Source organism: Alligator mississippiensis, chromosome 1, assembly GCF_030867095.1.
Source record: "Alligator mississippiensis isolate rAllMis1 chromosome 1, rAllMis1, whole genome shotgun sequence".
NCBI lineage: Eukaryota > Metazoa > Chordata > Crocodylia > Alligatoridae > Alligator > Alligator mississippiensis.
Window position 1 is genome coordinate 79,712,813 of NC_081824.1, and position 72,089 is coordinate 79,784,901.

General features: G+C 41.7%; 1 long non-coding RNA gene across 2 annotated transcripts; it reads left to right on the forward strand.

Annotated features, from left to right (window-relative positions):
• The first annotated feature begins 7,741 nt into the window (after positions 1-7,741).
• Positions 7,742-56,008, forward strand: LOC109285427 (uncharacterized). 2 transcript variants are annotated; one of them, XR_002093164.2, is made up of 3 exons: positions 7,742-7,819; positions 7,963-8,165; positions 52,458-56,008. It is a non-coding gene; the product is annotated as an uncharacterized LOC109285427 (long non-coding RNA). The 2 variants fall into 2 exon arrangements; XR_002093163.2 differs by having other exon boundaries at positions 52,461-56,008.
• Positions 56,009-72,089: the final 16,081 nt, after the last annotated feature.

Sequence of the window (72,089 nt, forward strand, 5' to 3'; positions counted from 1 at the left end):
GTTTCCAGCCACGTGTCTGGCCTAAGAGCTATCAGGTAGTTGTATTATAACATAGCTCAGGAGAGGCCACCACAAAATACTGCCACGTGCTATTTATAATTCCTCTGAAAAGAAGCACTTGTAGTATACCTGGCCAATGCATGTTACAGCTCGAAGCTTGTGCATTAGCCAGAAAGGAGTCTGAACCAAACACAGATTGTCTCTCCAGCCTATTATTAGGTGATGAATCTACTTACCCACAGGGTGCGGGGCAGAGGATAGTGAAAGATTAGTTTCTCAGGAATGGGGAAGAGTCTCCTCATGTCCTTTTACTCATCTCCTTTTCTGAGTAAATGTGCAAATACTTTCCTACCTACTAAAAAGGCCAGAATTAATAGAATTAAACCAAGAGCTCTTATATAATCTCTATACTTAACCAGCTTCGTAAGACACAGTGCGCTAGATCCTATTCTATTTGTTAGGCACCTTAGTTGATTTAAGCATCTAAGTGTTATCCTATTCCACTCTATGTAGACACCTACTTTTATAACCAGCAACATAATGAGTATTTTGGTGCCCTGGGCAGGACAGTGGGGGCGTGAATGATGAGGGGATGTCAAGATGCAGCTGTCACTATCCAGAATCCTCAAGGGCTGCCATTCTACATCAGCACTTGGAGTAGATACCCCACTCACCTACCCCTAATTACTAGGGGTGTGCAAAACAAGCCATAGTCAATTTGGATTTGGCCCAAATAGGGGACAGTGATTCGATTCGTTGATTCAGATCACTGTCCTGATTCGATTTGGCTGAATCCGAATCTGAAGATTCAATGCTGATTCAGAGATTCAGTGATTTGGCCATAGACACAGCTTTAAATATTTTTCTACATACTTCGAGGTATTCATGGCTCATGAATGCTGTGATGGTGGGGCAGATGGAGAGTCCCACAGGAGCATGGGAGGGGGTCCCTTCATGCTCGATGGCAAACCCGGAAGTGGACTGGAAGTCCTTTTATGTAGCTGGACCATCTAGCTCAGATCCACTCTGTTGGGCTTGGCTTTGAGGCACTAGCTCCAATCAATATTACTTTTGTCTCCGGGCCCCTGCCCTGTATAGCTACAGCCCTCTGGTGCTGGGCTCTCCAGCCCCTATAGCTGCACTCCTCTGGGTACTAATGAGACCTCCTTACCTCCATTTATACCCTCATCCCAAAACCACCAGGTAAAACTACAACATAACACTAAGGCCCCTGAGCTATAACCAAGGAAAAAGAATATAGGAAGCATGCTTGCTTACCCCATGAATTCTTCACTCCATGTGCTCTGTTCTGTACTCCTGGTCAGCAGAGCTGTTTGTCTTTTAGGCTCTGGGGTCTTCAGGAGCTCACACTCAACTTCAGCCTGGACTGGTCCCCCTTGCTGGCTCAACCCATGGCTTATATAGCTCTGTTCTGAGCTGTCCCCTGGTTATGTGACAGCCCCCAGCTAGCTGATTGCCTGCTGACTGCCTGCAGGGCTACCCCTTAACCCCTGCAAACATCCATGCTCATCTGGATGCAGCCTAAGGGGGCAAAGCCTGCCTGCACAACACTGACCTGCTTTTAGTTTCCATCTCTTCTTGCACAGTGATATATATTATTAATTGCATCCCTTTACTGGAGAAAATGTCAGTCTAATACATGTATTCTTTATTTTATTTTGGAGGCAGAGGAACCTTAGGGAAGTTGATATGTTGGAAGAACAAATTCCATACTCTCACTTTCTCAGCCTTGCTTTTGATATATTATTCCAGTAGAATGAGGCAGCTATGGGTGTCACTGTCACTCAGTGAGGTGAGGTATTTCTAAGGACCTTACTCACTGGTTCACTGTGTCATTCCTGAGTCACTGGCATTTCTAATTGTAATTCAATTGTAGGGTGCTAAGGTGGAGTATAACTTCTCTATATTGATCATCTTTCCAGTCACTCTGCAGGTTGTATGGCACAATGTTCTGCATATTTTTGGCTGTGAGGAGTTGTCTTTGATGGGCATCTTTCTTAATTGGGCCCTGGGGATGCTGTAATTTCAACCTAATTTGATCTAAAAAAGTATGAAGGTAGCTTTGCTCATCTTGCCTATTGTACCAAATGAAGATGAGAACAATTTTTCCTCTGAATTACTTCAATGCAAATCCATAACACCTGAACTAGCATCAGTGGAATTATAACAGATGCAGGATAGGAACAAAGAAGTTGTGCAAAAATGTTCAGGCATAATAGTAAGTAAACAATAATTTGAAGTGCCAGGCTTTGATGCTCTATAACTAGATTAATATATTTCTCTGCATATAGTAATTTGATGTCACATAACAGGAATGAGTAACTATATACACATGTATATACTTTTCAATTGCTAAATGAACATTACATAATATATTTCATTGTTAGTATTTTAAGGTTTTTTGCAATAAAAGTAGATCATTGAATATGAAAAAACCCCACAATATTTCTTTGAAAAGTTAAATTAAATAGCTCTCCTATATGAGTTTTAAACTCACAAAGATGTTTACAAGTCTGAAAAGGCAGAGCAGTTTGTTGCTTTATAAGCCAACTCTTCTTCTAGCATTAGCAAGACAAGATGTAGAGAACACCAATTAGAAACACAATGAAGTGAGAGTATGTATGAACACATTCAGCTCAAATAGAAAGGAATCATACCACAAAATATTTATACTTTTGCTTTTCTTGGATAATCAAGAAACTACAGCACAGTCAAACTTTAAATCAAACTAAAATGGAAACAGCAAGTGTAAATTATAAATGGCATTTCAAGTCAAGAAGCATTGCTAATACAAGTGATGTGAACCATAATAAGCACTTATGCTACATGTGAGTTGCATTATTATATTTTCTGACAAGCAGTCTAAAATTGCCACTTGTTTTTTTTCTTTCTTTTATTTTGAAAAGGTATTATTCTTTTGCATTAATAGAAACAGAAACTGGAATTATTTCATTCATTTATTGTTTCATTTTATAGTCATGCCAATTACCATACAATGTAAAAAGCCATTGAAATAAGACATGAAACCCTGAAATACTAATATTGTTTCTAAAAACAATGACATTAACAGATGTATTGAAAAAAGTGAATAACCTGACAAAATGTAGCTAAAGCAAGAACTAAATGGGGGATTGAAACAGGGGTTTTAGTTAGCCCTTAGCCATATCTACATAAACCAATACTACAACAAAAATCTAAATAATGTTTTTATGAGTATTTATTTTGTAAGGAACAATTTACTGCTTTCCCTAATGTCTTACTCTTTTGAAGAGAAATATCCAAATACGTTTCACTGTAAATATATTTACTTTATATTTTTCAGAATCAATAAGCAATGTATAAAAATAAAAACATAATTTTACAAAGTGATATCCAAAGGACAAAAACAGTTATGAAACAATGTATCTGGAAATGGATCATAAAAGAAAAGCAGCTAAGCATTGACTCCAAGAACTAGTGAATAATTTCCTAAATGTACTCAATAAATTGTATTTTAGAAAATTTACCAGGTTTTTTAATGATATATTAACAAAATTATAAGATCCTGTAAACAGAAACCTTTGGGGTTTAGTCCCAGCAGGAGCATTGGCATACTCCAGTCAAGATTCCAAGACGTGGCTGCAACCAACACCCAGAGCTTCTGCAGAAGTTGGAAAAAGAAAACCTGATACCTACAGAAACAGGAGGAGTTCCTTCTCAGCCCAATCAGCAAATCACAGAATCATGAGAAATACCCATAACATAGGCATCATCAGCAGTCCCTAGATACCAAGCAGAAGACTTCCCTTTTTACTAGAAGACGTTGATGAATCTGTGGATGCTGAGGAAGCCAATCCAAAATCTGCATGTTTGACTGTAAACATGGGAAATAGCTCTGGAAGAAAAAAGGTAGACCTCAGAAATTTGGGGTCACAGATCTTTCCCTTTGTGTCTCTTGTCTATCTACTTCCATAGCAAGGCAACTTGACTTGAAATGAATAATGCCTTCTTGCACATCACAGCACCACTGGGGACAATTCAGTGCTTGAGTCTCCTTGGTATCAGTTTTATTTCTTCAGATTGGCCTCCAAGGTGTCTTTGAATCTTTTCTTATGCCCTCTTCTACAATGGTGACTACTGGTGAGTTGGGGGTATAGGTCCTATTCTGGGAGCTAGTTCTCAGGCGTACTTGTGCCATGACATATCTAACATCTCTGGTGCCATATAAATGTAACTTCAATGTTTGTGGTGTTTGCTTGAACCAGAATGCATTAATTCATTCTTCTGTCCTTCCAACTGATATGGAGGATTCTATGAAGACGTCACTGGGTAAAATTCCAAAACTTTCAGGTGTTTCTGATGTGTCATCCAAGCTTCACACCCAAACTGACAACAGACTGGTAGAAAAGAAGTTTGGTGTAGATGTCATAGTCATGGAAAACACATTTTGGAGATGTCTAAAGGCAGCACTGGTAGATTTTATCCAGTGTTGAATATTATTGTCTATGTTTAGTTTTTGGGAAAGATGGCTACCCAGGTTGGGGAAATGCTAAACCTTCTCCAAGGATTGCATTCTAATTATACTATGTGGAGGAGCAGCTAGTCAGTTTGATGAGGGCTGGTAAAGGTTTGTGGGGTTTTTTTCAAGTGGACTGTGAGTTGAAGCATTTTACCCTGCTTCATAGAGCAATCAAGACTGACTAGGAGTTCTTCAATTGAGTGGACACACATGACACAATCTTCACCATATTGAAGTTCATTAATGAGGGTGTTATCTTGGATTGGGAACATATCCAGTTGATGTCAAAGAGATTCCCATCCATGCAATACTGGATGCTGACTCCAGATGGAAGTTTATCATTGAAGACATGCATAATAGCTGTAATATAGAAGGAAAAAGGTTTTGCTTCAATCATAAATCCTTTCTGACTCCATTTCTAATAGAGAACAGATTTGTTTCTGAGCCATTGCTTAAGACGGTTGCTGTCATGTAATCATGAAAAGATCTGGTCTGATAATTGTAACAAATTTTGGTGAGCATCCAGATCTTATCAGGATCTTCCACAGGGCCTCTCTGTTGATTGGACCAAAAGACTTAAGTCAATGAAGACCATGTAAAGATTTCAGTGTTGCTCATGGAACCTCTCCTCCTGCAGCTGTCTAGCAACAAAGATCATATACACTTTACTTCTTCAATGGTCTGAAACCATACTGGGACTCTGGTAGAATTTCCATAGCCAGTAAAATGAATTTATTGAAAAGAATGTGGTCAAGGAACTTCTCAGCTCTGAATAGGAATGCAGCATCAATATAATTGTTGCAATCTGATCTGGCTCCTTTCTTGAATATGGTCATGATATTGCCATCCCTCAAGTACTGGGAATCTGTTCATGTTTCCAAACCTACATGACTGAAGGTTTCTATTCCATTGAAGTCTTCATCTGCCATTTCAGACATTGTAAAGTATTATTTCTTTGTCTGCCTTCTCTGCTATTGAGAACCTTAATTTATTATTATTCTTTTTTGGATTGCTATTACTTTGGTAGTAGTGCTCTCAACATTGCCTGCGTACAAATCACTCTCAGTCACTGGTAGCACATAAGCCTCTCCATTATGTCAAGGTTGTAAACCTTGAGAGCACAGGCATAGCTACTCCTAGATTATCCCTAATTCTTATCCAACTTTCTGAACACTTTTGATGATCTGCAAATCCCTTAGGCTGTCTATTCCACTGTCTAATTTTTATAACAGTGAATACTTTTTTTCCTGATACCTAATCTTACTTTGTTGTAATTTCAAACCATTGGTCTGTGTCCTATTCTCTGCAGAAAAAGAGAAAAGGCATTTTCCCTCTTCTTTTTGACAGCACAGCCCTTCAAATATTTGAAGATGTCTGTCATGTCCCCTCTTAAACAGGTTTTCTAAAATCTGAACATGCCTATTTTCTTCAGCTTCCTTTATATTGATTACCTTCCAGACCCTTTGTCGCTAACAAAAAATATCTGTTTCTGGACCCTCTCTAACTTGTCCATGTCATTTTAAAAATATGCAGCCCAAAACTCTACACAATATTCTAGATAAGACCTAAACCATTGCCAACTATAGAAGCACTATCACCTCCCATGTCTTGCACCTAATGATCCTGTTTATGCAGCCCAAAAATACATTCACCTTTCATGAAGCTGCATCATGCTGAAGACTCATATTGAGTCTGTGCTCCTCCAAGACTCCCAGACCCTTGTCCATTACATTGCCATCCAGCAAGTTTTCACCATTGATCCACTGAGGTCAGTGGACACATTCATACACAAACATACCTTCATCAGTGAGTTTTGAATAAAATTATACCACATGCACACACAAAAATTATGAAAATTTAATCAAATTGAGGAAAAAATATTCAGCAACCTCTTGTCACAAACCCCACCAAATCTTGGGTTGGAGGTGTTTTGTCAGGTGTTATGTGGATTTTCTTGTGTGTTTTTTTTTTTTTTAATGATATGGCACGTGTGGTTTTGTTGCACAGCCAATTTTATGCTATATCCATTTGTCACTTTAATCACTCTGTTAGGCTCTCTGTATAACCTTTATGGTTTTGGACATGGTTTAGTCAAAAGAACTGAGGGATCCATATTTAAGGAAAAGGTAGTAGGCAAAACTGCTAAGTATCTGCCATTGTGTTCTAGGGTATAATGGACTGGGTCATGAGCACTCTGACCTAGTGCTTAGGCAACCAGTGAAGGACTGGAGACAGAGGCAGTGTCTAAAACACAGACCCAATTCAGGGTCAGGAAACAGATACCAAGTTACCAGAACCAGGGAAAATCCAAGTCCAAATCACAAACTGAGTCAAAATTCAGGAGTCAGGTGATGAATTACCAAATCCAAGGAAAATCCCAGAAACCAGAGTTCAGGAACAGAGTGATAAGGGCCAGAAAACCAAAAAACAAGGCCAGTTGGAGTCATTACCTGGGTTAGGGCTGCCAGTAAATGCCCCAGGAAGGTGTGGTCCACTAGGCAATTAGCCCAAGCTAGAATGCCTGTTAAGGCCCCTGACATAGGACAAGGACAGTTGCTACACACAACTGCAGACAGAAGGAGCCATTATTGGGACTGGCACACAACATATTGTCTGCTTGTAAAGCCCCTCAGTAGCAAAGGTACCTGAGAAAAATAGCCCATTAGCCAGAGTGATGCCATATGTCCCTGAGAGATAAATTTGTGGAGGATTTTAAGGCAATGAGGACTCATAGTAGAGGTGATATATTTTATTAGTCCAAGATTTTTGCAAAAAAATTCTTTAATTGCAAGCTTTCAGGAACAAACAGCCTTCATCAGGCATTGGAGAAAAGATTTTAAAAGTTTTCCTGGGTAGAAATGAAAGTTCATATTTCATAGGATTTCACAGAGGAGTCAATAGATGGAAAAGTCCTCTGGGCAGTCAATTCATAGCTGGTATGAAGCCTCTCACCTCCTGTAAGAATCTGTGATGATGCAAATTACCTTGAAACAAAGGCAGGAGCAGGATCTCAGGTTTCAGGTGGTCACAGTTGCTTCCTGCTTGGGAAAATATGAAGATTTCATTTAAAAAAAATGAGGATTTTAACACTCATGAGGAATTGGGACAGGCCTGATTGTGGGAGGTGGTGAGAGGAGAGAGGGGAATTTTAATCCAAAGGAATTGTCCAAGGCTGGGGTCAGAGAGTGGGGGCAGAGTCCAGGTCCCCTGCAGTTGGGGCTAGCAGAATCCGCAAGAAAGCTTCTCTCTGAAACTACTGGCAGGTCTCTTTGAAGGACTAGGTGACAGTTGTGTAAGAAAGTAAGAAACTTTACTTGTCTTTTTGTTCTGGGTTCAAACTTATTGCTTGTATTATTCTTTCTCTTGTATGATAAATCCTTTTTTTGCTTTGTCTCCTTACTGAATCCCTGTGGTAAAAAGTGATCTCTGGGTGACTATTTCAGGCTGATGCTGTCTGTGGGAGGGAAGACATCTTTCACAACTCAAAGGGAAGCCACCTGGAGCTGCCAGAGATTCCATGGAGGCCCCGTATAAGGGCACTGGAGTGGAGGCTTCCTGGGATGAGGCAAACCCAGGGAAAACATTGGTCTGTGCTTTGGGATGAGCAGCAGGACAGCAAGAAAAAATTCAGGACTCCAGGGCTATTGTGAGTACTGGTTTCTGACACAGATATTCATGTTTATTTTCTAGGTTACCTTAGAAATCACAAATGATCATTGAAACTTTCATAAAATAATATTGTTGTAAGAGCTCTCTTGTAAGAGTTATTTTATAAGATGTCAGCTAAGACCTTTTGACTTATTTCCTACTCAGACTTCATAAAGACATTCTAAAGACCTGTACTTTTTGTGTTTACAATATTTAAAAGATTTTTTTTTTCCTTGAGTTCAGCCTCATTGTAAGTTTCTAAACCCTAGTGTCATATAATTGACTTTGGGTTAATGCTTGTTCTCTGCAGTATATCAGAGTATGCAGAGATCCATGGGTGTTCTCTATTTCAAAACACTCAAGCATGGAAACATGAACTCTTGAGCATTAAACATTTGATCAATATGAGAGTTGCAGTGAAGAAAGTAGTGTTAAAAGTTTATTCATTCACTGCACTCTTTAGAGATGATTAACTGTCTGTATTATATTAAAGCAAACCCAAAGCCATCTGCCAAAGGCGATTGTGTCCAAGCACTGAAACCATTTCATGTGAAAACTCATTTTCAAGCTCCTAATTATTTTTCATTATAGTGGCAGTGTGGAATAGATTGGAATTGGACAGTAATTGCCAGGTCTGAGCAGTGTGGACCATTGCAATGTATCAGTTTAGATGAAGTGTGACAAGGATACATCTAGCTACTATATAACTTCCATTAAGCAACTTCCCTGTCCCTGATCATGTAACACTTCATAGAATGTGGTCAGCACAAGGTCATAATAATGGCTTTCTGTCTGACTTCAAGTATTTTGTACAAGCGCAAGCTGTTAACCCCCTCTGTTAGCATTGTTCTAACAATGTCCAGTTATTACAGTTGTCACGGATATTTACAGTATTTCTGCAGAAGGGACAGAAAAATTTTAGAAGGTTTCAGCTTAATATATATATATATGGTTAATATATATATAGCAGTTAATCATATATATAGTCTCTCTCTCTCTTTTTCGTGTTGCACAACATTAGCATGTTCCAAAAGGGAAAACAAATTACTATCAATATAGCAACATTTATTTCTGAATCTGGCTACAACATTTTATAGTCTGTCCCCCAAAAATAAATTGAAAGAATAAATGATTTTAGGTTAAAATGTACAGAAGAATCTATGCAGCAGTAGTCTTTAATCTTATATATCTCACTCTTTTTGCTGACTCTACTCCTTTATAAAGACCCTTAAGACTTGATCCAAATCTTGTTAAAGTCAATGGGGTGCGGGGGAGGGGGTAGCAGGGAACTTCCTTGACTTCTGAGGACTTTGGAATCAGGGCCTACATCTCCTTTATTTTTTGACTAGTGTTTCTCATTTTCCATTTTTATTTTCCTCCCAGGTGTTAGACTGTCTCTAAGACAACCTCTACTTGCATATCTCTATTGCATAGAACTCTGGTCCTTACCCTTTTGCTATTTTTACATGGACCCTTTAGACATAGGTATTACACCGTCTAGTTGCTGTTACTTCTGTGGCATCATTCCTGGTGCACATAGATTTGCATTTTCAAAAGCATGTTCTAATTTGGGGTAATTCAGTTTCTAGGTGCTTTCCATGTGGAGTTGAAAAGGTATCCACAAGCTGAAGCACCCCAAATAACTTTTTAAAATGGTTTCCTTATTACCTTATCATAGGACATTTTGGTTTTATTATCACAGTTTAAACAGGGCATTTTGCAAAAGTTCTGTTGAAAATAATCTTGGATATATTGTTTTCATGGAATGCAATCTCCTTCCCCCACTTACCCAACCCCCCACATGACACTTTCTTTTCATGGCAGAAATTCAAGCACATGAAGTTAATTTCCAATACCTAAGCCTAAAACTCATCTTATCTGGGTTGTTTTTTTTTTTCTTTTATGTGGAATGCTTCTTCACCTAATGAAAATTTGTGCCCAGTATTTCTGTAACATGAAAAGGAAATTGTACTACATTATCAAACATGTCATAACACTGGTTTGGATATTTCTCAGAGGAATACTATGCTATACAAATATACTCTTATGTTAGAGTAAGTGTGTTTTCATCACCTAATACTTGCTATTTCAGCACTTGAAAAGCTATACAGAATACTATTGCAATCATAGTTTATTGATTTTTACCTGAAATTTGTGATTACTACTATTTAGAAAAGATTTTCTAAATAGTAGTAATCACAAATTTCAGGGATTAGTTATATAACAGTTTTTCAATACCATTCACAATAACAAAATAAAAAGGAGAGACAAAAGATACAATTAATGAAGTTATCTGTCATCAGTGAACCTGTAAATTGGAAATACTTAACATGTTTCAGAAGGTATAGCATTCATAATATTATATTCTAAAATTAATAATTTAATTTATTTTTCATCTCTCAAAGCTGTGCCAATTAATTTAACTATTCTAATTATTTCAGAAAGTCATTTTGATAGAGGTTGAATTTAGTAAAATAATATTTGATTAATAAAATATCAAAAGAATTATTATGTATGCACTACTGTATTTATTTAGAAATATTTTGAAGAAACAAAGGTCACAATTATTAATAAAGATGAAAAAGTATTATCTTTACAATCAAAATGACCCATTATAGAAAGGTCACTTTTAGAATGGTCATTGCAGAAGTAGCCTTTGTTTGTTTTATTGTAGAAATTGTTCTTATAGTATATATTGGAATATGTTCTCTAGCAAACATGTTTATTCTTTGAGTATGCTAATGGGGCTCTCTTGAGTATTTTACACACACTTGTGAGTACACACGCACAATCACTTTTCATGTATGAGGTGTATCTGTTTTAGTTATTCTTTGGGTACTTTCTTCTGCCATTGGAACAAATCACCTATAATAAGATTCTGTAGCATATGGCTGAATGTTACAAGGCATCCTTTTTATTTACTAGTACTCCCTATTAGAAATTAAAGTTTGTATTATACTGAATGCCAGGAATAATGCAAATCAGGAATTCTGTTCACTGGAAAAAGATCCCAGTCTTCTATGTCATGAAAATAAAATGACTGTCATACTTACCTGGCTGATTCAGTCCAAATTACAAAAAAAAACCCTTTTCTTCCCCCCCCCCCCCCCCCCCCCCCCTTCCTGGTAACATAATGTGGCATTCAGGAAACATGATCATTTTGAGAGAATTCAATTTTGGGGATGGTATGCAGACCCACACTGAGTAAAATACAACACTCCCATTGACTTCAGTAGGACTAGGGTTTGTCCTGGGTGCAAAGAGGCTTGATCATTGTGGAACAGATGAATGTCCCACTTCTTCTAGGTACAGACATTCAAAAAGCCTGAGGTGGAATCGATCAACCCTATGCATGTTTCTGTAAGTAGAGTAGATTGGATTGGGAGCAAACAAAACACATGTTCACCCTTTTGTCAGGGAGCAAGCAGGCTACCTGTGCTGGCCAAGGCCAGGAGGTTGGGGATGCTCCTGCATGCCTCCCAGCAGCTGGAGACTGCAGAAGGCAACTGAGCACAGCAAAGAGGTGCCATCCCACCCCTCAATTGGCTGCTGGGCATAGGAGATTGAACCCCCAATACACTGCTGTCACCGTGTACCCTCCTGGTACCCAGACCTAGGTTTCTAGTGGAGCCTCAGATCAGGTCACCATGGAGAGCCTCTGCTTGCTGCCACCACCTAGGCTGCTGGCCATGCCATGGTGACCTGCTCTAGGGCTCTCCTGGAAACCCAGGGCTGGGCATAGGAGAGAGTCCTCAGTGACAGCAAAGGTTTGGGGGAGTACTCACCCATGCCCAGCAGCCAATCAGGGAAGCCCTGGGCACTCCGCCAAGGGAAGGATCAAGTCCCTTGGAACTCAAGTAAATGGCAGACTGTGTCAGGAGGCCAGGGACTACCCCTTTTCCCACTGCCCAGCAAAAGCCTCCTGACTTGCTGGGCACATCCTGCCACTGGCTGCCACTGGTTGCTGAGCTCCAAGGGCCCAATCCTTTCTTTTGTGGAACACCCCTATCCTTGCTGCCCAGAGTGAGCCTCTTGCCCCTCACCAACTGCTTGCAGCTGACAGCTGGCAGGAGGCAGGAGGTAGGGATGGGGAGAGTCTGTGCTGGCTGGTTCTTTGACAGCCTGGATGCAAGGCTCACGGAGCACTTGGCCAGAGCAGCCAAGTGCTGGGCAAGAGCTAACATATTTCCCCATGAAGAGGGGCTAGCAGGGAAGGCTGCACAGGCACCTGTAATGCCAGCAGACAGCAATCCAACATGAATCGAGAGGGGATCTTATACAGAAATTCAATGCACCAGGCTAACCTCAATCAATTAATTGTGAGTGTGCATTGATCTAGGTCTATCTTAGACTGGATTACAACATTTTTTAGCTAGTCTATGTGCACCTAACTTCTGTTCTGTTACGAGCATAGACTGTTTTTTGGTCATTTATACTGGATTAGGTATAATGTCTGTACCTGGCCATGTCTGACAAAACCCAAACATGGATGCCTCAGATACATAGTGGGACCTAAAAACTATCACCATTAAAGTATCTAGTGCTATATGTTGCTATATTATGAAAAGGGGATTCAGTTATGATGCCAGCTGATATTTACGCTGTTCCAGGAAGAATGATTGCCTTTGAAACTTCCTTACCAGTCCTGTAGCTTATTCCTAAACTCTTTAGTGTCTCTTTCTTTTGGGATCTTAGTAAAAGGGGAGAAATAACATAGAACTGGACAATCAATTAGTAGAGCTGAAGAATCACTATGTTTTTATTCTTAAGGATCTTAATGTTGCTAAGCATGCATTTGCATTGTTTCAAAACTGCTTAAGAAAGTTCTTACTTCTTATTCACTGCTAGCATGAAAATGTCTAACACTAATTCTCTTGCTCCCTGTTTTTAATATAATATTTCTGAAGTGTTCTTTCTAAATTAAGGTTTAGGATAAATGGCATTTCACATACAATACATAAATGCTGACTGGCACTTTTTAAATGACTGTCTGACTTAGAAATAATTATTTTACCACACAGTGGATACATCTACACATGCGCTTTACCATGGAGTAGGCTAATTAGCTCCGCAGTAAAGCATCACTGTCTACACATTTGCTTGTATAAGGGTGTTTCACCATAAGATAGCACTGTCAGGAACTGTATTATCTTATGGTGGAGGAATCAAGTGCAATGAAAGGCAGGTGTAGATGGTGACAAGGGTGGGCTGGGGCACGAGGGTGCTGAAGTGTGGGGGTTGCCCGCTGCAAAGCTCCACACTTCATCACTTTTGTGCCTCAGCCAGCCCCTCCAGCCTGACACCACCACCTGAAGCCACTGGCTGAAACCCGGAGTCTGATGTCAGCCCAGGGTTTCTCCATTCTGGCTCAAAGTGCTGTGGTCCCAGATGCACGTGTAGATGCTGCACCCAAGAGTAGCTGATTCTGGCTCAAACTGCTCCAGAGTTTTACTGCATTGCATTGCATTAATTTCAAGTGTAGATGTACCTTGTGAGTACCATACTTATTAGCAATTCTGTAACTCAAAGTATTTTACCTATAAAATCTAATATATTTGTAGGATTGTTTTGAACAGAATTTTTGCCTTCATAAAGCTATTCTTCTGAATTATTAACTTAATTAAAATGGACAATCTGAGAATAACTGGGAGGGATAAAGTAATTAAGATAATTTAGGTGTGTAGTTCACAGAAACAGTTTCCTTGCTTCCTTGTTTATTTTGAAAGTGCATAAGTGATTGAATATGATTGCTAAATATCTCTTAACTAGTAGTATACAGGTCTTCAATTTACAGTATAAAAGAAGCTTATATCAAAAGATGTATAATACCTATTTTAAGAACGGTTCAAATCCTGCCTTCTGTTTGCAGAAAATTTACTGAACTCACTGGTTGATCGGGGTAAAGAAGTTGTGTAGTATTAGTTGTTTTACTCAGCCCTGGCCACATGTACATGAGCCACTGGTTATGCAGTAGCTTAAGACTACCGCGCAGTAACATTGTATGGCATTAACCGTGACATGAAACTACTGTGCAGTAGTCTCAGGTTACTGAGCAGTCATTTAATACTTGCTTATAAGAGTGCTAAATGACTGCACAGTCAGCTTTTCATGTAGATGTGGCCACTGTTATCCATCATGTCATTCAAAGATCTAAATACAATATTATATATAACCCGGGTACACCCAAGGGTGTGCCCCATTCTCAACTGGATGGGATAGGTAGGCACGAGTGGGTGCTATGAGAGGGATGCCAGAATTTCAAGCAGATCCCTCTTTCCTCTATAGAGTTAGTCCAAGCCCAAAGTTCTTAACTATATACAGTGTATTTAGTTATAATATACATAATCATAAAACTAAATATCATATACATATATTTACACAGTGAACATTAACCAAGAACCAAGGTCAAACCCTAAATAACACCTATTCCTTAATATAGGCCCTGGCCCATGGCAAGAGATAGTCCTCCTTCAAATGGGGTCCCTTGGAGGTGTCCAGGAAGCACCAGGGGCCTCTCCCCTTAGGGCTCAGACTAGGCGGATGGGCTGCTCACCCAGCTCCTTCTCTGGTTTTGCCCGCCCCAAATGTCTTACCCCTGTGGGACCCAAGGGCCCAATGACTCACGCTCCCTCAGGTGATGGGCACTGTGAGCTCAGCTCCTCTCAGCTGCTGCACCACAGCTGCTGGCTCCTGGGTATTGGATCTCACACTGCAGCACTACTATTTCCCCATGCCCTGGCTTGGCACTGAGGGCTTTTTTAGCACAGGCTATGGCCAGCCATCCTTACACTGGGTGGCTAACCCAAACAGCCTCCGCTGCTCCCTGGCTCTGCTCCCTCGTGCGCCGCTTGTACACCTCCCTGCCTGCTAAGGTTACTCACAATGATGCCTGAGTTGCCCTGCCATGGCGTCCAAGGCTCGGGCCCATGAGCCACCCTGTGCACCGTGGGGCCTGCTGGTCCTCTGGGGTTGCAGGCTTGAGCTGCCACTTGCAGCTCTCAAAGCCTCAGCTCTATTCACTGAACCATGCACTGTGATGGGCCTGAGAAGTCTCACACCACTCCCAAGGCTGGGTCTCCGTGCACCTTCCCTGTGCGCCATCAACAGCCTGAGTGGTCTTTCACTGCTTCCAAGGCTGCTTCTCCAATGGTAGCTTCAGGAGCCTTGGGCCTATTGTCCGCTGAGGGAGAGCTCCCCAGCTTTTCTTGGCTCCACTGTTCTTGAATCCCTTACTGCATCTGCCCCTCATGCTGGGCACACAGCTCCTTTTATATAATTCAGGACTCTGCCCCTGAAGTCTTCCGGACTTGACAGTTTACAGTCTTCAATCAGGTCCAGGGGAGCTCTTCTCTTCTCCCCTCCCCCTCCCCCTCCCCTCAGGAAAGAGGCATGACTTTATTTCTCTTGCTGCCTCCTGATTGGTTGATGGGTTCCACCAATCAAAACAGCAGGATCTCAAGCCAGGACCTCAACCCAAGCTCTGAAAGGTGAGCCTGCTACATACCCAGAGGAGGAGGCGAAGAGTGCTCGTCATAGGCGACTCCATCCTGAGAGGCATGGAAGGGCCCATCTGCCGCCAGGACCCCTCAGCACGAGAAGTATACTGCCTCCCTGGAGCAAAGATTCAGGATGTGACGGAGGTAATCCAGGCCAGGATCAAGCCCACCGATTACTACCCCATGGTCCTAGTCCATGTGGGTACTAAGGATGCGGCCAGGAGAACCCCAGATCACCTGATGGCAGACTACAGTGCTCTGGGCGTTGTGCTGAAGGAGTTCGGTGCACAGGTGGTATTCTCTTCCATCCTACCAGTGAACGGACGCGGAAGACGGCATGAGAACTGCATCCGAGAGACCACCTGGTGGCTTCAGCAGTGGTGTCTCGAGGCAGGCTTCGGCTTCCTGGACAACGACACACACATCACGACGAGGGACATGCTCAGCTGGGATGGGCTTCACCTGTCCCCCAAAGGTACGCGTGTGTTTTCTTCTAGGTTGGCGGATCTCCTCCGGCGGGCTTTAAACTAGGCTTGTCGGGGGGAGGGGAAGATGTGGGCGGGGGAAGCTGTGGACCACCAAACCATGTGGCACCCACAAGGACAGCCCAGCCTGAAGAAAGAGAACATTGGGAACCTGAAAGCCATGGGGAGGCCAGCACTACGACACAGGTAAGAAATGAGAAGGTAAGAATCAAAGGGCCCCTTGGGACTCGGAGTGGGGGGGCAGCAAAGGCACCAGTCGCAGGGCTCAAGTGCCTATATACTAATGCTAGGAGCAAGGGAAACAAGCAGGATGAACTAGCGCTCCTGCTTGCACTAAACACCTGTGACTTAGTGGGGCTAACGGAAACCTGGTGGGATTCATCCCATGACTGGGCGGTACATATTGAGGGCTATAGATTGTACAGAAAGGACAGGGTGGGGAAGAAAGGGGGGGGGTTGCGCTCTATGTCAGTGAGCAATATACATCAACCCTCATCAAGACGGAATCCAAGGATGAGGAAGTAGAAGGATTGTGGGTTAGACTACATGGGGGGCAAAGAGAAAGGGATTGGTGGTAGGGGTCTGCTACAGACCCCCACATCAAGGGGAAGAAAGAGATTCGGGACTCCTGAGGCAACTCTCGGAGACCATAAAAGCTAAAGAGGCGGTAGTCATGGGGGACCTAAACTACCCGGACATCTGTTGGGAGACGCAGATGGCAAAGTCCCACCGCTCACGCAGGTTTCTAACCTGTGTACAGGACCTCCACCTGACACAGGAGGTACACGGTCCCACTAGGGGGAATGCCATTCTGGATCTGGTAATGGCAACGGGGGATGACATGGTAGGGGACCTCCAGATCGGTAGCCATCTGGGGGACAGTGATCACCTAATAATAGAATTCACCATAAGACGGCGAGTGGGTAAGGTAACTAGTAGCGTGAAAGTGCTAGACTTTAGGAAAGCTGATCTCAATGAACTCAGGCGATTAGTCAAGGACGCACTGCAGAGTAGGAGTTTTGAAGTGATGGGAGCCCAAGAAGGGTGGCTGTGCCTTAAGGAAACGATCCTTCGGGCACAAAGCAAGACGATCCCCGAGCGAGGCAAAAGAGGGAAAGGGGCCAGGAGGCTTCCCTGACTGACCAGAGAAATCCAGAGCAGCCTAAGGGACAAAAGGGGAGCACATAAAAAGTGGAAACAGGAAGAGATCACCAAAGATGAATATACCTCCTCTGCTCGTGCTTGTAGGGAGGCAGTTAGACGGGCCAAAGCTACCATGGAGCTGAGGATGGCAACCCAAGTAAAAGACAACAAGAAATTGTTTTTTAGATATATAGGGAGTAAAAGGAAGGCCCAGGGAGGAATAGGACCCCTGCTAAATGGGCAGAAACAATTGGTGACAGACAGGGGGGACAAGCCTGAACTCCTCAATAAGTTCTTTGCCTCAGTGTTCCTAAGTGAGGGGCACGACAAGTCTCTCACTGGGGTTGTAGAGAGGCAGCAGCAAGGTGCCAGACTTCCATGCGTAGACTCTGAGATGGTGCAGAGTCACTTGGAAGAACTGGATGCCTTTAAGTCAGCAGGTCCGGATGAGCTCCATCCAAGGGTGCTGAAGGCACTGGCCGACATCATTGCAGAGCCACTGGCGGGAATATTTGAACGCTCGTGGTGCACGGGCCAAGTCCCGGAGGACTGGAAAAGGGCCAACATGGTCCCCATTTTCAAAAAGGGGAGGAAGGAGGACCCGGGCAACTATAGGCCAGTCAGTCTCACCTCCATCCTTGGCAAAGTCTTTGAAAAAATTATCTAGTTTCACATTTGTGAGAGCCCGGCAGGACAAATTATGCTGAGGGGAAATCAGCACAGGTTCGCGGGAGGCAGATCGTGCCTGACCAATCTAGTTTCTTTTTATGACCAGGTTACGAAACGCCTGGACACAGGAGGAGGGGTGGATGTCGTATACTTAGACTTCAGGAAGGCCTTCGATACGGTATCCCACCCCATACTGGTGAACAAGTTAAGAGGCTGTGATGTGGATGACTACACAGTCCGGTGGGTGGCAAATTGGCTGGAGGGTCTCACCCAGAGAGTCGTGGTGGATGGGTCGGTTTCAACCTGGAAGGGTGTGGGCAGTGGGGTCCCGCAGGGTTCGGTCCTTGAACCGATACTCTTTAATGTCTTCATCAGTGACTTGGACGAGGGAGTGAAATGTACTCTGTCCAAGTTTGCAGATGACACAAAGCTATGGGGAGATGTAGACACGCCAGAGGGCAGGGAACAGCTGCAAGCAGATCTGGACAGGTTGGACAAGTGGGCAGAAAACAACAGAATGCACCTAGGGAGGAAAAATGTCCAGCACACCTACAGCCTAGGAAATGACCTGCTGGGTGGCACAGAAGTGGAAAGGGATCTTGGAGTCCTAGTGGACTCCAAGATGAACATGAGTCGGCAGTGTGACGAAGCCATCAAAAAAGCCAATGGCACTTTATTGTGCATCAGCAGATGCATGACGAATAGGTCCAAGGAGGTGATACTTCCCCTCTATCGGGGGCTGGTCAGACTGCAGTTGGAGTACTGCGTGCAATTCTGGGTGCCACACTTCAAGAGAGATGTGGATAACCTGGAGAGGGTCCAGAGAAGGGCCGCTCGTATGGTTAAGGGCTTGCAGACCAAGCCCTACGAGGAGAGACTAGAGAAACTGGATCTTTTCAGCCTCCACAAGAGAAGGTTGAGAGGCGACCTTGTGGCCGCCTATAAGTTCATCACAGGGGCACAGAAGGGAATTGGTGAGTATTTATTCACCATGGCGCCCCTGGGGGTTACAAGAAATAATGGCCACAAGCTAGCAGAGAGCAGATTTAGATTGGACATTAGGAAGAACTTCTTCACAGTTCGAGTGGCCAGGGTCTGGAATGGGCTCCCAAGGGAGGTGGTGCTCTCCCCTACCCTGGGGGTCTTCAAGAGGAGGTTAGATGAGCATCTAGCTGTGGTCATCTAGACCCAGCACTCTTTCCTGCTTATGCAAGGGGTTGGACTCGATGATCTATTGAGGTCCCTTCTGACCCTAACATCTATGAATCTATGAATCTATGAATATATATTCCTGAGCAGTAACCAGAGAGCCTTCTTCTAGGATAAGCAGCTCAGATGGGAAACTACCTAGAAGAGGCTTTTCTGTGCTAGTGACTCAGGGGCTGCGTCCCGATGAGTGCATACATAAAGGGTTGAATGGTTCCTGTGGGACAGAAACTGGCAGCACATATTTGTGCTGCTGCCTTTGTCCTAGGGCATGACCCTGCATGTGCACTCCAGCAAGCAACAAAATTACCCAGGTAGGGTAGGGGAGACTGAGGCCAACACCTGTGAAGGCCCCAGCAGCCTTATCTAGGGTCCTGTGGGACTCCCAGGGGAGAAGTGGCACTGAGCCAGCTGCTCAGAGCCTGACCAGCAGCCAGTGTGTGGCTCTGGCTGGGTATGCTTCATGTCTGGCAGTGTACATTGCTGCTGCATGTGCCTCACTACATTTTTAGCATTGTTTTATTTTTATACTGAATTAGTAGCATGGCAAACAGGCACACGTGCACCATGTGCAGTTTCTGGTACCTCAAAAGGGTTTGTGGTGCTGCAAACCACACTTGCGCAGTTGTTGGGATGTACCCAGGGTAGCTGACTGGTGCTAGAACATTAGCTTATTGCCTGGTATATGTATTTTCATGGTTGCCCCCCCTTCCCGCCATGGTATGCATTTTCTTTTCTCTTCTTCCCCCCTTTGGAGTGACTGAATTGCAGGGCTTGTTCTGGATGGGGCTGATTTGGTTAACTAAATTCTTGAGCTAAGCTAGCTTTATAAAAAGGGAGACCCTAGAAAACAGATGGCAGTGAACAGAGGGAGTTTGCCCAGGAAGTTCACCATAGAAGGGAGCCAGGGAGCAGAAGACTCTGTGCAGGTGTGTGAGATCATGTATAAAGGTCTACATGTGGGTGTTTGGAGTGCAGGTTCTTGTGGTATGGATTTTTCCCCTTCCACTCCCCTCTTTTTTTTTTTCTTCTGGAGAAAATTCTAAGTTTTGAAGCATAGGTATCCATGCTGCATTGCATCAGGGAACAGGAACATTACTTGGACAAGATTTATGAGAGGCTGGTACTGGAGAGGCCAAAAGGCAATGAAGAGAAGTAGCAGCATGTGACTACTCAAAGAAGGAAGGTAGCCAAAACTGAAGCAGGTCTGACTGAAGTCAGTGATCCCCTTCAAGCACTCTGTGATGGAACTGCTGAGGAAAAAGCAGAGGAGAGGACATCTGCAGTCAGAGGACAGAGGAGTCAGTAGCCTTGAGAGAAGGAAGTGCAAGGCCCCAATGACAGGGACTATAGGAACACTGCTCCAAGAAGGAAAGGAAGAGTGGTGATGTTTAGTGACACCCTCCTGCAAGGGACAGAGGCACCAATTATTCACCCCAATTTGGGGGCCCAGAAGGTGTGCTACCTGCCTGAAGCCTAAGTTCAGAACATCACAGAGAAATTGCCAAAGCTTATCCATCCTTTGGATCACTACCCCTTCCTGCTTGTCCATGTAGGCACCAACGGTACTGACAGGAATGACACTGAGCAGATCAGAAGTGACTATGTGGCTTTTGTCAGGAGAATTAAGGAGCTTGGAGTACACGTGGTGTTCTCATTGATTCTTCCTGTGGAAGAAAAGGATCTAGGCAGAAATCATCACAAGGCTGAGATGGTGGTGTCAATATGAAGGCTTTGGCTTCTCCAAAAGTAAGCAGATGTTCTTAGGAGGAGGACTGCTATAAAGAAGTGGGTTCCATCTGTCGAGGATGGGGGAAAGCATCTTTAGCTGTCATCTAGCCAAGCTAGTAAGGAGGACTTTAAACTATGTTTTAAAGTGGATGGTAACCAAAACCCTCCAGGAACAGGGACCAGAGACCAGCAAGGAAAGAACTTGAATAAGCAGCTCAACTCTGGGAAAGGGCCAGAGAGTTAAAGTGTAGCAAAACCCCCAGTTTTTCTTTTCTTTTAAAATGCATTCCTTCCCCTTCTCCAACCATTTATGACTTTTTCTCTCCCTCTCTATTCCTTCTAGATAAGTATAGGTGAGCTAAGACATAGGATAAGCTTTAGCATTTTATTTTGGTAGCAAGTTGTATTTGTTTTGTTTTTTCTCCTTCTTTATATTGTATAATTATTATATCTATATTGATTTTTACTGGTCTATATTACTGTTTTACTGTTACTATATGATTTAGGCCTACATATGTAAGTTAGCATAAGTCATGTCATGTTTCCATTTTGTTTGTCAAGTCTCCATCTTGTCCCCATGCCCTGTTGTGTAAGTATGTTGTAACCTATGACTCATACCTACCCCTCCTATGTAACTTGGTTCCTGAATGAATAGGGATGAATGAGGGTGCTTGAGAGACAATGGCAGTAGGTCTAAAAATAGCTCCCTCTGAATGACCGAACCATCAAAACCAATACCTGGACAAACGACCTAGCCATTGGAACTACCCTCAGCATTCAAGAAACAAAAGATGAGGCAACCACCATTGTGCCAAGGCTGCACATGCTCAGCAAGAACACCTGGAACCCTCTGGAACAGGACTGACATTGCCTGGACATGCCCTCCCCATAGGAGATCATACGTAGTCTGCCCCATAAAAAGGGATAGTGAACACTGACTCCTTGGGATGCCCCTTCCCTCTGGACCATGCCATACCACCTATCCACCCAGAGGCCCTCCTGGTGACCCTCCTCTGAACAACACCTCCTGGACAAAGACCCCTTTCCAGCCTTGATAAGTAGCTATCACCCCCAACCCTCTCTTCAACCAAGGACTTGGACTCTGTTTCTCTTCCCTACCTGGACTCCAACCCTTCCACTGAGTCTCTTTCTCCTGCTGACATTGTGAGTGCTTGTGTGTGTGTGTGTGTGTACCAATAACTTCATGGGGCAGTGTAGTGTGTTGTCTGTTTAATAAACCTGTTATTTTGAAACTCTGAGTTGGGTTTTTGCCTGTTTCCTGACTGTTTCCTTCTTGCCACCACTTATCTGCCCCACAAACTCCCAGCTGTCTGCTTCAGTTTCCAGCCCCAAGCTCCCAGGTTTCTGCCTCTCTCTCTTTCCTGGCTGTCTCCTCCTTACCACTGGGCTTTTTCCCTTGCACCAGTTACCTTGAGTAACCCTGGGGCCACTTGACCTTAAGTAATCCCAAGCCTCAGTTCCTCAGCCCAACTTCTCTCTAGTCTACTGGTTCTAATCCTGGTTCCAGCAACTTTCACTCCTTACAGTTTCTCTCCCACCTTAGCCTTCCCCCAGGTATCCCAAGTACCCTAAACACACACACACATACATACCATACCATCCAAGTTAGGAACTCATATATATATATACATACATAAATATATATATATATATATCATCATGTGTATGATATATGAATTAGTGGTCCATGTATGTGTACGGAGTGTGTGGGTATTAACAACTGATTGTTGTCTAATTTTTGGTGTGTGTATGTGCTTGAATTGGTGATAGATATGCATATGCTTAGGCTGGTTTGGGGGGGGGTGTATGCACCTAATTGATTTGTGTTTTTGTATATGTGCAATTGTGTCACACCCTCCTGTCTAACAGCACAGTATTGAGATCCTGAGAGTTGGCCTGACCCCACAGGGCAACAAAAGGACTGCAACAAGGGGTGCAAAAGAGAAGTGAGCAGGTCAAAATAATTGCATCAGACATATTTTGCATACAAATATAATAAGTATGGGGAAGGAAGAAGATCTGGAAGCTGCAACCTGTGGAAGGAACTATAATCTAATTAGCTTCACAGAGAGCTGGTGGCACAGCTCTTTTGATTGGAATAGTGATATGGAGGGTTACACTCTTTTTCAGAAGGCTAGGACTGGGAGAAAAGGTGGTGGTGTCGCCTTGTATGTCAAAAATACATACAGGCTTCCCTCACTTTATGCAATACAAGTGTTCCCAGAAGACTGTGCATAACTTGAATTTGCATAAAGGGAATCCAACTTATAAGGTAAGAAATAGAAATACATTCCCACAATGGTGAGGGAGGGAGGGAGTGAGGCTGGGGATAAGGAATAGGTGGGGGGAGGGGCGTGGCACAGCCCAGCGGCTGCAGGTAGGTTGCATCAGCTGCTCCTGTACCTGCAGGAGGGAGCAAAGTGGAGAGAACTGTCAGTGGGTACCTGGTGTGGGGGAATGGCTCTCACTGCTATGCACACCCTGGGAGGGCTGTGGGCTGGGGGGTTGCACCAGGCTTTTCCCGGGGAGTGCATGCCCTGGATCTGCACATGGGATGAGAGCATGCAGCTGCTGTGGGCTGAGGCCAGAGGAAGCACTGGGCTCTTCCTGGCACTTGGGGTGGGTGGCAGTGGCACTGGGAGGGCAGATTAAGGGGGCTACAGTAAATGTTGGGTTGGCTGCAGCCCACCTCCCAGTTCCTCCACCAGCACCCCAAGCACAGGAAAGAGCCCGGTGCTGTCACTGGCCCCAGCCCTCAGTAGCAGGCTGCTCTCATCCCACATGTAGATCTGGGGGCACACGCCCCCCCCCCCCAGGAAAAGCCTGGCAACCCCCCACCCCCACCCCAGCCCACAGCCCTCCCAGGGTGCATGTAGCAGCAACTGCCATAACTGCTCGCCACACCCACTGACAGTGCACTCCACTTTGCTTCCTGCTGCAGCCCTGGGAGTGGCCCATGCCACCTGCCTGCAGCCACTGAGCTTCACTGCACCCCTCCCCCCCTTTCCCTACAGACTTACCGCACATATAAAAAAAATTACCTCACATATAATGAATTTTGGATATAAAAAGTGTCATTGTATATGAGCAAATCCACATATACAGAACCTGCATAAAATGAGGGAAACCTGTACATTTGTTTCCTGGTTCAGGAGAAAGAAAACAGGCAGCAAAGCAGAATTGAGGTGAAGGACAAAAAGTAAAGGTTCTATAAATATGTCGGCTAGAAAAGAAGGACCAAGGAAGCTGTGGGTTCTCTGTCCACAAGCCAGGGGGAACTCCTAACTGAAAGTGGAAAGAAGGAGGATCTAAACAACAGCTACTTTGCCTCAATCTTTACAAAATATTTAAGCTCCAACCAGACACCTAATAAGGATTATTTGGCTATGGAAGGGGGCAAGCTGGGGGAAGAGATAAAAAAAGACTGTCAGAGAACTTTTGCTTCATCTGAATTAATTCAACTCAGCAGGGCCAGTTGAAATTCATCCTAGGGTCCTGAATGAATGGCAGAGGAGATCTTGGAGCCCTTGGCAATAAAGTGCAATGAAGTCATGGAAGATGGGCTAGATACCAGAGGACTGGGAAACAGCCAACATAGTGCCCTTCTTTAAAAAAGGCAAGAAGGAAGACCTGAGGAACTGCAGATTGGTTAGCCTCACCTCAATACTGGGGAAGTTACTGGAACATATCCTAAGGAAGGCTATTTGCAAGCATCTGGAGGAGGAAAGGCTAATTGCAAGTAGCCAGCATGGAGTTATATGAAATCATGTCAAACAAACCTGATCTTCCTTGACAAAGTAACTACTTGGGTGGATAAAGGAAATGCTGTAGATATAATGTATCTGGACTTCAGCAATAAAAGATCTAATAAAAGATATCATCTCTACTACGAGTTCTGATCACCTTTTCCTTTAGACCAATACGACTACAACCTGGATACCTGGACTTCAGGAAAGCTTTTGACAAGGGCCCACATAACCTTCTCATAAACAAATTGCAGAAATTTGGGCTGGATAAAACTACTACAAGGTGGATAGATAGCTGGCTCAATAGCCATAAGCTAAGGGTAATTATTAATGGGTTCATGTCAGACTGGCAAGAAGTTTCAAGTGGAGTCCCACAGGGATCTGTCCTGGGTCTGGTGCTGTTTAATATTTTTATTAATGATTTGGATGCTGGCATAGAAAGCTTCTTGAGCAAATTTGTGAATGACATGGAACTGGAAAAGACTGTGGATACATTGGAGGATCTGACCACAATTCAGAAAGAACTCAACAAATTGGAAACCTGGGACAGAATTAACAGGATGAAGTTTAATGTGGACAAATGCAAGGTGCTGCACTTTGGAAAGAATAATCGGAAATACAAATATAAAATGGGTGACACCTGGCTGGATCACAGCTCTATGGAAAAGGGCTTGGGAAACTTAGTAGAGCACAGACTCAATATGAGTCTGTAGTGTGATGCAGTCTCATGGAAGGTGAACACAGTTTTGGAATGTATCAATAAAACCACTAAGTAGTAGACATAGGAGGTGATAGTGTCTCTCTATGCAACACTGCTTAGTCCTCACCTGGAGTAGTGGCTAGATCTGGGCTCCACATTCTAAAAAGGACATGGAGAAGTTAGAGTGGGTCCAGAGATGGGCAACAAAGATGATAAAGGGCTAGGAAAGCAAGTTGTATGAGGAGAAACTGAATGAGCTAGATATGTTCAGTTTGTATAAAAGGCACTTAAGAGGGGACATGATACCACTCTTCAAATACTTGAACAGCTGTCATAAAGAAGAGGGAAAATACCTTTACTTTCTTGCTGCAGAGAGGAGGACATGGACCAGTGGCTTGAAGTTGCAACAAAGTAAATTTAGGTTGGATATGAGTAAAAACATCTTCATTATTAGAACACGGAGGCAGTGGAATAGACTGCCTATGGAAGTTATGACCTCTGTATCACTGGAGGTGTTCAAGAAGAGATTGGACAGCCACTGGCTGGGGATGGTCTGGGCATAGCTATGCCTATATTTCACTATAGATATTTCCCATGCTTCTGGACTTTCTGGTTGCCCCCCCCCCCCCCCCCCCCGTGCATTCTGCTACATGTCAGAGTGTTTTTAAGCCTCCCTTAGAGACATTGGGTGTTGGCTATAGCCAAAGTAGGGGATTTTGACCAGGGTATGCTAATGTTCCTGCTGGGACCAAAGATCAGGTTTCTGGATGGAGAGTATTGCCCTTCCTATCAGGGTCAGACCGATCACCATATCTGGGGTCAGGAAGGAATTTTATCCCATGGTCAAATTGGTGCAGACCGTGGGGATTTTTGCCTTCTGTAGCAGGGGGAATGGCCTTCTACCTGGGATCTCGCATATATTGGCAACATTTTATAGAAGCAGAATATTGGCTGCCATAGCTGCCCTGCTTTACTTGTGGCAAGTTACAGTGTTATGTCTGTGTTGTGTCATAGTTGAAGATAGTCTTATGCAAAGTTTAGATTTTGAATTGTATAGGATGGTTTGAATAGAGATAATCCTGCCTCAGACAGGGGGTTGAACTACTTCACCTCTGCAGCTCCCTTCCAACCCTACTATTCTTTTGATTCCTTTAGTAATGTCCATGTTGACTGATGGTTTAAAGTCACATCCTACAATATGTATAAACAGCAGATTTTCAATATACTTGTCAATTTCTTCCTGACTAGTCCTCCCTTTCCCAACTTTCTATCAGTTAAACTACTTTGTGCACCCCCAAAACACCGAAAACACATTGCTATGAACACAGGGATTACATACTGCTGTATTTTACACTGTTCTGCTTTCCATGTGTTGCAACATGCTCTTTATCACTATGCAGTGTCTTGAAATGAATGGCATAATCAGGTCTCAGGAGTCTAAAGGGGAGGACACAAGAAGATGAGTGAGAAGAAATAATGAAGATCGGGTTCACTAGCCTTGTATTGTATAATAGCTGTCAAAATGAAATAGAAGTTATCAGAACGATCATATTAAAGGAGATAAGCCCCAGCCAAAGTCCTATACATCAGTGTCAATGCAATAGCTGCAGTGAAAGAATAAAAGTCAGACAATGAATTTCCCAAGAATGCACTTATCCTTGCAATATAGAGGGAAAAAAGCCCCTGTAATTTATGTAAACTATTGTCCTAATGCTTTACTGACCTGATGACAGCTGTATATTCAGTTATCTTTATTCACATTCAGGGTTATAACTGCTACAGGAATGAAAAGGAAATACTTTTGAAATCAAATTTCTGGATGTAACAGGCAAGTTGACTCTCATAATTGGTGTAAAAATTAATTTATATATATATCTAAGATTCTAATCACTATAGTTTCTGAGCATCTCAGAATCTCTGAAGTATTTATCCCCACATCACTCCTTTGACATAAAAAACTTACATGAGATGTCATTTAGGAGATGGCAACCTGTGTACTATATGGTAATTTTATAACTATATGGTAGTTTTCTAACTTGGCACTTGCCCTGCACTGTGGATATGTTGGCATGTATGTGCACGATGAAAACATTTGATAGGCTACACACTGACTGTGCACATATATTGTAATTTGGAAAGGGGAAAGAAGAGGAAGAGTTCAGGCAAAGATCAACAAACTTTCCATGTTTTAGCTCTGATAGTTTCCTGGATACTTGCCCAGGAAGCAGGAGACCTGGATTTCCAGCCCACCACCTTCATCCAGAGGGTGTTTGAACTTGCACAGTGCTCTAACTGACTAACCAGAGATTTGGCAATGTCCAAATCTATCTCTAAAGCTCCTTTTGAAGTTGGAACCTTTTGCACTGAAAAAGGATATTTATGAGGGTGTGCAGCTTATTAAAACAGCAGCCACTTTTCATGGGTTCTTCTTCATGGGTTTTTGGCCAGCTGCATTTTTCTGACATACCCACGGGAATGTGTTCAGAATAGGGTTTGGATACATAGATCTGTGCCTGACTGTGCATGCATAGTCTGTGAGCACATTGCTTACACATTTACAATGCAAAGGCAACAAAATCACAAACTGCATATACATACCAAAACTGCAACATATGCAGATCGAAAGCTGCCATGTAGGTGCAGAAAGAGATGCAGACTTCCACCCAGAGAGACTAAGGCAAGATGGTGCTTTTATTAGTAAAAATTCAAATCCTGCCTTCTGTTTGCAAAAATCTCATTGACTTACTAGAGCTTCAGCAAGATCTGGTACCTAAATCTAAAATGTTGATGATAGAAAACCAATGATCAGATGTAGTTTAACTCCACAGATGCCTCAAATTTCAACATTAAAATTCCATGGATACCTAATTTTTGCTTCTGCACATGGCCAGAAACCCATCTCTTTTCATTAGGCCCAAGAATCTCAGCACCTAGCTTCCATCCAAGGTATAACAAGTTTCACAAACGAAATAATTCTTCACCTTTCTAAAATGAGGGTTTGATTTGATAGACAGTCTGAAAACACATTTACACAAGGTTGAGTACCACACAAAATACAGTGACAACTACCACTTTCCTTTAGACATGTTGGTGGGGGAAGGGGGGGGGGGGGCGGAGGGATCCTTTTTATATCAAAAAAGTAATAATTAGCATATTCAGCTAGGGTCTGGGAGATCTCCTATGCCTGGAGTTCAAAACCATATATATTAAGAAATTGCTCTAATCACTGAGCCGTAAGCTATTTTAGGGGGAAAGGGCGCATTTATCACTGACAGGAGACAAGTGGAGATATGGCTCACTATTGTAGTGGTTAAGTCACTACTCTATGAGTTGGAAGATCTAACCTCTCGTCCCTGCTCTGAAGAGTAAGTATTTTACATTACACTTACATTGGGTAAAAACTATAAACATATGGAATATAATATAAGAATATAGATCAATATAATTAGAATATAGGGATAGATTTTGGAGCTACTTTATGTTTTATAAAGGAAGAAATGACACGTTATAGTAAAAGTCAGAATAAGAGAAAAGCTTAGCTGGGACAGTTTTCATAGAGATGATACAGACTTGCGCAGGGGATTGGTCTAAATGACTTCTTGAGTTTCCTTCCAGACCAACTTTTCTTTTATTCTATGATTTAATTTGTGGGAGTGGTGTGGAGACAGATAGCAATGGAAATATAAGATAAGGCTATCCTCGTAATGAGCCAAGGCATCAGCCGAGGCAGATCCATTGCCAGACCCCATTTGGAAGCAATCAAGAAATCAGGCTGGGGTATCCCTCCAGAAGAGGGCCCCACCTATACTGGCCTATATAAACTACGGCCAGACAGAAGGAGGCTATCTGAACAACATACCATTTTGCTATGCCTCTGGCCTGATTGTCACTCCTAAGCCTGACTAAACCTCTGGCTTGGACCCTCTTGCCTGTTTCTGCTTGCTCCTGGTCTTGTCTTGGACATCCCAATCTGGATCAAAAATATCTTATCTTTTCTAAGGACACATAACAGGACTTGGTCAAGTTTAGAATAGAATTCTTCTTATGTTTTGTCATCTGCAACAAGAGTTGGGGCATATGCACCAATATGCACCAGTGACTGTTGCATGTTGTCTGTTGGTCAGTTGAAGGTGAAGGGTCACAAGATGCTTGTTGATGCTAACTGGACATTGCAGCATCTGAGTAGCAATCTTGGTCTTGATAGTAAAACCAATGCCCTGAATGCGTCTGTCTTTTTCCACTTTTCCTTTCCAAAAGAAGATAAAGTCACCACCATGCTTTGAGAGCTGCCCCTTTTCCATGTGTCTGGTCTCACTAAATACAGCAGCATCAATATCAAATTGTGTAAGTCCTCTGTCCACTAGCACTGTCCTTCACTCTGGTCATTCATTGTTAGGGTTGTCCATTAGATTCCAGGTTGCAAACTTCATTATTGATTTGGGCTGCAGATAAAGTGATCTCACTGGACACAGTTTTCCAGTCAGGTGAAATAAGACAAACTATGGTTATGGCACCTCCTCTAGGCCCCACTCCAAAAGTGGTGAGTGAAGTGGAACCTAAATAGTCCTGTTCGGTTGTGGTTTCAGCTGCAGAATTGCATGGCTGTCTCTGTCCCAAGTACAAAATCATCTTCATAGAATCACCACCTCCATATAGCTCCTTGACTAAAGTCTTCCAGTAATCTTTAACATCTGCCCCCAGTGCCATTCACAAATTGCTGTAGGATTTTTTATCAAAGGGAGATGCTTGCATGTGTCTTCTTTAAACATGAGAATGTCATTCTGCATCAGCAGGCACACAATTGCTTCACAGGAAGGAAACCTTAATCCAGTGGCAAGGAAAATGTTGACAACCGGAGGTTTCTTTTTTCTGCAGCCTTCATCTGCCATTGCAGTCAGTGTGAAGTATTCTTTGTTCTTCTGCCTGTTCTGCCATTGTGGGCTTTTATTTTGATTTATGCATCGCTGTTAGTCTGGAAACCTCAGTCTTGACCTTGCCACAATAGGTATAAAACTCCTAGCATCACTCTCAAAGTCACTGATAGAACACAACCCTAGAAAATCACCCTAGAAAATAGGACAAACAAGAGAGAGTATAAGACCTATTGTGATACACAATAAGGAGTCTATGAAAAGAAGGTCAAGACTGTTTCAGATTCTCAAAATATATATTTTTAAAGGATAAAATATGTATGTTGATGCAAGTGAACTAAAGAAGGTAGATTCCAGATTGGAAGAAGTGTAGTTGAGATATTAGCTAGAAGCAAGGAAAATACTCTCAACATATCCCTCAATATTTTGATTTATTATGCAATTTTCATAGGGTAAATCTTTAGGCTTTTTGTGTGCTTTCCTTAGAAGTACTCAGATCAGAACATGGACGTAAACAACCATAGGTCTTGTTCAGCTTTGCAATTCCTATCTTGTGAAAATCATCACCTCACCTTTAATATGTCACATCATTGAAATTTCATACCTAACAAGTAGAAAATGTAGATTTTCTCTCCAAGGTATGACATGATTAATTTACACATCCTTATAATCTGTAGAAAAGAGTTAAAAGTTCATTCTTCAGTATTTGTCACTCCTTTTATTAAGCAAAACCAGATTATTAAAATTATTTTAAACATAATAAGTAGGTAGGCATGAAATTGCCTTCTGTGACTATGCAAAGTATGAATCAATGTTACCAAATGATGGAGCTTACTAATCCAGGATCAGACTGACCCTATAATGCTAAATTATCTGCCATCACACATTACTGGGAATGATTTCTGTAATTTGGGTTGGAACAGTCTTCAAAAGTGCTTATTAACAATACCAACTGGGAGTTGGAGATACTACTGCACATGTGCTATAAACAGATTGTATTTCCATTTTGAAATACTACATTATTACAAGAGTTATACTAACAAGCTAAATAACTAACACCCACACTTCATGTTTATTACTTTCCTGCATAAATTTTAATTAGTAAGCTGTGTTAAATATTCAAGCAACCACAGTAAAAGCAAAGTAACAATTAAATACCTGTTAATGCATTTATAAACCAATTATCTCTTTTAATTACATGAGTTATTCTTTATTAGAAAAGTGGAATCTCTCTGAAAGAGCTGAAAAGCTTCTCCCAAAACTTTTAAGTGAGTCCTGCTGATCAGAATCCAAAGGTAAATCAGTGTTATTGTCTTCACACTTGGTTAAACTACTCAGTGAAAAATACTAGGCATGTCTTGGAACAACAGGGGGTGAACTCTACATGAAGGTACTGTTCTCCATTAACAAAGATGTTTGCTTAGAGATCAGAAGGTAATGAATTGTCAGCACCTAACAAACACAGTAAGAAACACAATATAAAACAGGGAATGTCAAAATGTATGGGTAGGCCTCTAGAGAGCTCTTCGCTAACAGAGAGATGTGCAAATGAGATATTTGCACAAGCAAAGAAAAAAAAGGAGATAAATAGGGATGAACTATAAGAGACTTGTCACAGAAGATGAAATCATGGCTTTACTGAAGTTGGTGGTAAAATTCACTTCACTTTGTTAGGGCCCAGATTTTGCCCTCAAAAGTTTATATAATGTGTGACTACAATGATCACACATAAATAGTATCCCTATCCTTTAAATAGAAAATATTGCTGAAACTGCTCTTTTCCTTTCTTTTTAAAAGATTATGCCCCAAATTCTATTAAACCTCAAGGGTGTCTAGTAGGGCTATGCAAAATTTTGCCAGCTGTTTCATGTTGATGCTGTTTCTACTTGTTTTGAGCTCTATCCAGTGAAATTGAAATTACATGAAGGTCTTTGAAATAGCCTTGAAACAAAATGAGGGCAGTTGAAACGTGAAGCTGGGCCTGCCTGGAAGGAAACAGAAAGTAAGGAGAGGGAAGGGGAAGAGGAGATAAGGACTGCTCTGATATTGACTGAGACTGTTTGGCTGCCTGAGTTGCTGCTGGTGCTGCTGTGCTGCTTACTAAGTTATTACCTGTTGTCATTTAAGGTGATGGACCAGAATGAGGCTGTAGGGGAGGAGGCGGCCTCATTGGGGAACACTACCATGTTGTGTAGAAGTGCCAGCGCCAGTGAGGGTGCACCTTAACACATGCACAAAGTCACACATCACAAGTTTTGCTTGTCAGCAGCTTCAGGTGCAGTTTCCCAGAAATCCCTGAATCTATCTCCTTGAAATCTTGAAGGCTTTATGGCCTCAGCAGGGGCTACCATGACTGTAAGTTTCATCTGAATCAGGCAAAAAATGACAAAATTATAGGCAGTTTCATGCTTCCCCATTATAGCCTATGGGAGAAATGTCAAAATAGCGTCAAAGCAGAGAAACAGTTTCAACAAAACAAGACAGAACAGTGGTTTCAAAATTAAACAAAACTCAAAATGAAACACTGTCCCATTGAAATGGTGAAACAGAAGTCAAAACAAAATGGTGCTGTTTCTCACAGCCCTAGTGCCTAGATGCTACTTAAGTATTTCTTAGGCACTTCTGTCAGTAAACAACATTTTATCTGGCCTCTGCAAAGCATCCTGAATTGTGTGCAAGTACTGAAATTCCTTAGGTGCTCTGGGTTCCATTCAACAAAGTTTTCTACAGCCACCTATGCATTTTGACTTGTCATTTTGAGCATGCTGTAAGCATGCTCTGAAGTCATCCAAGATGACCAGTAGAGTCTAACTTAATTTTCACTTCTTTCCAATTCTATTGCATATGGGAAAGTACATAAACTCAACACAAATCCCCAAGTATGTTGCAGGAAAGAAGAATGTACAGCACTCTCTGATGTGGCAAGGTATTTGCCTTTTGCCTAATAGTTAGAATACTTGCCCAGAGTGTGGAAGATATGGATTCCTAGCCCTCCTTTTCCTGAAATGGTTAGAGTCCATATCACCCACTTTCCAGAATGGTGCTTTAACCACTAGACTATCAGCTAGCAAGCAAGATGGAGTATGATAGTTGTCCAGCCCTGTGAGGAAAGAAACCTGGGTTTGCTTCCCATCCCCTAGCTACTTTATTTTTAATCCAATGGCCATGTAATGCAAAAGGCATAAAAAGTCCATGGAGGAAGCTAAAGGGAGCCTGATTCTGTAGCTCATTTGCTCATTCTGTAAAGGCAGCTCTGGTTTCTAGTCCAGGACTAATAGATTTTACTTTACTCATTGGATGAAATGGATAACTAGTTTTGGGAATAGGAACCAGAAGTCAGAAGTTCCTCTTCCTAATCAAATATCCTAACCATTAAGCTACAATGTTGACTCCCTCTTGCTTGCTTCCTGATTATGTATGCATTTTGCAATACATAGTCATTGAATAAGTACCATAAGAAAACAGGGTTCAAATATTCCCTCTTTCCCAGAACAGTAGCAACCCCAGTGAAGCAGCCCCGTTCTGCTATTTCTTCTGTTCTCCAATCTGAGATGCCTATGGCCAAGCTTTAATAACAAGGGTAATGGACTGCTGCAGCTCTACCTAACCTATGGTCTTTCTCTGGGATGTAGGGGATCTGGGTTCAAATGCCCCTCAGAGTGAGGGGGTCTTAGAACCTAGGTTTCCCACACCCTGGGCAGGTGTCATAACCACTAGGCTACTACTAAAAGATTACCCATTTTCCACTTTATTTCAAGTGTCACTTAAGTCCTCTGCCATTATGTTAAGCACAGTCAGTCGTTGGTTCTAAATGAATGCCTCCCAATTTAGTGAGTTGGAGCAAGGAGAATTGTAACTTGGCAGGAGTGTACTGCACAGCCCATAAGTCTTCCTAGTGGCATAATAGGACAGAAGAAGATCCATCAAAATTAATATTGAGTAAAGGCATGAATACATAGATCCATATAGTAATTTTCCCACATAGTAAACTTCTTATATTTCCTTTGCACACTTGTCTGCTTCCTTTGTACTATGTAGTAAATACATTGTGTGTGCACCTTCTTGAACTCAGCTAAAGTCTTTAATACTAAAGTAATACTACTAATATATAACAAAATCAAATACTTTGTTGTGGTTTCTTCAAAATATACTTCTGAATAGCTTACTGCAAACCATCATTTGAGTTTTCAGTTCATTATAAACCTTGATTTTTTGCATGCATGGTACAGTAATATAATGTATTTACTTCCCTCACCTCATGCTGTGTCATGCTAATATACAAGTAGCCCCATTTCAATGAGATGTCTGAGCAGAAAAGCAATATTCAATGTGGCTTTCACTATCAGAATATATTCCTGATGGATTATAAACTTTAAAGTCCTGATTCAGCAAAGCATTTAAGCATATACTTATATTTAAACAAAAAAATGTTGAATTAACCATTCTTGAAAAACAGTAATTACAGTTTATCCCTCAGAAGTCAATTGAACACAAGAACAAGCTTAATACTTGCTTAAATGCATTGATAAATTAGAGCCCAATTCATGAAGGTGTATGGTTACATTTCTGTGGATAAAGTGTTGAACATATTAGAAAACTATCATCATCTTTAGCAAAAGATCCTGGTCTTTTTCCCTAAATATATACTTACTTGTCCACGTAGGGGTAGGGCCGTGCAAAATTTCACCGGGCATTTAATTTCAAAGCTGTGACACATTTTGAATTTGAAACAGCAAAATCAAAATGAAACAAAAGGCTTTTGTGCCAAACTCCTGTTGGTGTGAGCCCCCAAATCTGCACGCCAGGCTGCCACTACTGGCAAGTGTCAGCAGTTGTGCTTTGAAGAGTTTGAGGTGTAGTTTCCCAGAAATCGCTGCACCTATCTCCTTGAAACATGGCAGGCTTTGTGCCCTTAGAAGGGGCTACCCTCCCTGCAATTTTCATCCAAATCAGGCAAGAAATGGTGAAGTTTTAGGCATTGTCATGATTCCCCATTATACCCAATGGGCGAAACGTCGAAACGCATCGAAAAAGTGAAACAGTTTGGACAAAATGAAATGGGACAGTGCTTCAAAATGAACTGAAACAATGAAATGAAACACTGTCCTTCAAACTGGTTAAATGGATTTCAAAACTAAATGATGGTGTTTCACACTGCCCTACTTAGAAGGTCTTCCCCTGGCAGATCAAAAGTCCTTTAATTTGGTGTCTTTTTCTTTTCCTGTTCTTTAATTTGTTGAGGATAAAATGGATGATCCATAAGTCAAAATGAAGCATTCTCAGGATTTAGTTTCAGGAGCCTGCAGCTTCTCTGTTACTGGCATTTGAGGAAATCCTATTGCCTGGTGACCAGAGCCTGGGGACACTAAAGTTTACGTTAACAAGGACAAACATTTCATGAAGGCAGTGTCTGAAATTGCCTTTTCAAATTAGGCTAACAGGAGTGGTGAAAAAGTCTTGCATTAATAATAATGTGAATTCCATCACATTTTCATGGTTGGTCATTTAAGAATTTAAATAGATGAAAAAATATCTATGCTTCATTGATTTCAGATGGATCCTGCACATAAGCTGCGCTGGCAAAAAGAAAATGTATCACAAGTTAGATCCCTATGAAACCACTCATGACCTGAGGCCCTGTTTATACTACCTTTCTTTGTACTTCATTTTGCTCAAGGGACCAAGGTGCATACAAGGTAATTCACATTGTTCCCTTGAGGGAACTCAGGGTACATAAAAACATTACATTTAAATCACCCTGACCAAGGTTAGGGTGACCTAAATGCCCTGGTATACAAGTGTTAAACTAGGAAGGATTAACCCGGACAGATGAATGCTTGTACATGTTCATAGCATAGCCTTGGGACTGGGTAACCTCAGCCACTCTCTACAACCCCAAGGATGTGCTGTTTAAACCCCCTGATCCTGATCCAGCTCTTTCTAACTGTCCTCCCCTACCCCACCACAATTAACCCACCCCCACCCAAGGACCAAGCAGTCCCCTGGGGACATGCCAACCCCTGCCACAAGCCCACCAACCTCTTACCAGACCAGCCAGAACCCACCATGTAACCTCTATCCACCCCCCCACCCCCCACCCCAAATAATTTGTCCCCAGCCACTGGTTCTTCCTCCGAGCAAGCAGCACATGCACCCAATTCAGGTTTAGGTAGTTTAAACTAAGCTGCCTAAATCTGAACAAGGTCCCTTGAATGCCTATTAGCATGCTTAGTTGTTATTGCCTACTGACTGTGCTGCTAGCTACTTTTATGACTTTTATTCTTCTTATTCACCTTTCCATTTAAGCATAAAGGAAGACATGTTCATATACTTCTGCAAATATCTGAAATCTAATTTCAGTCATATTGTTGAAGAACATTTTGAATCTTTTAAAAACTATTTTCTATTTGGATCCAGATGCCTCAATGCAAGCGTACTTCCTCATTCTCTGAAGCTATACAAATCAATTCTGTTCCTCTCTGTTATAAATCCTGTGCAGTATAGCTGAGGTATTTGGCCTAGCAGTAATTGGTGTTATTAATAAATGCAGATGGATCAGCAAATTGTTTGTTCTGTGAAGTTCAAGATTCGGGAGATTATTCCCAAACGCTCCTGGTGCTATCAGTGTAATCAGTTCAGCAAAAAAAAAGGAAAGTCAAGACCAGTTGGAAACACTTTAAAAATAAGTTATGACACCATGTTAATCCCTTTTGGTAATGGTGAATTGTTGAACTCCCTGGTTTAGCTCATTTGAGATTAACAGGGATATAGTATATAATGCAAAAGGAATTTCATTTTAATTTAGTTTTCATTAATACGCACTAATTAGAGATCCACTTACTATAAAAATTTGATGTTCTGGTGGGCTTTGGATCAGTCTTAAATCAAGGTTTTGAGGAAGCTGGGTGAGTTTCTAACACATCATATTCTTTCATGAAGTAAAAAGGAATTTTTTTAAATTCCTTCAGTGAGCTAGAACACTTCAGAGACATCCTTCAGCAAGAAAAGAGAAAAAAGAAACTGAAAGAGTTAGACTATATTGTGATTTTAGGAATTTACATCAATCCATGCAGATGGTAAAATTATTATGTCTTCTTTTCTTTTTCTTTTTAATTTAACTACTAATGCTACTAAGATACTCTCCCCCCCCCCCCCCCCGGAGGAATGGATCATTAGTTATCACAAATTATATAGTATTAGGCATTAATATTGTCATTGACATGTAAAATATTTGAACTATTTTCTCATCAATCTGAGTATTGCTTTTAACCAACTCTTCTTTCTGATTCTAGGTCAGTTCTTTGTGATATACTTGAATATTTCTTTCATTTCCTGTCCCTCATTCACCAAACATATGGTCATTGCCATAGCAAACTTTGTTAATTTTGTGAAGATTTAGGGGGAAGATTTAGGAGGAGAAGACATTAGTACTATGCAGTTAGAACTTGTACTAATACTGAACCTTCTATCTCTGGCTGGTAAATGTCCCATACAAAATGATTTTCCTAAATATTTTATCACATCTCAGGCAAAGTGGATCAAACTTGATACGTGATTAATATAATCCCCAGCTATAAAATTTAAGTTTTCTAGACCACACATTTCAGCAATTAACTTCCCCTTAAGTTTGAACTGGCCTTAGGACAAAGCTATACCCCACTGAAGTCACCAGAAACTCTTATTTTAAACATAATACTACATATATCACTATGTATGCTGCATAGGGGTGTTTTAGCAAGCCAAAGAAGCTAGCTTATGTACTGAAAGTAGTACAGTATATCTGAGTTAGCTTGGTGCTCTGACCATATTGAGAAGCAGGGTAAGTCAGAAGGACACACAATCACCCAAATATAGAGCTGACTTGTGTATAGCTACAGAATGGTGCCATGTAGACCCTCCTTGTAGAACCTATAACAAAAAAATACTATATGGGTAAAGGAAAATAAGTATACCTATAAATATTGAAATAGTCATTGGACTTGTATATACTGCAGATGCTTTTTTAACAATTTAAAAATTATTATTAGAACAAGATTGTCTACTTTCTCTTAACTACCAGTTTCTTTTTCAACTTGCCTTTTTATTGACATCATTTACTATTCATTCTGAAAAATATTTATGTCTTTTAAATGCATGCTTTATAAATGTGAGGAACAACAAATGTCATTGTCAAGCTGTGTACAGTGAAAATAGCATGAAGTCAAAAATATCTTTAGTATAAATTACTATATTATTAACACATGGATAAATTTGGCCCTTGCTACAAGAGTCTCATTAAAAAATAAAGAACAAAAAACTGTGTAGTTCCTCATTCTGAAGTCACTAGATTCCACTGAAGTCAATGGAAAAGAAGTTTTATTTTTTCAGAGTATCTAAACTCAGTATAGCTTCTTACATCTAGGGCTGCCATAACTGAGTTTTAGTGCATCCTGACTAATAATTAACAGCCAGCCCATACTTTTGGCTTTTTGCTTCTCAGGTTCACTGATCTCTCTCCTACTTTGTTCTATAGAACAGTGAAGAGAGCATGCAATGCAATCTGATTCGTTCTTGTAGGGAAAGAGGAAAGGAGCAGGAGGCAGCTACAGGCAGGTCCCAAAACGGCTTGAGACAGACATCACAAGTCTGGATGCCTGGCTGAAGCAAAACGATGAGTCATGAAACAAAAATATTGAATTCTAAGGTTTCTTCAAACTAAAACCAAATTTCATAGCTGAATAATTATGACATTCTCCGGGCCCTAAAACAGATCTCTCTTCTTGGAGATATTGTTTCAGATAGATACAGATTCAGGCAGGTATCACTTACACTTAAGTATTTAAGCATTGAGTTAGGTTATCTTTGCAGCAATACCAACTACAGACCTTTTTAATGAAGGCTGAAGTTCTGGAGAACCTTTGTGAAGTGAAGTATGATTTTGTTGGCAAATCTCCACTTTTTCTGATCTCACAGGGGCCCCCTTCTCCAGGTACTTCCTCAACTCTTAATTTTTTTTTATTGCTTCTGTGGTAGCTAGATTAAAGAGTATTTAGTTACTGGATCAGAAAAGGAACAAAAAAGATGAGGCAGAGAATAAATTAAATAAAATCATTTACAGAAGTGATGTTCCTCTGGCTTTTTTACCTTTGTCTTTGAAGAGTGACTTTGAGGATTTATATACATTTTATTTTTTCACATTTTCTCCCCTTTCTGAACCCCTTTCTGGTTCTTGTTCTGAGTTTTCAATTATTTAGAATATCCCCTCCCCCCCCCCACACACATACACACACACACACTCAGTTGCCCTCCCCCTTCCTTTGCTCTCAGAGGACAAAAAGGACACAATTGCATATTTGTTTTTATCTGATAAATACAATATATCACATCGTCCAGTGTCATGACCCCCTTGTCAAATTGCTCCATTTCCAGGGATAAACTTGCTCTAGAACTAATATGGGACCTGACGTGGAAAATATGGAGGTAGTGGATGAAAACCTTAACCCCCCAGAAATCAGTGGGAGTTGACTTCAATGAAGACAAGATTTCAGCAATTATATTCTAGGGAGGGACATTTTCATAACTCTTGGGGATTTTTGCTGCTAGGTTAACCCTGAGAGTGTATTTTTGTATCTATTGCTCTACTTCGTAGTGTGGAAGAGGAAAGAGACACACTGCTCTCTTTTGCAGTCTCCCTACTTGAAATGATTTCTCAGCTAAGGTTAATAAAAAGTCATAGAGCAAAAACATTTCAAACTTAGCCTTACCAGATCAATGGTTACATGCAGACACATGCAGATTTTTTTTTTTCTCCACTTCACTAAGCTGTGTTGGGTTTATTTGTTTCATTTCCTGTAAATTGACATTAAATCAAATTTATCTACAACCTGAATTATTTAATGCAAACTTTCTGTCGTAGTCAGCAGTAGTTCTTTTTCTGTGCAATGGTTCAGCTTAAGACTGTATCCCAACTGCCTCCATATGACAGTTTAAGTCATAGCTTACAGTTAATTTAAAATAATGAAGCCACTTCACCTGCATTCTAATAAACTATGCTCCATAATCTGTTACTGTACATAAAGCAAATTAATAGGCCTTGCTTCTTCAGCAATATTCTATAAGTGTAGTGGAAGTTCAAATAACTTTTCATAGGCAGTAAAATCAAGTTTTGACTGACTAAAATCAAACAGTGATGGCCACCAACATCATTCTTCAAGTCAGACCCAAAAGAGCCTATTATCTTCATTTGGCAGTATACCTGCAGACATATTATGGACTATATGAGTAGATGATTGAATGCAAAAAATATCTCCATTAAGAAAAAAATTGAGATTTTGGACTCAAGTGCCTGTCCATTAGTGACATGAAGTGCTGACAAGCAGAACAAACACTGAGAAATGTAATGTCAAGGCCTCTGGTGAAATGGAGTTTCATAACTTCACTAGAATTGATGGATAGGTAATGATAATATTTTCAAGTGCAAAGATATCCAGTATTAGGAACTGCATGAGATTTTTTTTTTCTAAGCAAGGAATGTTATTATTTTGATTTTTATAGTATGTGGCTATGCAGTTCAAGTAAATAATCATCTATTTATAAATGCTTAATTAGACTAATATGCTGTTGCTTGTTAATATGCCAGAATATTTCATATTTCTATACAAAAGAGTTTAGGCTAGAATTCATTTAGACAGTGAAAAGGCTGTAGAGAATTCTTCAGCATCAAAGACTCAGAAGTCTGACATTAACAGCATTGTAAATCTGACATGAACAATTTATCAATTTAGCTGTGACTTCAGAGGAAAACTTTGCTAAAATGCATTCCTCTGGGTGTTATCTAACTAGGAAATAATCCTTCAGGTCTCTGCAAAATGTAACCCACCTTACTCGCCTTAGATTACATTGCAGATACAGCCATCATCTTTAAATCAGTCAGTTGAGAAGGAATTGTGTCACTAAATTATTTCTTATCCTCAAAAACAGATTGCAGGAACACGAGAGAAAGAGCTGATACTATTTAGCAGATACAAGTTCACTTCTGGTTAGGCTTTGAGAACAGACCTGCACATCTTGGGGCGTTCTTTTTTTAATCTTTTCTTTTACGTTATTTTCCCTTGGCTTCTTTTCTTTTCTTTCTTTCTTATTTTTTTTTTTTACAAAGGGAAGTAATGTCAGCATCAAACATCACCTCAGGGAACTCAGGATCACAGTTTACTAAAGCTATTTGGCTTAGGATTATATTTCTACCATAGTGGTTAAAAATGAGAAGACCCATATCTCTTTTGTGTATACAAGTTCTTAGACATTAAAATGGCTTTCTGAAAACATCTTAGAGAAATACCCAGAAAGAAACAATAAAAGACTGAAAAGGATGCAGGACTCAGGGAGTATGTGTGCGGTGGTGCATTCATACTCCCCTTTCCCTGCATAGCACAGTGAGCTCTTTCTTCCCTAGGCTGGTGAGAGACACCAGCCAGAGTTGGGCAGGGAGAGGTGCACAAAAGGGGACCACTGCTTGTCACTGAGGTCCCGCATTCAGGAGCTGAAGACCTGAGCCTGGGAGGAGAACCATTCACTGACACAACCACAACCACCCTGGCCAACCTGGCATGCTGCTCAGACGCTCCCCACAGCTGGAACCCACAGGAGCAGGCACAGGAAGGGGGATACTCGTCTGCCACTGCTGTCCCCTGCTGACTCAGGCATAGGAACCGCTTTAGGGTCACTCCTTCCCTGCTGCAGCTGGGGGCTGTGGGGAGTGGCTGCATGGGGTGCCAGGCTCAGCTGAGAATGATGATGGTAGCAATAGTGGATCCCTGCTCCCTGGGGTAGGGGGGATATCCTTGTCCCTATCCTCCCAGGATGGTTGAACTCAGATGCTGATTTCTTCTGCTGCTCCCTCTTTTAAAATCCAGGATTGGATGTCCCAATGAAAAAATGGGGCCAGGTTTCTGACACATGTGAAGAAATAAAAACTAGGGGCGACATTTAACAAGTGCTCACTGTGTTTTCTAAATTCAACATTATCTGGACAACATGATTTTTTTCAGATGATTTTGCAAGATAGATATCGGATTTTCTTTAAGATACAGATACAGGTACAATTATATTTTCTTTGATCACCATCCTACAGCAATGTAATAGTGGGCATGGTCATGTGTGATTGCAGTCAGTGGAAGGACGCTCACTGACTAAAATAGACTTTGATTCAGGCACAATGAATATGTTCAAATAATTCAGGAGCCTGTGTTAGTGAAGAATGGATCTGCCTGCCTGAAGTGTTTCACAATAGGATGATGTTGCACCTCCTGCTCAAAGTTAGTTTCCAAGTGGATTAAAGATATTGATTTTGAATTATAAACACTAAGTTTGGGATTCTACAGCAAAGTTAAAGGAATGTCATTGGGAACTCGGCTCCTTTAAAAATTCAGTCTGTGTACTTCTGAAAAATTGGCTTGCTATTGCAATTCCACCAACATCTTTCTGGTTTGAAAAGGAGGAGGCTGCTTACAAGATCGTTTCTGTGACAGTCCCTCAATTTTGAGGCTCGGGCCTCCTATTAGTTTTACAAAAGCAGACATATTTACTTTCCAGGCTTCCTCAGAGAAGTAAGTGAAGAAGGTGTAATTTTCTTGGTAATTTTTATTTTGTGAATTGGTTTTACTGAGGCTGGGTAAATAATTATGATTAATTTGGGAATTTTGTATACTTTAATTGCACACAAAAGTGGATAGAGCTTTGGAAAGGTATTTGTAAAAGAAATATATTCTCTTATTCCCTCACTGACATAGGCATAAGTAGTGGTATTTTTTTTCATGAATTAATTGCTTGGTTATGTTTGGGCCACTCAGAAACAAAACAGTGTTTGTAAAACTTGATATTATTTTCTGCTTGAATAAAAATGCTAATTGGGCAAAATATAAGAGCTGATCCAAATAATATGTTAAATATATATCTAAGCATATATGATCCTTCAAGAATGCTGCATGGATATTCTCTAATGAAAGGAAATATGGGATACTAAAGCAATCAATAAAGTTCCTTTACATTGTACTGTTTTCCTTAAAAAAATACAGATGCTAATTTCTAATGCCAAATAATTCTCTTCCAATTAGGTCAAAAATTCAGAAACCTCTTCAATACTAATTAGGTTTACCTAAATCATTATTAAATTTTTTTGCATATTATGTTAAAGTAGACCCTTTCTCCCCAACACATGCATTATTCTTTAAATCCCCATTTCCTCTACACCATATTTTTGGTCTGTTACAACTAGTATAAAGAAATTTCCCTCTTTCTATGTGTAATTCTGAATGCTGTTAAGTACATACCATTTATTGTGGTTTCAGTGGAACGAAATGTGAAAGAAGTTAATTGCGAGATTTTAATTCATGTGTGGGGAAAAATTCAACATATGCTTATGAGTGTTGGGTCCATCTAGATTTAAAAATGGAAAGGTAGAACAGTTTTTGAGAAGGCTCAGGGTTTCAATCCTATTGCATTGAGGATTATTAGTAAAAGTCTCTTTGATTAAATCAGGAGCAGGAGCAGGTTTAAGATATGTTACTATAACTCTCCATAAATCGTCTACTGCTTATGTTAGGATTTTAAATGTTGTCTGTCCAATGTAGGAATGAGAGGTGTATATTTTCATAGTGGATAAATGTATATTTAACTGATTTAAAATGTGGTTTGTGAAGCTGTCCCTTTCAGTACTACACAGATATATTTATATGTAATTTCCCCTCCTGAATTCTGTTTATGTAGCTGTAGAAAAATCCTTCTGCACCACCATGGCATATGATAGAACCAGACATGGTTTCATTATTTTCACCACTATAAGACTACTTTCTGACAGGGTTACCAAGAGATAAGTTCACCATAGTGGAAGAATTGAAAATACTTAGATTATCACACAGGAAACACTGCCAAAAGTCTGCAAACCTCTGCTTAGATATTTCTTCTTTGTATCAAGAAAACACATAATCTCTCTTCTTCAAAATGCTACTTCAAAATTAACTTCCCTCTTAAAGCTCCTAGATAATGACACCATGAGAAGGAAACCCTCCCCCTCCCCCCTCCCCACCAAGCAAAATAAAACCAAGTATCATTACTTGTCCAACATCAAGAAACAAACATTTAATAGAAGCTGCTTTATTTAGAACCACCTTTCTGAGTCCCTCATTTCTCTTATTATATTCTGGTTGCCAGATTACTTACAGTGAAAATTATTCAAAGCAAGGATCACGTCTTCTTCACAGTCATAAGAATCATAGAAAATTAGGGTTAAAAGGGACCTCAAGAGGTCATCTAGTCCAAGCCCTTGCTCAAGGCAAGACAGTCTCCAACTAGATCATCCCAGCCAAGATTTTGTCAAGCTGGATCTTAAAAACTTCCAAGGATGGAGATTCCACCACCTCTCTGGGAAACCTGTTCCAGTGTTTTATTACCCTCCTAGTGAGAAATTCTTCTTAATATCTAACCTACATTTCCCTTGCTGCAATTTGAGCCCATTGCTCCTTGTTCTGTCATTTGCCACCACTGATAGCAGTCTAGCTCTTTGGAACCACGCTTCAGGTATTGGAAGGCTGCTATTAAATCCCCCTGAGTCTTCTCTTCACCAGACTAAATAAGCCCAGTTCCATCAGCCTCTCCTCATAAGTCATGTGCCCCAGCCCCCCAACCATATCCATTGCTCTTCACTGAACTCTTTCCAATTAGTCCATATCCTTTCTGTAGTGGGGGGCCTAAAACTCGACACAGGACTCCGGATGTGGCCTCACCAGTGCTGAATAGAAGGGAATAATCATTTCCCTTGATCTCCTGGCAGTGCTCCTAATAATGCAGCCCAGTATGCCATTAGCCTTCTTTGCAACAAGGACACACTGTTGGCTCATATTCAGTTTATTGTCCATTGTAAGCCCCAGGTCCTTTTCTGCAGAGCTGCTGCTTAGCCAGTCAGCCCCTAGCTTGTACCAGTGCATAGGATTGCTTTGTCCTAAGTGTAGGACTTTGCACTTGTCCTTATCGAACTTCATGTGATTTCTTTTGGTCCAATCATCCAATTTGTTGAGGTCTCTCTGAATCCTAGCCCTACTGTCCAGTGCATCTACGAATCCCCCTAGCTTGGTGTCATCTGCAAACTTTCTGAGGGTGCAATCCATCTGATCTTCCATGTTGTTGATGAAGATAGTGAAAAAAATTCACCTCAGGACTGATCTCTGGGACAGTCCTGAAGAAAGGAAGGAAGGAGAGCAGCAGAGTAAGGACCTGGACTTCATAAAAACTGACTTTGACTCACTCAGGGAACTGAGGGGTAAGATCACCTAGGACAACAGTTTGAGCGAGAAAGGAGTCCAAGAGAGCAGGCTGTATTTTAAGGAAACCTTGGATGTTAGATCGGGAGGGTGGAGGATCAAGCACTACTTTGAAGCCCATCTAGTGAGAGGGGCTGCATGTCTGCAGGCTCTTCTCCTAGCCCTGGCCCCCATCTCTGGTGCTGTCTCAGGACAAGAGGGAGAGAAGGCCGGGAAGAGAGGTCCCTTCTGGGGTTTGGTTAGTCTGCACTGAAGTGGGGAGATAGGTGGATTGGATCCCCCCACCTCAGAGGGTGGGTCTCAAATGGACCTACCACACCCTCCAGCACAGGCTGGATATACCCCCACAGGACCCCCTCCCCTCTCTTTCCCTCCTCCCATTCTGAAGACAGATGTGGGGTGCCTACTCCTGGCACTCACTAGCAGAAGTTAATGAAGGTGATCTGCTTTGGAGTGCCTTCTTCATGTGCCATGGGACTGAGCACTTTTTATATTTAAAGCATTCTATAGCCATGCACTTCTGTTAGTGCACTGTTGTAGGTCATTTACAATAGTCAACTGCACAACAAAACGTCACTTCTGTCAGCACCACCACATTGATGTTTCTTTATCTTTTACCTGTTTCCTCCCTTTGGCCCATTAGCTTGTGACCCTAGCCCCTATGATTTTCTATAACAAAGTAGGAACTCCCCTGTGTTTCTTGTTCAGTTTCTGTGGCTGCAGGTTTGGCACAATTATTTCTGTTTTCTTTGAAGGACTTATGATATCTTCTGAAGCATACTGACAAACATAAGGCAATATTTCCAGTGATAACTACAGGGACCTGAGAAAATATCACACTTCTCCTCACTTGGGAACTGGATGCAGCCTGTAACAACAGTTCTAACAGTTATCCTACAAGATGTGCTTTATATCTTCTAAAATTAGTCTTTTAATATCTCTAGAAATCTCAGGGGAAACAGGCCTTGTCTCCAGATTTCCTTCATATATTAATTAGAAAAAGTGACCAGGCTTGGTAAAATGCTCAAAATAATATACTTTGTGCTAACAAAGTATTTTTTTTTTCTTTTAAGTAGTCCAAGATATATCTGGATAAAGCAAAATGAGAATCAACCAGGGAAAATGGAAGCTAAATGGGTAATTTCAGAAGAGCCAACACTTTTCTGCACTACTTTGTAGGAAGCACCTGCTCTAGACACCTCCCAATCTCCTGCACTTTATACCAGGATGTCTTATTTATCCATAGTTTCTACTATAGTATTTAAGTCCTATCAATCCTGACAGTTGCATCAGTACTATCAATAGAAGCAGAAACTGCCTCTTTGTAGCAAAACACTACATAAATTCCACATTGTGCATTATAGGCTCTTTCATATTATTAAAAACAAATTCTGCCTTTAGTAGTTGTCACATCTCCACAGTGAAAGTGAAGGGTAAAGTGCAGTGACAGCAGAACTTTGGCCTGGGGAATCTAGATTTAAAGTCTAACTTCAAAAGCTTTATCATCCAAGTTCAAAATATGAAACCCATATTAGGATGTTTTTTGAATGCTTAGACTATGTGAGGAAGGGATGATATATACTTCAGTACATCGGTAGTAGCATATTTTACATTTGAAAGGAGTTTCCCTATAAGCCATGTATTACAAAGGGACATGGAGATGGAAGAACATTTGATACAAGAGATTGGTGGCCTCCCTGCTCTTGCATTCTGCACCTGAATGAAAGCGTATATTTAAGAGAAGAAATTATATTTCCTCTGGATTTCTTTGTTATTCAGACTAAAATTTGGTCCAGTGTAACCTAAAAACAAGATCCCAGTTTTCATTCTTAGTCCAATATTATTTTTTTTCCCTTTGATGGCAAAATTCATCTTAGGCCAAGATACAGTAGAGTTTTGCTGCTGATTCCAATGAAAACAGGCACATAAATGGCTTCTGAACTATTTTTTTTAACTTGGCCTCTACATTTTGTACATTTTTACAGATAACTGTTCAGCTTTCAAGAGCCAGCTAAGATAGTTAAACTGAACTAGCAACCATTAAGCTGCTGATTTAATTTTAAAAAGTTTTAGGGACAAAAAAATATTTTGTGCTTTCTATGTAATTTTAAATCATGAAGGTGCATGTTACATAAAATAATAATTAACAAAAATCTCCAGACTGTTCCCTAGAAACTATTGTGTCTGCTGTTCAAAAATCTTGCAGTCAGTAGCTTTTTCTGCTGCTGAGAAATGTCAAACACTTTCTTGTAACTGTCAAACACATGCACCAACAGAGAACACCCTGATTTGTACTTTCAAGTTCCCAAATATTACCCTCAGTGGCACATGAGGCAATAAAAATTTTGAAACATGAGTTTAATTCTAATTTCTCTGTTATTGTATTGACAGATGAGTAATAAAAAACACACCTACTTGGAACTTGCAGTAAACTCATCTGGTAGATTGAAAATGCTGTGACTCAAAGGTGCCCCCATAGAGAAACAAAAAATAAACTAGGAAATGTTAGAAGGGACATGCTCATATTTCTTTACATGTACAAAGGTTAGGATGCTTCTCTGGAAGCAAATTATTTAAGCTCCTATACAGGAGTTTTAAGTTCTTAACCAGGAACAATGGCCACAAAGAGCAGATTTGGGTTGGACATCAGGAAAAACTTCTTTACATTAAGGGTTGCCAGAATCTGGAAAGGGAGGTGGGGCTCTCCCCTACCTTGGAGGTCTTTAAGAGGAGACTGGACAAGCACCTGGCTGGGGTCATATTCTCCATAGAGTCTGCACGCTGACAGTACTGCCGTGCTGGTGTCAGGGCCTGTGGTCAATCAGGCACAGCCGGGATGAGCTCTTGAGCTTCTTCACATAACTTAGCTAATGCACTTGACCCATTTCTCTGTAACTGGCTTTGCTGCTGAGAATGCCACTCAGCCCTTTTAAGCACCCCTGTAGCCTCAGGCTGCACGGAAGCCTTGACAAGAGCCACAGTCTTCACTGTCAAGCCTTTCATTCACTGCTTTCTCTGGTTCTCCTGGCTCAGCTTTCCCTGATCCTGCTCTTGGATCTTCTCTGGACCTAGGCACTTGGCTCTCTGTTTCTTTTGCCTCCTTATCTTGGCTTATACCCTTGACTATGTCTTTCAGATCTCTTTCTCAGATTGCCTAGGACCTGGCCCTGTGTTTTCCACTCTGCATGATCCAGACCCTGACCTGATGCTCTGGTAACCTGTATCCCCACCTACCTTACCTCCTCCTTGCTGTTCAATGCTTATCTACAGGCACAGCTACATACATCCTGGTTGAATCCTCACAGCTGGGAACTCTGAAACAGATCCAAGCTGCTACTGCCTTAGGAGCAACAGAGTCAGGGTGGGCAGCACATGCATGATGGCACTAGCTCACCTGGGAGTGTTTAGCAATTGGTAAGACTGCTGCCCTTCCACACTGTCCACTCTCAGCCTCACACTTTCTGCCCTGCACACCCCTCTCAGAACCCACATCCCCTCTTATAACCTGCACCCCCGCCCCATCTCTCAGAATCCATATGCCCCCTACCCTTGGAACCATGTGTCCTGCCTTCCCCTCTCCCCACCCTCCTTAGCAAGGTTTTCCCTGAGTGATAACTTAGCTTGTTATACCACTGGTAGCATCTTTATTTCCAAGAAATATGTTTGATCTCAGTGGTCCTGTTGATGTAGTCAAGAACCTGAAATCCAGGTTCTGTGGCAGAACCTGGAACCGTGTGAAGAGCACCTTTTAAATACATGCTAGTGCTACAAGTCCTAATGGATGTCAAAAGAACTGAAGTACAAAGACATTTATTTTAAATTATATCAGACAAGTGTGTGTATTCTAGAAATTGAGGGGGATACAGACCATTATGACTCACAGAATATGACTCTAAGAAATCAATACCTTCCAGAATCAGGTCCCATGTGAGATTTCAGGTATCTTCTGGCTGTAGGTGAATTAGAAGTGCAGACTAGACCTGTGCGAAGTGGCTAATATTTGCTTCGGATTTGGATTCAGCCGATTCGGGGGACAGTGATTCGATTCAGTGATTCAAATCACTGCCCCAAATTGATTCAACTGAATCTGATTTGGAGATTTGGGCACCACTGAGTCAGCTGAATCTCTGATTCAAACAGGCCCCATCCCCCGCCCTCTCTCCCAGTCCCATCAATGGCTGCCCCACCCAGCCCCTGTGTCTTGGCTCTTAAAAAAAACAAACAGCTCTGCACTCAGCAGCTGCTGCCAGACAGGGGAGCAATCCCTGCTGGCCTCCACTGCCCTGCGCTGCATGGGGGGCTCTTCCATGAGCCCCCAGAAGCCCCAACAGCTGCTGCAGCAGCTGGTGAGCGCAGAGCTTTTTTTTGCTTTTTTTTTAAATAACTGGGAGCTGGGGCTGGGCTGGGCTGGGCTGGGCAGGGCAGCCGGGGGGGGGGGGGCGGCTGGGAGAGTGGGCAAGGGATGGGAACTTGTGGAAGAGCATCCCATGCAGTGCAGGGCAGTGGGGGGGGGGGGGCAGCAAGGATTGGCCCCCGCCTGGCAGGAGCCAGTGAGTATGTGGCTTTTTTTTTTTTTAAGCGCCAGGACCCTGGGGCCAGGTAGGGCAGCCATTGATGGAGCTGGGAGAGCAGGTGGGGGTTGGGGGCACTCACGGGGGCTGGGGGAGCAGGCAGGGGATGGGGCCTGGTGGGGGTCCTTCCATGGCCCACCTCCCCTCTCCTCCAGCCTCCCCACCCCATACTTACTGACACAGAGTCCTGGTCCAGCTCCCTGCAGTAGCAAGTGGGGACTGCTCGAATCTCTGAAGCTCTCTGAATCTTTTCTGAATTGGTTCAGAGAGCTTTGAATCAATTCAGACCTTTTTATTGGTCTCCCAATTCGATTCAGAGTTTCGGCCACCAAATTGGGCCAAATCTCCTCCAAATCTCCTCCAAATCAGCACCCGAAGCTTCACACAGCCCCAGTGCAGACCATAATGGTCTGTGTTCCCCTTCATTTCAAGAACATATGTAATTAGATTATAATAAAGTTATAAAAGCTTTTGAATGCAAGACATTCTTCATCAGTATATCACCCCTGAAAAAGTGTTGCCTCTCATGTAATTCCTGGATCATCACGGCAACAACAGCACTCTAACACTACCATAATTCAGTCATATAATTAAAAGATACATCTTCTATATCATATCATTTTAGTTTTTACTGCTACTTTTATCTTTAATCTTTCTGTGTGTCTTTACGTATTCTAAGTATGACAGTGAACAAAAACAGAAGTACCAAAGCTAAACTTGAATACCTGGTGTCATTATTTTAGTATGACAAAGCCAGGAGGCACCTGAAATTAGAAAAGAAAAACTATTCTTACGAGATTTCAAGCTTGTAAATGTAGACAACAGGGGTTCAAATAAGCATTCAAAGCCTCTGAATACTTATCTGACTTAAAATAACTGTTTGATGATGTTCACGTACTGTATATTTCATGGCAAGGTATAAAAATCAAATTATTTCAGTTGAAATTTAAAAGATAAGAAGATGTTTCCTCTTCACTCAGTTCCTAGACTTTACTATGACTTTGGGGCTAGATTGTTACTTAAACTAAATGTTCATACCAGCAAGGAAGGGTGAGAGTACGGATCTCTCTTATACCCCTGAGCAGGCAATCTGAACATTATGCCTGAGCCTATCAAGTAAAAATACTGAGCACATGCAAGAATTACATTTAGATCGACCTAGCCTAATTTTAGATTGGCCAGGATTAACCCAATCTAAAATGAGTTACTCCAATTTAGTCTAACAATTTAAAATGGGTTAACTCAGCCTAACTCTTGTGTGTGTTTATAGCACAGCGGTGGGGCTGGGAAAGCCCAGCTAACTCCTTCCAGCCCTGGGATTGTGCTGTTTTAATCCCCCTGATTTCTTCCCCAAAGCCCCTCCACCTCAGCAGGTAAACCACCTAATCTGCATTGGGTTGTTTGAATATTTGTCCGCACCCACTCAGAGCTAGTCCTGTTTGTCCTCACCCACTCAGAGCAAGTCACAATTTAACCCTTCAGAATCTTTACTTACCAGTGAATAATGAATGGTTTGAGGTGCATTTGACTATTACTGATATTAGATAGATTAATTTTAGTAATTTGTGTCTGATATAGAGTAGAATTAATTTATAAGAAAAAATGATAAGAAGTCCTGTATCTTTAAGAAACAGACTGGGCTGATTCCAGATTGACACATCCAGCCAAGACCATTAACATACAAACCCACAACAGTTAGGAGGATTAGGGAAGATATGGAACACTGCATTATGGAACATATGGTAAAAGGGAACCAAGGAGATTTATAAGGGTAGAGCATACTTAATCAAAAAGTGCCTTGCAGTATGAGATGAAAACCATGCGCGCACACATATCACTGGAAGATTGTACTTTGTTTGCTTATTATTCTGCTAAAATGTTGATATCATACCACAATGAGGAAGTGGGTTCTTCTGATAGTAAATGTATCGCTCCCCAATGTAGTAGTAATTTATTAATTTTTTTGTCCATAATAAGTTATCATGTATGATGGCCATATCTTGATTTCTCTCAAGTTTACACAGGACAAACTCATTTACATGGTTCTTTTAAAGAACATATGTATACTCTCATTTTTGCATTAAGTCACAAACGTGGTTTATCTTGTGTTCAGGATTTTAAGGCAGTTCTAGTATAAAGTGTCTATGATTTCAGTGAACATGCCACTGAAACATCTGGCTCAATGTTTATCTTGTATATCTCATGCAACATCAGTTTTATATAGTGCATATTTTCCTGAGGCTGTTAATCTTATGAGACAAGGTTTATTTTGCAATTTACTTACTCAACATTTTTGGTGGGAAACCAGTTTAACATCACTCTGCATAATGAATGTTAACACACTGCTTTTCTGTTTAGCAGATCACCAGACTGAATCTCTAGGTTCAATCCTGAGTAAGATGAAGGACAAACTGTTCCACTTAAGAAAAACCCCAGGAAGAAACTGGAACCTAGGATATGTGTACACAAAAGAATTGCACTGACTGCTGCTCATGTAGGTATACCCAAAGTAAATTCCAATTAGCCATCTCAGGTACTGCTAACAGTATAGCTGTGGCAACACAGACCTCAGTGTGAACTACCTACCCAAGTATTTACTCACTTTTAGGAGAGGGTGAGGCATAGCCCCTGCTGAACTTCATGCTGACACAGCTAGACTGCTACCAGTTCCTGATCTGTGACTGCCATTTAAAGACTCAGTCAGCATCCACAATGTTTTCCCTTTGGGTTTCATGGCTTTCAGCAACATCCTCTACCCTCACCTAATTAAGGATTTGGAAGAACATGAAGAATCAGACCCAAACCTCCACATGCTCTCCAGCACCCCTACTTATGGGTAACAGGAAATATCTTGAAAACACAAGCTGTATTCTATACTGGACTGTAGTCTGGATGGGCTGAGCAGAGTTGGTGGAAACCTAAACAGCTAAATAAAGCAAGGTTATGATTCAGCTATTAACACCTTATCCATGAACTTGAACAATGTCTTGCTGTATACCTGTAAATGAGTCTTTGCATTTGTGTTTGTTTCATTTTGCACATGGATAGGGGTGGATGGGGAAAAGGCCTTTGGTGTTCTAATCAATGTGACTAGACAATGTGATGATTCCAAACCTCTTAAACATTGTTATAAAAATGATAATCATGTTCTTTGTATGGGGCATGGAAGGTTATAAAAAAATATAATCTTCTTCATACAGGACAAGGAAGTTATTTATTGAACAAATGAGGCTACAAGGACTCATGAAACTGTGTATGCAATGAGTTGCAGTCAGTAAGTCACATTGCAAGCTCCTGCCCCAAACTTGCATATCATTGACAGACTGAAGCAATCCACTTAGCATGCCCAGATGTCATCAACTGGCTATCAAACTTCAACATACAACTTTAATTAACCTGCACCTTCTCTGCCATTGCTTGCTCTAGCCATACAGAAGAAGAAGAGGTTTTTAATGTATTTTATATTTCGTATTGCTTTAATATTTCCCCTTATTTTGATGCAACACAGAACTACAATTTTGAAGATTTTAAATTTCCTAGCTCCATGAAGATGTAAAGAAAGTTATCAGGCAATCTAACCTCCTATTATACTTCTCTTATACTTGTTAACCTGTTCTAAAAAGATGAATCTTTGATTTCAAGTGGATTACAATAAGACATGAATATCAGAAAATTAATTATTCATTTAAAAGCTCAAGAGCACAATCACAAAAGCTTTTCTTATTGTATATCTTTGCACACTTAGCATCATTGTACTGATAATATGTATTTAGATGACTACATTTAGTTCAATTTTTGCTAACTCTTAATGCAGCTATTGTGTAAGACTTACATATGCTCAGAAACCTAATTTTGAATATATGTCTTCAAATTTACAGTTACTTACAGAAAAAAAAAAATCCTTTAACTCCCTGTCTCCTGTGGATCTTCATGCATCAGCAGGCTAGCCTATCTCATTGGAAGTCCAGCTATTTCTTTTTCCCATATCTGAATAATGCAAAAGTGACAGTGGGAAATAGTCCTTCACTCTGCATGTGGCTAGTGTTTATTTCTAAATAATATATAGCAGGATAATAATAAATGTTAATATTTAGTATTTTTGTAGTTTTTCCTCAGAAAATCCTAGAAAGACTAATTAATAGCATCATCCCCACCTTTTTTTACAGAAGGGAAACCTGACAAACAGCAGGGATAGTGGGGAGTGGGAGGAAGAAACCGTCCAAACTCAATAGATCAGTGGAAGAGTGGAAACTTGCATACAGGGTTCTTGATTTATGTTCCCTTGATGTAGCCAACAGGTGATATTGATTTTTTTTTTAATGAAGTTAACATATTCTGTGTTTATACTACTTTGGTGTAGCTGTCAAAATAAGAACAAGTCCCATAGTATTTGCAAGAAAATGTACACTGCACAGTGAATAATAAATTAAAATAATAATAAATAATAAGTTTAAATATTTTTAAATGGAAATCCAAAATCTTAAGCAAAAGAGTTTTCTTTATCTTTAACCCACAACTAATAATTATGTTCAGTTAAGTGATAAATTGAATTACACAAACAAACATGTATTTTGACAAGTAAATTTGTTCAAAAGAAGATGTCTAAGGATAAGTCACTGGAGATAAAGATGCAGATTCTGTTACTTCTCTAAGTGGTTCTGATCTTAGATGCCTTTTAGGCATTTACATCACAAAATATGATCCTATTCCATTCAGTTTAGCAATTGCAAAACTACAGGATTCATTATTCACCTTCCTTCTGGTCCTAAAAGATCCTTATTTGACTAGACTTGGACTACTGCACATGCAGATAAGTACTCCACAATGACTAGCTGAATGTCAAACTTCCCCTCAATGCTTTTGTGATGCTACTCCATCTGGAAAAAATGCATACATTTAGGGTAAGTCCCAGGGTCTTTAAACAGATTAAAACTACACTAAGTGTGTCTACACATGAGTGTGGAGGCTGCTCCGATGTGCTGGAATTCCAGTGCATTGGAGGAGACACAATTAATCAAGTCTGCTGGAGCATAGTAATTGCCAATTGCCACGCTCAAGCATCCTCCTGCATCTTGTGTATCAGCATCCCCATGCTTAAAAATGGAGGTGCGAGCACTTGATCTAAAGCTCTATGCTCCTTGCACTCAGACCCTACATGAAACATAGTGGCACTTTAATTAGAGGGGCTCTCAGAGTCACTCTAATTAAAGCACTGCACCTTCAGAACACGTGTGAAAGTGTCCTAAGTGACTGCTTGCAACTGAGATCATGTATACATACACCATATAGCCTAGTGTTTGCACCATTTGACCAAGAAGTGTTAGGCTTGGAGTTCTCATCCTCACCCAGCCAGAAGAATTTACCCTACCTACTAGGCTATGTCATGAAGCTGGTCCTCTAGGAGGAAAAGAATGCAAAAGTCGTGGGGACAGAAGGAGAACAGGGAAAGAAGTGTGACTGGGAGACAAAAAGATCCTACTGGGAGAGAACCAGCTAGCTCTGTCTTCTGCTCTCAATGCTGTTTGTAGGAACTGGGGTCAGAACCCAGTGCTCCTTCCTCCAAGTAAAATGTCAAGGTCACTGCACAAGAGAAATGAATCCCTTTTTTACTTCTTCTCCCTTGGGTCCAATGAACCTTTCATGGTCAGCTGCCCAGTGGCACACCTTGAATAGGAGTGGAGAATAATTATATTAAAATAACCTAAGGGCAAGTGCATGCTTGCTTTGTTTTTGTGTTGTAAATTCTGGTATTGTGTATATTCTCTACGTATCTTGTTTAAAGAAATGCAGCATAGCTTAGTATTGTTCCATCATCCTGTGTACAAACTTTTCTCGGGAATATAGAAAACTATTTTAAAGAAAGTTATATGGTATTCTTTCAGCTAATCAAAATGAAGTTAAAAAAATGGAAAAATAAATACGTCTCTCACATGATTATGTCCTGCAGCACTGAAATCTGTAACACCCCATCAAACTTCAAATCAGTTACTATGAGGAACACTAAAGTTTGAACTTATAGAGAAGAATCCTTTATCATTTTATGGGTCCAAATTACATTTACCCACCTAAATAAACTGCCATTTTTGGCATTTGCATATGTTTTATCCCATTCCATGTACAGTGTGACTGTAAACATTCTCTTTAAGCTGTTGAGCGTTCTTAGTGAACTGCATTCAATCTGTGCAGCTCCGTAAGAGCATACCTGAGTGAGCGTAAGTCCCAAATCTGTAGCCAGACAAAAAGTTTTGACTAATTAGTGTTAGATACCATAGGAGGGGGAGAGGACATTTTCATGTTTTAGCCCGCTAGCCTAGTGGTTGTGCACTGACCAAGGAAATAAGAGACTTAGGTTCTATGCCCCTGCACCTTTCCTGTTCCCTAGCACTGTAATTTAAACACCAGGCTATAGATTAGGCATTATCCATTTCCCCCTCCTCAGCCCTCTTCTTGAAGCCGATCCACTATACTTTGCATTTACTATTAATTGGCTAAAATAGGCAGGGAGCAAAAATAGATTGGTAGGAAAGTTCCTGCCCCATTGAAGTCCAGGTTAAGCTGGCTTCCATATACTTGCCAAGTTCACATATACCTACCTGATGCATATTTGTTCCACATGGCTACTACATGCTCAGTAGTCACGTGTAATAGGATCACTATGCATTAAGTTCCAAGAATAACAGTCACATAGCAGTGTAACTGTCATTTGGGTATTTAAAGTGGAATAGTATGTTATTCCCTGGTAATCTCTTTTATTTTGTGGTAAACCATCTTGCATTTACCAGGGGATAGGAAACAGTTAGATAATGCACTGTAAATTCACACACTGGCTTATCTCATAGTAAGTTATTTGTAAAGTGCCACCATAATTGTAAATGGAAGTAATGACATGTAGACTTGTAATTTCAATGTTTTTCACTATTTTTCACAGGGGGCTCACAGGAGAAATGTGTACTGGTTTACTAACCTGATTTAGTTATACTAGTACAGGAAGCTGCATGAACTTGCTTATTTCTGTTTAGAATACATTAATTTCACTTAAGCTAAGTAAGATCAGGTTTTACAGCAAAAACATTCTCTTAAATCAATATTAGATTATCCATACTGAGTTTTCCATCAATGTAAGTAAACTGGTTGAACAAACAACTTGATTCACACTGATGCAAATTTCTTGTATAAAAAGGATCTAAGCCCCACTGCCTTTTAATGGGACATCAGCTCCTAAGTAACTTAGGAATGTCTTTGCCATCTTTATGCCAAACTCAGTACTGCCAGTAAAAGGTAGCCCTACTCCCTGCTCCAGACCTGAAACAGAAATGGTGAATATGCTCTCCAAGCCATATTAAAAACCACTCTTAAGTTCTCTGACTCTTGAGATCTTGAGAGTAGTGGCAAAAAGCAAATCCAGAGCATCCTCACTGCCATATTTTTATATGGAGAATGCAGAGTAGGAAGTGAGTGACTGGGGTTTATTTTTCAGCAGGAATCTGGAGAGTAGTGCAGAGCCTGTGGAGGCATATCCTTATATGCTTTCACTATGTGTCCTCAGGGTAAGTATTTATAACCCTTCATGCTGTATTAACTTTTAGGGAGGGAAAGAACCAATTAAGTTTGATCATAATGTTCCCTTTTTGGCCTATGAGCTATAAATCTATGACCATCCTTATAGATACAAAGGGAAGAGCCTCTGTGGAGATCCCTTTTTCTTCACATACAGGTAGGTGGGGCAAAAATCCCTCTTTCCTACTTGCAACTGAGAAAGGCTCTATGCAAAACCAAAGATGGGTGCAAAGGAAGTAGGTGTGATTCTGTACTAAATTTTGGTCACCAAACTGTAAGAGGTGCAGGGAAGGATTACAAAGATAATCAGGGGAATGGAGCACCTATCATACAAGAGGAGGCAACAGGGCTTGGTTTGTTCAGCCTAGCTGAAAAAGGAGTATGGTTGTTGGCCTACACCAGGATGGGGAAAAAGACGTATTTAAGCTTAAAAGGCAATATTAGCACAGAACCTAGTCTGGGACTCAGATAATATGGTGATGAGTAGCACAAGAACCAATGGATGTAAACTAGTCATGAATAAATTAGAATGGAACTTAGGTTTCCAACAATCAAAGCAGGAAGATTTCAGAACTGCCTTCCAATCAAAGTAGTATGGGCAAAACACCAAACGATCTTTAAGATGGAGATTTATGGAAGGGGATTGCCTTCAATTTTCTGTTTCCATTATCCAGGAAGTTTCTTCCAGCCCTATGTTCTTAAGTTTCTCTGTGGGACATAAGCAATCTACTGGCAGGGTTAGCAATTAGTAAAAGGGCAAGTAGGATCCTCTCAATGGTTTTGCAGAATTATGTGAGAGAAGAATAGAAATATACTAAAGTTCTACTATTGTTCTGTTCGCCCTTCCCACTTACACAGGCTAGGAACAGTGTCAGCAACTGCCAGCTGTGAAAAACCTGTCAACATAGCTCCATCAAGAGCATACAGATAGGAATACATTCACTTCTCTTGGCACTGAGCTGATTTAGAGACTCAGAGCATAATCTACTTGAACTCAACCCTCAGGGATTGTGCTGGTCCTTCAGAGAAGGTGTCTGCTAGGCAACCCATTCATGGAGGTGACATAATTTGGGAAGAAATTATTTGGATTCAGGACTTCACAGATCATTTCTTATTTACAACTCCCTAAAGGGTTTATAGTTGGAGAGATAATCCAGATCAATATTAGTATCTGCTTGCATGCAAATATTGCAAGCTCAGACACCATGCTGATAGGTGGTAGCATAGGATTGTAAAATTGTCAGATACTTCAAGAGAGAGAGACAGACAGACAAACAGACTATGAAAAAAACTATGATTATCATCACAAATTTTTCTCACAAAAAAAATCTCATCTATCCCCTAACCAGACCTGCATTATAAAGAAAAATTATTTCCTTTGCCACTAGAGTGGTAGTCTCCTGCTGAGACAAAAGACCAAAATGAAAATCACGTGCCATTCCAATATTCTTTTAAAGTGGAATGTGGCACTATTTCAACATGCCCTAATGATCTTCTTTGAAACATTAGATTTATTTTCACTAATTTGGCCTGGATACTTTTATTTATATACATTACAGCTTGGTTTCACTCCACCACTCATAACTAATGGAACTGGCATACAACTGGGTAAATAAATTGGAGAGTTTTATGGAAAGCCATGCTACATTCCTTGTATACTACATTCTCTATAATATGCAAGCCAATATGATTATCATTCTTCATAGCTGTCTTCAGTACTAGCAGTGTATCTAAAAAAAACAAAGAAACAAACAAAAAAAAAACAACAACCCAGACTCTCTTCTCATTTGTCCTCCAGAGGGAAATGGCACCTTTTTACATGGCTGGGGCAGTTGCAGCAGCCTCATTTTAATTTTCTTTACTAAGAATTGTAGTAGTTCTTCATAAAAGTGCTTTAAAAAGAGTCCGGTTTTCAGTGTTATGTAAACGACATTGGTGTGAAACTTTGGTTAACCTTAGCTTAAGTGCCAAGTCTCACCTTCTTTGGGTGATTCATTACTGGGGTCACAGTACAGCAGTGAGCTCCCTCCCAAGGGACCGCCCACCTTTGTCCATCAGGAGTGAATTGCTTCGAAATAAGGTTTGCATTATACATATAGCAATACAGACTTGACATTGTCCTTTTGCATACTTTAAAAGATTTGCTTTGTATTTTTCACTACCTTACAACTTATTTTTCACTACCTCACAATTTGAAATTCTCTTATAAAATATGTCGTAGCCATCCTCTCTGTCTGTTAAGACATCTGAAATCATGTCAGTTTTTAAATCTTTCCCCGAGTGACAAGTTTGCAATGTTTTGTCAAGAAACTCAATTTATACAAATGGAATGATATTTCCTTCACAAAATTCATTATAAGTGCAAACATGTGACTAAATGGGACCTAGGTTTGCTAAATGTGAGTGCATCCAGTAGCTGAAATGTTTTGAAGAAAATTACATGCTTTAATTTGCACATAATGGATTAAACTCATTTGGGTGCAACTCTTCCAATTTCAGTGAAGTTGTACTAGGAATAAAATTGACTAAAGGAGTTGGATTTTCTCCTCTTTCACGTCAATTTTGTATATAGGGTATCTGAATTGAAATAAATTTCAATTCAGAGTCTCATCCACTCTCATTTTTTCCTACACTCTCTTAGAAATTTTCAATAATCCTATAAACTCTTTGTCATTTGTTAAACTCATTTAAATGCTATGGTCACCAATTTGGTGTTTAATAATATTCTTCTGTGGATGAAAGATATTGCTGCCTATATTATTTGTCATTGATTTATTTTTCATCAATCAAATCATTTTGTCTTCGTTTCTGAAAGGCAGCCTCAGATTTTCAAAGTCAGAAATAGGTTATAACTGAAGTCACATTTCATGGCAGAGAATCTTGGGAACAGAGTATTCTCCTCCTTTGCTGGAACAAGAAATCTTTTGCAGCCTTTGAAAGAAATTCAGTTGGTTGCTGAGAAGAGTGGTAGCCATGCCACAGTTATTTAAAACCTTGTCTTCACTCTGCTGCCCAGTAAATCAAGCAGTGGTGAACAATCTAAAAGGGAAAACAAACAGTTTGTCCCTGCATACTGAAAGTGCAGTGTAAGCACCAAGCTGGTAGATTCTAGTGTCATTAATCTTTTTCTACGGGGCTCCCTGTCACCATCTCTGCTCCAGTGACACATACTCCAGTCTGCATTGAGAATGAGGAACCACTTTGCATTGTTTTGAAATCTGTCCAGCTTTGTGGTTGTAAGCTTCCCCTTTTCCCCCTGGCAAAAACAAAACTAGTCTATGATGATAGATCACAGATTCAGATTGAAGAATGTTTTTCACTCTTCCCCTCCCCACATCCCACAAACATGGACCACTTTATGTCTGTCTAAAGTATATGCTCTATGACTTAATACAAATTTACATTAGAATTTGGCAAATCTTCAGATAAAGAGCTTCAGCAAATCAAATAAAGATACAGATGTTTCATTTGATGTATTGATCTAATGCATCATCTTTATCTCTAACTGCTCACCTCCCCCCGCCCCCCCCCCCCCATTGCTAGTCACTATTGCTTACAAATAATGATAATAGAGATGATTGGGACATTTTATTAATTCTCCTTTGTAAAATGTATTTTGTAAGTTGAAAAGATATTTTAAAGCCCTGCTTCTATTTTAATTGTATTGTTAAATGTTCATATACATTTCTGTAGTGAGCTTCTAATGTGGTCTATTTTATCCATTTTCATGCTTTAAACAGCAACATCTTGATGGAAACAATGAAAAGTGATCTAATACATATATGAAAACAAAAGTATTAGCGAAGGAGGGTGTGTCAGCATGTGCAATTAAAGTGCAGGAATAAACTGCAGTGTTTAGTGCTCCATAGTTTATTGCTCCTGGGTACATGGTTTACATGTATACCCAGACCACAGCACATTGAGCCAGGTCATAGCAACCCTGGCTAGAAGGAGGCCCAGGCAGTCAGCCTGCCAGCCCAGGGCTACTCTGAACAGGCTCAATGTTTTGTGGAGAAGCTGGTTGAGGCATGAAGGTACTTCAGCACAGGGCTATCTGGCAGACAGACCCTGTACTGAAGCACCTTCATGCCCCAACCATCTGGTGCACTAATAGAGATTTTTGGGGCCAATACCGATAGCTGATTTTTAAGGAGACATATTGGCTGATACCAATGCAAGTTCCAATACACTGCTCTTAAGCTTGAAGATCTGCATTCAGCTGGTAAGTCTGTTGTGGTAGAAGGGGAGTGGGGAGGGAAGGGATGTGGAGTGGGCAGATCAAGACCCCTGCAGTGAGGGAGGTAGTGGGGCCTGGAGCTGGGGCTGGGGCAGGCGCTGCCCAACCGGGACAGGGAGGGGCGTAGGACAGAGCCGCAAGTGGCTCATCTCGGGGGCCGGGTGTCCCTCAGATGTGCATGGTGCGGGGTGGGCTGCAGCTGCAGGCTAGGGCCAGGGCTGGGGCAGGGACCGAGGCAAGCGTAGGACAGAGCTGCAGCTCATCTTGGGATGTGTGGAAAGGCAGTGTGGGGTGGCTCCTACCATTGCGTGCTGCTCATCCGGTGCTCATCTGGAGTCCACTGCTTCTGCCACTGCTCCTGTTGCTCATCCGGGAGGGCATGGCGGGGACATGTGCACAGGGCAGACTGGAACTGGGGCTGCACCGGGCTCTTCCATGCTGTGGAGTTTATTAGTTTTGTATGCCCTAATAGGGACACACGTGTAGACATTGATGTGTTTACTGAACAGTTAATTAGTTAACTACACAGGAAAAATCTCATGCAGACAGATCTGGAATGAAGTGAAGATCGCAGAATGCACCGTGCTTTGCTGCTTTGGAATAATCTGCAATCTATGACATTTTTACCTGTGATTATATATATGTGCTGAAAAATGGTAGAGGAAGTATCAGAAGGAAGGGAGAAAAACTGCAGCACTTGTTTTTCTCCCCCAAATGACTCCAGAGATTGATGTGTACCTAGGATTTCACTGATGCAAAAAGGGATGATGGTATGCAGATGGTCTGTGCTGGATGGAAGAGCACAGTGGTAAAACACTGGCTGCTTTACCACTCCATCCAGGAAGAGCACAGACCATCTGCAGGTACTTCCTCAGCCTGATAAAGGGTCTTTATGCCCAAAAGCTTGCTAAGAAGAATTTTTCCAAATAGTTGGTTTAATAAAAGATATCGGATTTACCCAAAGAATCTTGTCCGCCTAAGTCCTTAAACCAACATGGCTACAACCTACACCCCTAAGTCCACTCACACACATAATAGGTACAATGAGATCTGGCCCTACGTGGGCACTTCAAGAAAATTGTAGTCATAGGGTGATGCTGCAGGAACACCACCTGTATTTACTTGCATACCTTCTGGAAAATTAATTTAGGGTGATAAAAACATACTTAGCAACTTTTTTTGGTTAAATGAAAGAGTGATGTGGCCATTCTGTTAGCGCACTACATTGAACAAATCAGGACTTTATAACAAACAGAGTACAAAGCTAGGTACTGTACAAATCCAGACAAATTAAAAAAAAAATAACAAAACAATCACAACAACAATTATTATAAATCTGTTCAATTTCTTTTTAATCCCTGTAATTTGGCATTCTACCACATAACTTGCATTTTACTGTTTACATTTTTGTGGCTAATGCATGACTTAATATTTTCAGTTACACTGTGGTTAAAACAGGGTATGCTGCTGGTGGGAGTCTGTGTTTCCTTCTTGATCTTTTTTTGGGGGAACCCTAAATGTATCAGTTGGAAAACTCACACAGGAAAGAAGATATGGATGGGATGATATATCTGGCTCAGCATCAAAGAAAGAAACTGAAGGCTTTCATCACCATCAAACAAAAACAAATGACCTTGCCAAAATATTTCCTGCCAAAATAAATATAGAAAATTTGTCCTTTTTTTATATATTTAGCATTTTGTTTTTGAAAGTAAAAGATAATAGCATTGATCTGAAACAGGCATAATGCAACCAGGGACAATGCAAACTATTCCCTTCTCTCCAACCTGCCAATTCCCTTGAATCTTGGCATTCAATAATTTTAATATAAATAAAAATGACCTATTCCTCATAGTGTTTTTCAGAGCAAATTATTTTTCAGTTAAATAGGACAATCACACTGATTTTTGTATGAGTAGTTGGACCAGAATGTGATCATTTATATAAAAATATCAAAGTCCATGAAACTTGTTTGGTGATTATTGTTACCATCATAGCCACTGGAAGCCCTCTTTACTGCCCAGAACCTCACTGTGGTAACTATTGTGCCAACATGGAACAAAAATATGGTTTTTGTACCAAAACATTTATAATCTGAGACAACAAACAGATAAAAACAGATTGTGAAGGACAAGAAAATAATAAGGCATTATCAATCAGTATGATGGGCAGTGGTCTTAAAAAATGGAGGCCTAACTTGTCAAAATTGTATTGGCATCATTAAAAAGGATAATTCTGAAGAGGATTTTGGTTCCCAAATAGTTCATACCTGGGTTTATTTACAGCAGTTACCTTCTAATTTTTGCTGGCCATTAAGATTCCTAATGGGGTACTTAGTACACCTCCCAAAGATCTGTAAAAAACAAGGACACACTGGCCATTTTCCTTGTTTCCTATCTATGTTTCCACTCAAACTGCAGAGAGAGAGAAATAGGTTTGAAGCTACTATATAAATATATCTCAGTGTAACCTCCTAGTTATCTTTGTAGGCTGGCTTTGCGGTCAATTTGCACTGGCAGTGGAGCATAGTATCTTGGGTAGAGATTCACAAACCAATTTAGGACCGGATCCTGACTGGTAATCTAGGCACCTTCACTTAGGAATAGCAACATACAAAAATTAGGTTTCTAGCCGTAAGAGATGATCTAAAAAACACAGGGCTACATGCATAGGCTCTCTTTAAAATTGATAGACTTAAATGCCTCCAAAGATGATTCAGAGTCTAGAGATACTAGGGGTATCCTAAATAACATGCAAAGTACAGAAGTTTGCCTGAACTCTCACTCTACTGTGGAGGTTAGGAGCCTAAGACAGCTTACTCGTGAGGTGAGACTATTTATTTGACATCTAGAACATTTAGTTCTTTTTCAAAACACCTTTACCTAATTGACCAGTAGCAGTACACAATGTTTATATTATAGTTTAGCAGTTACAACCCCACTAGAGGAAATGGGATGTCTAAGTATTCTGCTGGAATTCCATGAGTTCACTGGACTAGGAGCTAAGTTGAACTGAATGCACTCTCCGTTCCTGCTGTTGAAGCTGAACTACTGTGCAAAAAGGAATAAAAGCATCTTGGGGCTGGGGAATGAATGAGAGGGAATGAGGGGAAGAGGGAGATTTGCTGTGTAAGTACAATGATGAAGACACTTCCTTAGATGGGGGAAATCTTAGATTCTGGTCTCTGCTCATGAGATTTTGTTAATTTTACATTTTAAAAGTCATTGGATAAAACACATATAGAACATTAGGAGCAGGGACAAGAAACCAAGATGCACTAACTTGCTTCCAAACTGTACTTAAGCTATAGCCTCATACTTTCCTGCTCTGTTTCTGGCCTCATGTGATTTGCATTCCTTTTTGCAATGGTGCAGCTTGAAAAGGAGTGCGTATGGACCAGTTTAGAATGATGATTAGAACATCTTCCTGGAAAATGAGTATTTGAATGCCTTTCATATCCAGGAAGGCCTATCAGCTAAGCCTTCCACTTCTTCCTTGAGAAATCTGACCAGGAGACCGTTATTCAAAAGCTTGGTGGTACCATCATACCATAGTTAAGTTATAAAGAGAAAACAAAAGCTCCCAAGTTTAAATGGGGATTTCAGGCTGTGAATCTGTCTCACAGAGGTGATTAATTGCTACCTAATAGGGGTGTGCAAAGCAGGCCCTATTCAGTTTGGATTCAGATTTGGCCTGAATCAGGGACAATGATTCAATTCGTTGATTTGGATCACTGTCCCTGATTCTATCTGACTGAATCCGAATCTGAAGATTTGTGTCACAACCCAATGATTTTAGTGACTCAGCACGATGGAATTTTCCTGCCACATGAGAGTCTCTTGCACAGCAAAAGTTTTCTGCTGCAACAGAGAACCCCGGTGCAAGAGAGTTCCCGCCATTCGCATGCAAATTTGTGTCCCGCTATTGGCCAGTTCTAAATTATTCCTACGTGGCGGCTAGTAATTGGCTTGCTGGCCATATAAAATTTTGTGCGACTTCCACCCAAGTCAGAGAACTTTGAGCACGCTGCAGAGTGCCTCTAAGGATATCTGACTTGCGGCTGAGCTGATCGATAGCCTGATCACCTATCGATTCTTCTCCCCATCGCCAAGTGCAATCCTTCGATGTACCCTTTCCCTGCTGGCTTAATTTGTGGATGGATTAGCTGGCCTGAGCCTTGCCAGCTGGAGCAACTCGTAGAGTTGTTTAAGCGACCGGACCACCTGCGTCGTGGCTACTAGCGGTGTAAGTAACGTTTTTCGCAACCAATACACTTTGTCTGCCTCTCCATTCACCAGCCCGCCCAAACGACCGAGAGGTTTGTATATCACCTCGAGTCGGCTCCGGCCGTCCGAGACATGGCGATGAGGATGGGATGCAAGGGCATGGTGATGGAGATGAGTCTAACTGGGTGCTGCCCTTGGCGCACCAGGTTTCACCGCATAGAGAATGCAAACGATCTATGGGAGCATATTGCCTACCACCAGGCGGTAGAAGGGGATGAATGGAATATTGATGGCTACTTCTCCGTAAAGAAAGAAGAAGCAGTCATAAAAGAGTGGAGAACTAAGCTATCCCTTGGGGAGTTTGGATGCATAATGGGGAGCGACCGGGTCTATTATCGATCCCCGGAGGTAACATCAACCATATCCCTAGCCGGGGTGAAGGCGCGGAAGGCAGAAAAGCTGACCCCCGCTCAGGAGTTCGCTCAATGCACCCGATACTTAAGGGAAGGAGGGGAACCCACCCCCACGGACTGGTTCAACTGTCCGGATTTGGTGCCTGGGTCGCAGGGCTATGAGCTCCTCGTTCAGCTCCGGGAGAACCTGGAGACCAAGGGCCGTCACGTGCCCAAATGGGGTTTAACTAAATGGAAGAAGGGAAAGATGATGAATGTGTTGTTCCGTACAGTAGCGAGGCTACTAAGGGAATACGCAAATTTGGAGGCTCAGCTGCATACGGCAGGTAAAGAGTCGCTGGAGCAGACGGCAAAAAGCTCTGGAGCGACGCTTATCAATAGCGCCAGCCGCATGATGCTGCTGACAGAAAATGGCGCCGAAAGAAACGCGAGCCATCCAGGGAACCCACAAAGAGAGGCGGAGCTTCAGAAGACCCGGCGGGGATCCGCCTAGCGACTTCGCCCCCTGAGATGACGTCGTTCCCAACGGCCCCGCCTCCTTGCCACGGGGAGGGGGCAATGGGAGGAGGGATGTACCCAGCGCTCCCGCATGAAGAATTTAACTCTCTCTCTGCCGCAGCTCACCCAATAGCTGTGATGAAGCGTGTTGCAGATGAAGAAGGTACTACGCGTACCACTGTTACCTCTCGCACATGCACTCGACCAGAAATTCAGGAACTTTGCAGAGAATCTAAAATAAAATCAGAAGAAACTTTGGCCATGTGTTTGGGATGATTAATAGTGGAGTTTGGATCTGACACTTTAGATCGGGAAGAAGCGAGTGCTCTGACCCGACAAGCGTCATGGAGTGGAGGGTGTGCTACTGATTTGAACATGGTCATGGACAGTGCACACTGGCCCATCCCACTCCCGGCGCTTGTAGTGGGACAGGTAACCCACAAATTTCACACCTGGCATGAGGGTCGCCCGCAGAAGGCCACCGCGGAGCAACTCCTCCTAGCCATAATCAGAGTATCATACCTTTCATGGAGCCCGAGAGCGAATCCAATGGGGCTAACAGCAGCCCAAAGCAAAGAGAGATGGGCTCATCGCCACCTATCGGACCCCGGGGCAATTCCAACGCCCCTGGAAGCTATAGACGCCTGTGTAGAGGTATATGGAGGAGCAAATGCTGTTACGCTCCGACTCTTTTTGAACCCGATGGCGGGTCAGACAGTGGGAAATCTCTTAGGCCATCTCCCACGACTGCAGGCACTCATGAAACAAAGTGAAGGAACTTCTGATGATATAAGAGACCGATCTTCAGCATACCTAGTTGAAACACCGAAACTAAGACGTCAAGAGCTTACCCCCCGGCGAGAGCCATGGTGGTCACCTCCAAGAACCTTGAAGGAAAAAAGTATGTTCGGGTTTCTTCTCGCCCACTCCGGACTTACAAAGTATCAGTTGCACATTTTGGACCCAATGTCGTCTGGCCAAAGCATTAGGATTCAAATTCGAAGACCCACCAAAAAACGAGTAATGGCCGTCAGCTCCGCCGGCGGCCTTCTCCAACTCAAACCTGACTCCACTGACCCTCGTCCTTATGCCGAACTCACTGTTTACAACCCTACTGATCCAGATGACCAACAACAAGTATTCTTCCTTCTTGATACTGGAGCTCAAGTCAATGTGATTACCTCAACGATACCTCACCAGAAGACCACCAAAACGATCAAGGTACAAGGGCTTAACGCTATTGCAGTCACCACAAAGGTCAAATTCTCAGTCCAAGGCCACCAATACCCCCTAGAGGCTGTCCTAGGGGGCATCAACATTCTAGGAATCCCAGGGATAAGAGCGCTTGACCTTAAAGAACAAGTGCTACAAGCCTTACTCATTATCCCAGAGCAGGATTGGCATCAACCAACGCTTCGTAACACCTCCACCTGGAGATATCGGCCAATTCCAACCAAGGGTCCCCTAAAAAAGTCCCTTACTGACCTCCTGTGGCGACTCGAGCAACAAGGTTGTATTAAAACCGTAACTGCTAGCACCTACTTGTCACCAGGATAGGGAGTTGTGAAACCTGAAAAGCCCAATGAAGCCCGGCTAGTTGTCGATTATAGAGAGGTCAACAAAAGATGTCAAGTACTTCAACAACCTAATCCTTCTACTCTACCACAATGCATGCTCGAGATGGCTCAATTCCAGCAAAGTAAGTGGGTTGGGGTCACGCTGGATTTGAAAAACATGTTCTTTTCCATCCCGATAACTGACCCGGAAGGAATACTAAATATGTGCATTGATGGCACTATGTACAGGTGGACGGTTTGTCTGCAGGGATATCGCAACACTCCGTCGTTGGCTACTGGTGCCATGAATAATACCCTGAAGAATTTTGAAGCCTCACATTCTCTTCCTCCAGAGGAGGAATTAAGAATCTGGAGTTATGTCGATGATATTGCTATCATGGGTCGTGATAGTTCCGTAGTTACTAGTATAGTCAACCAACTAGCTGCTCACCTTCAAAGCGAGGGATGGACGATCAAAGAGGAAAAGTCATGCCTACATCCTGTAGATGACATCACGTTCCTTGGCACCTGATACATCGGTTCCATCCGCTACGGAATCTCGCATGTGGTCCTAACATCGATCCATTAAAAACATTCCTCCCTGTTACTAGGAGACATTTTCAACAGCTTTTGGGTCATTTAAATTGGTACCGGCACTATGTTGAACCCAGTGATTTGGCGCTCCTCACTAAGTTGCAGCGACAGATCCATGACAAATCCCGAAAATCCACACCCTGGACGAAAGGAGATCAGCGGAACCTGCTTTGCCTTCTAGCCATAGTTAAAAACACACAGCTCCATGCCATCGATCTGGGTAAGTCATTAACTGTAACCCTTGGGTTCACCACAAACCACGTATGGGCTGTTGTGCACAGCCCTCGCGATGAGCTAGCATACACTGCCCATAAGACGCTTCAAGCAGCACAACATCGATATGGAGCTGTAGGAAAAATCCTCCTAGCTGAACAATTAGTGGAGCCACTAGCAAGGGGGCATGGAACACTACGCGCTCCCGGTACCACATTGTTACCTTTGCTGAATGCGGAAAAAGTTGACCCGCATTTTCAGGGGGAGCCTAAAATGTGGAATACGCTGGTGCTTACCCACCATTACAACTGGCACTGCTGGAAGTTAGAAGATACAACGCCTAATCCCAGCCCAAAAGATGAGGAAAAGGTCCCTACACTGTATGGAACTTCTTCCCCAGCATGGATGGCCTCAGATGGAACCTCCCGACACGGCAGAGGCTATGGGTATTACTGCAAGGCTTGTCACGATAAGGAAATATTTCAAGCCTACCTGAATGACAACTCGGCCCAAAAATGTGAATTGTTAGGATTCCTCAAGGTACTGGAGCATTGTCTGACACATCATGATGATACGCTCCCAGTTCCAATTATCACCATCGACTCGCAGTACATTTACAAGATTCTTACTGGTACAGCCCTTCCCACCGAAAATTTGGATGATTGGCAAGACATCTGGAAAACGTTAACTAAATTTGCATGGCTCCCGTTGGTTAAACACACTAAGTCACACTGTCCGGATACTGATCCAGTACATGAGGTCATTGATAAGCTCTTAGAAGACCCACTCTGGACCGATGTAGTTCTGCCTATCACATCTACCTCTGGTCCTGAAGTAAATCCGTTCCTCGCATGGCTTCATGAAAATTGGGGTCACCCGGGACCGCGAGCTTGCCATCAACGTTGGTGTCGAACCATTACGGAGCCAGCCTCATATGGAGTTCAACGCGATTGGGAAAAGGTAGCTCAGGCCTGTGAGATATGTGCTAAGGAGAAGTGTCATAGAACTAAGCATCAACTCAGAGCTTTCGACTCTTCACAGTTCCAAGCAGGAAAAGTCTGGCAGGTAGATCTGCTAGGACCCCTCCCAGGGTCTAAGCCACCAAATAAAGGATTAGTTGTTGTTGACTTGGGAACAAGACAGTTACAAGTTATTCCCTTACGGAAAAGCAATGCCACTGCTGTTATTTCTGCCTTAACTGCTGTATTTGCCACCTGGCAACCTCCTCATGAGATTCAGTCTAATGGGGGACCCCCATTTAACTCTAATGCTCTGGACAAATTTGCTCATCTTCACAATGTAGCATGGCATCTCCATCTGCCATACCACCCGCAGTCCAATGGCGTTGTAGAAAGACATATAGGCCTGTACAAAGAACAACTTCGTCTCAGAGGAGGAGGGACATTTAAAAACTGGACTAAATTCAACCATGATGTTCTCATCTCACTGAACACCGCAAAACCATTATGGGACGAAGCTAATGTCAAGAAACCTCTACCTTGGGAACCTAAGTTCCAACCAGATGAGTTAGTGTGGATCTCAATACCACACCCCCACCAGTCTCATCCGCAAGTTCACAAGGGAACAGTTCAACGGTCGGGACAATATCCTAATACCTATTCTGTCCAATTAGAGGAAAAGCCCGATCGTCCCCCTATTATCGTTCATCACAACTGGATGACTCGTCGTTCCGATGTTCACCTACTATCCTTATAGTAAATTCAACCACGATTCTCTTTTGTTTTGTTCTGTTGTTGTTTCTTTCTTTACAGGCCCGACTTCAACAAAGCAGTAATCCACAGCCACTCGATTGTGAGATCCATCAAGCACCCAATTGTGGTTCCCTTAAGTCAACGTAATAACACTATGGAGGGGTCACCGAGGCAGCGAATGTCCATCGGCCCAGAACGTGCTATGGCGCTGCTCCTCTCTCATTTTGCTAAGTATTTTAATTGGCATTGTCTGTTATGGGAGAAGATGGACGTCCCACGGTGATATAAATGAGGGGAGTCCCAAACAGATGTTCTCCAATCAGACGATAACTAATAGTTGTTGTTATATGTTTAAGTTATTGTATTTTATAGTTTGTTAAAAAGACCGGTCTGTAAAATTGTTTGTTTATATATATGTTGGTTGCTTAAGCTCCATCAGGCCAGTGAATCCTGAAACAAAAATTCTCTATAATGTGCTCATGTGTCTAAAATTCCAGTTGTGCCGTCGGCAAGGGGGCATGTCACAACCCAATGATTTTAGTGCCTTGGCACGATGGAATTTTCCCACCACATGAGAGTCTCTTGCACAGCAAAAGTTTTCTGCTGCAACAGAGAACCCCGGTGCAAGAGAGTTCCCGCCATTCGCATGCAAATTTGTGTCCCGCTATTGGCCAGTTCTAAATTATTCGTACGTGGCGGCTAGTAATTGGCTTGCTGGCCGTATAAAATTTTGTGTGACTTCCACCCAAGTCAGAGAACTTTGAGCACGCTGCAGAGTGCCTCTAAAGATATCTGACTTGCGGCTGAGCTGATCGATAGCCTGATCACCTATCGATTCTTCTCCCTGTTGCCGAGTGCAATCCTTCGACGTACCCTTTCCCTGCTGGCTTAATTTGTGGATGGATTAGCTGGCCTGAGCCTTGCCAGCTGGAGCAACTCGTGGAGTTGTTTAAGCGACCGGACCACCTGCATCGCAGCTACTAG